Source organism: Triticum dicoccoides, chromosome 6B (genome assembly GCF_002162155.2).
Source record: "Triticum dicoccoides isolate Atlit2015 ecotype Zavitan chromosome 6B, WEW_v2.0, whole genome shotgun sequence".
Lineage (NCBI taxonomy): Eukaryota > Viridiplantae > Streptophyta > Magnoliopsida > Poales > Poaceae > Triticum > Triticum dicoccoides.
In genome coordinates, this window is record NC_041391.1 from 195,066,291 (window position 1) to 195,132,204 (window position 65,914).

At 43.7% G+C, this 65,914-nt stretch overlaps 4 protein-coding genes across 6 annotated transcripts; 3 read left to right on the top strand and 1 right to left on the bottom strand.

Moving 5' to 3' along the window:
* Positions 1-3,596: 3,596 nt before the first annotated feature.
* LOC119325746 (pectate lyase-like) lies at positions 3,597-6,104 on the bottom strand. Its single transcript, XM_037599472.1, has 3 exons — positions 5,308-6,104; positions 3,900-4,029; positions 3,597-3,812 (listed from the first exon to the last, which is right to left on the bottom strand). Exons 1-3 carry the CDS (start codon positions 6,102-6,104, stop codon positions 3,597-3,599), a joined length of 1,143 nt encoding a protein of 380 aa, XP_037455369.1.
* A 14,503-nt stretch (positions 6,105-20,607) lies between these two features.
* On the top strand, positions 20,608-24,217 carry LOC119324192 (biotin--protein ligase 2-like). 2 transcript variants are annotated; one of them, XM_037597955.1, is made up of 10 exons: positions 20,660-21,054; positions 21,170-21,231; positions 21,773-21,921; positions 22,054-22,174; positions 22,256-22,411; positions 22,587-22,632; positions 23,273-23,339; positions 23,413-23,489; positions 23,651-23,739; positions 23,875-24,217. In XM_037597955.1, exons 1-9 carry the CDS (start codon positions 20,660-20,662, stop codon positions 23,694-23,696), a joined length of 1,119 nt encoding a protein of 372 aa, XP_037453852.1. In that variant the 3' UTR covers positions 23,697-23,739; positions 23,875-24,217. The 2 variants fall into 2 exon arrangements, with proteins under 2 accessions (XP_037453851.1, XP_037453852.1); XM_037597954.1 differs by having other exon boundaries at positions 20,608-21,054; positions 23,651-24,217.
* Positions 24,218-24,932: 715 nt separating this feature from the next.
* On the top strand, positions 24,933-29,164 carry LOC119323144 (thiosulfate/3-mercaptopyruvate sulfurtransferase 1, mitochondrial-like). Of its 2 annotated transcripts, XR_005156146.1 has the most exons (12): positions 24,933-25,248; positions 25,696-25,755; positions 25,842-25,904; positions 26,081-26,205; positions 26,772-26,934; positions 27,018-27,077; positions 27,350-27,408; positions 27,931-28,012; positions 28,106-28,169; positions 28,376-28,443; positions 28,528-28,752; positions 28,970-29,164. XR_005156146.1 is itself a non-coding variant. In XM_037596725.1 (11 exons), the coding sequence occupies exons 1-11, from the start codon at positions 25,180-25,182 to the stop codon at positions 28,636-28,638; spliced, it is 924 nt and encodes a 307-aa protein (XP_037452622.1). In that variant the 5' UTR covers positions 24,933-25,179; the 3' UTR covers positions 28,639-28,927. The 2 variants fall into 2 exon arrangements, 1 of the variants encoding a protein (XP_037452622.1); XM_037596725.1 differs by lacking the exon at positions 28,970-29,164 and having other exon boundaries at positions 28,528-28,927.
* A 2,444-nt stretch (positions 29,165-31,608) lies between these two features.
* Positions 31,609-35,508, top strand: LOC119323143 (thiosulfate/3-mercaptopyruvate sulfurtransferase 1, mitochondrial-like). The gene is made up of 12 exons (XM_037596724.1): positions 31,609-31,707; positions 31,816-31,899; positions 32,255-32,314; positions 32,401-32,463; positions 32,669-32,793; positions 33,361-33,523; positions 33,608-33,667; positions 33,947-34,005; positions 34,487-34,568; positions 34,658-34,721; positions 34,952-35,019; positions 35,105-35,508. Exons 1-12 carry the CDS (start codon positions 31,624-31,626, stop codon positions 35,213-35,215), a joined length of 1,023 nt encoding a protein of 340 aa, XP_037452621.1. The 5' UTR covers positions 31,609-31,623; the 3' UTR covers positions 35,216-35,508.
* Positions 35,509-65,914: the final 30,406 nt, after the last annotated feature.

Genomic DNA, 65,914 nt, shown 5'->3' on the forward strand with positions numbered 1-65,914 from the left:
CCTCTTCTCAAGGTCCTACACCGAACCTGGGTATGTCTTGTGTGCCGCGCTCGGTCATGCCAACCCCGCCCCTGGAGCCCACCAGTGCCCTCGAGCCTCCTCCTCTCTTTAGCCATCCCATGGCATCTGCCATGCGCCCACCACGACACCTTTGGATCTAGATCTTGGAGTTCTTCGTGTTCTCTTCTTCGTTCTTCTTCTCATTTTCCTCCCTAGCATTAGTTGCTTTGGTGGGATTTGGGAGAGAAGGACTTGGGCACTCAGTGTGCCCTTGCCATTGCATTTGGAGCATCGGTCTGAGTTCTCCACAGTGGTACGTGGAAGTTACAAGTTGAGAAGCTTATTACTCTTGGGTGCTTGGTGCTCTTGAGCTTGTTCCTCTTGGGTGCTTGGGCGCCCTAGACGGTTGGTGGTGCTTCGGAGCTTAATCATTGTGGTGTAAAGATCCGGGCAAGTGTCGGGGTCACCAATTAGGTTGTGGAGATCGCCCCGAGCAATTTGACGGGTATCGGTGACCGCCCCCAAGGGTTGCCAAAGTGTATGGGCTCGGTGACCGCCCCCAAGGGTTGCCATTTGTACGGGTTCGGTGACCGCCCTCAAGGGTCCCTTAGTGGAATCACGACATCTTGCATTGTGCGAGGGCGTGAGGAGATTACCGTGGCCCTAATGGCTTCTTGGGAAGCATTGTGCCTCCACACCGCTCCAAACAGAGATTAGCATCCGCAAGGGTGTGAACTTCGGGTTACATCGTCGTCTCTGCATGCCTCGGTTATCTCTTACCCGAGCCCTTTACTTATGCACTTTACTTTGTGATAGCCATAGTGTTTCATGTTATATATCTTGTTATCACCTAGTAGTTTATCTTGCTTAGCATAAGTTGTTGGTGCACATAGGTGAACCTAGTTGTTGTAGGCTTTGTGCTTGACAAATTAACTGCTAGGTTTATTCCGCATTTGTTCAAGCTTAAATTGTAATTATTTTAAAGCGTCTATTCACCCCCTCTAGGCGACATCCACGATCTTTCAGCCCCGATGCCAAAGGTGCTAAGGCGGGTGGATTGCAGTGGGTTCCCGTGAGGCGGCGGGGGTGTTTCTTCTGACGCATCTATGGGCAGCTGGTACGGTGACGTCCCTAGCCTGTGCGCGACGGCCGACGAGCCATGGCCGATGGGGCGGGCTATTCTACTAGGATATGGGTCACTGCGGTGGCCGCGTATTTGGATTCCCATCCAGATTCATCGCGGCTTGGCCTTGGTTGGCCGGCGATGCGCGGATGGACCAGTGAGGGGCGAATGGAGGCCCTCTGTCGGTGTTCCAGGAGTAGCTATGTCTTCATAGCGAGGCTCCGCATGGATCCAGTCAGCTACGAGATTGGGGCGATGCAACTTCCATGAAAATCATGTCGACTGTGGTCATGACAGGCGATAGTGTCGTCTCTGACATTAGGGCTAAAAAAAGCTCGAAATTCACGAGTTAAATGAGTAGCTCGTGACTCGGCTCGAATCGACTCGAACTTGAACAATAACAAGTTGAGTCGAGCTTTAATTTAAGATCGTTTACAAACCGAGTTAAACGAGCCGATCTCATGAGTACGTGTAACTTGTTAGGCTCGGAAAAAAAGGTCAGCGTGTTTTAGGGGTAGTAACAAATAGGCACTAAACACCTGCGTCCCAGCACAAGGCCCAACCGCTCAAGTCCCAGCCACCCAGGAGACTCACACATATATGCCAATATATGTGTTAAGAAAATGTATATGACAATATATGTACATGTTAAATTCCCAATTAATTTTTTTATCATATTTGTAAGGTTGCATGTCCATATCTTTAACGAGCTTAACAAGCTAAACGAGCCAGCTCGCGAGTTATATGAGTCGAGCCAATCTTGGATTTGAGCTTATTATAGTAACGAGTCGAGTCGAGCTAGTTAATTAAACTAGCTTTAGCGAGTCGAGTCGAGCTGACTCGACTCGGCTCGAATCCCACCTCTATCTGACGTCGTTTTCCTTCTCGAGGCATCATCATTACAGGTTGTGTCACCACACTCGGGGTGATCCAGGGAAAACTCTATATCCGGGTACCCCGGATCGGACAACGATGACGCTTTCGGTGTCATTCTCCTTCTTGAGGGCATCATTTGGAGCATGAGCTGGCTAGAGGGGACAAGAGGAGGAGCAGTGTTACATCTACTGCAAGGCCGATGGCGGCTCTCGGCGGCGTGGCATGGTGGATTCTCGGGGACGGCCGCATGTGGATGGGCGCACGCGGGATAGTGGCGTTGTATAGCATCGCGGTAACGTCGACGGAAGAAACACCCCCGCCGCCTCACATTGATCGCTCCTGAAGGTGGGACAACATAAGACAACGGTGGCTGATTCTAGAGCATGTGTATGCGGTGCGCGTAGAGGGTCTAGCTGGACCAGTTCGTGCTCTCGGTTTGCTAGCGGACGGTTTCGTTAAGGCACCAGGACATATGGTGTGTGTTGATATGCGGCCAGGGTACACCATTAAGCTTATAGGTGTAGCAACCGTAGTTGACAGGAAGGTGGCTTTAGATTGATCCATGTATTTATTTTGTTCGGTCTGGTGAATAATATAATAAACTGGTTGTATGCATCGCTCGATGGAGGCTGGGCTAATCCTCCTTTTCAAAAGAAAAGGGCGAGCAGATAAACCCAACTTTGACCAGACTGAGGAGGAATTAAATTATTTTTTGAAACGGAGGCAAAAGTTTTGCTTCCTCTCGTTTAAAAAGGAGTAATATAAAGTTTGCAGGTTACAAGACCACCAAGGTCCAAATAAATTTGCCTACTCAATTGCCCAATAATCTAACCCCGGTGATGACCCATGTCTTGGCCTCATCTTTGATTGCCGCGACCACTCTAGAAGGAAGTGAAGCTTTGGAACAAAACACCCTAGCGTTCCTCTTGGCGAAATAACATCCATCGGCTGTGAACTTCCTGACATTTGCACCATAGTAGTTGAAATAGTTGTTGTATGAGGGCCACCGAAAGGCCACCCTGCAGGTTTATGTGCCTGACCAAATTGTTACCTTGCATGGCCTTGGTCACACAAGCATTGGTGCGCTTAGAAAGGGCGTAGATGCCTGGAGCAATGTCTTTAGGCTTTTCACCGAGGAGCCATGGAGAGTGCCAGAAACCTGCAGTCTTGCCATCACCCAAAATGATAGTTGTCATAGCATAGAATAAGTATTTGTCTTCATCATCACAAGTTATTTCAAGACCAACTCATGCCCGCTAGAGGTCCACCCAGGCGAACCATAACCATCACAGTTTTAAAGCTCGTGCAAACTTGTCAATATCCAGGATTTCCAAACCACCAAAATTTGTAGGACGACAGACAGAGGAGGAATTAATAACAAATCAAGTACAACCTACTTTTCAAAAGACTATATAGGCTCTACTGGTGCAGTGGAAAAATAAAAGAATCCGACGTGGTGGCCGTTTATTCTACTCCCTCCGTAAATTAATATAAGAGTGTTTAGATCACTACTTTAGTAATCTAAACGCTCTTATATTAGTTCACAGAGGGAGTACATGGCTATATATCAAGTCTTGAGCGAGCCGACGTTTGCCCTTCAGCACAGAGAACCCTTGCTGCACGAGAGAGCGCCTGCGGAGGCCGTCATCGGCGCCACGAAAGAGGCGGACTTGGCAAAACTGGGGGCTTTAACCTCAGCCCCCGGTCTGCCGGACGCCGTGAAGAACGCGCCGTTGAACATCAGGTCGCCGTCGGATATCCAGTTCCACTTCTGCCACTCGCTCTTCGGCGGGTCGCCGTCGCGCTTCGTCACCTGCAGAGATGGCAGAGTTCATACGATCAGCTTCATCAAAGGGACAGCCACATGAGTTTCCAAGACGAGGTTAAACAGGAGCAGCACCTCTTTTTCCTTGCCAGCACAGAACCTGTTGCCTCGGCTAAGTATGGTCGGCGACGCACTGCCACCGATGGCGTATTTCCCCCAGTTTACGTAGTCGTTGTTGACGACGTGGAACACCCCGAACCGGCACCTGTCGATCAAAACGCACAGTCGTCACGTCGATCAGTGCCCTAATAATTTGCTAATGCGATGAGAGTTTTGCACTCCTCGATTTGGGCTAATTTTTTTTAAATAATACATTTTTTTATTAATTTTCATAAATATTACGCCGGATAAAAAAATTTCAAAAATAATACACCGTCGGCCCGCTGCAGGCCGACTGGGCCTAGTCGGCCCACAGCAGGCCAATTGGATTCCAGTCGGCCTACAGCTGGCCGACTGGCCCCTGTCGGCCCACTGTGGGCCGACTGGAGCTAATTGGCATAAAAAATATATGTTTAAAAAAATGTTAATCATGTAATTAAAAAATATTAAACGTGTATAAAAAATGTTCCTGATGTATACAAAAAATGTACAATATATATGCAAAAATGTTGACATAAAAAATATGTTTTGAAAAGTGTTAAGCATGTATTTAAAAATTGTTAAATGTGCGTATAAAAATGTTCCTTATTTATACAAAAAATATAGAATATGTATGAAAAAAAGTTGATACCAAAAAATTATGTTTGAAAAATATGTATGAAAAGTTGACATTTTTTCAAATACATGATTAAAAATTGTTAAATGTGTGTATAAAAAATGTTCCTTATCTATAAAAAAAATATAGAATGTGTATGAAAAAAAGTTGACACCAAAAAAATATGTTTGAAAAAAATGTTCCAGTTCCATACAAAAAGAGCAACCAATCATATTTTTTTCACAACCTTGATTTACTTTTTGTCACCAACTCACCAACATAATTTTTTGGTGTCAACTTTTTTTCATACACATTCTATATTTTTTGTATAAACAGGAACATGTTTTATACACATATTTAACAATTTTTAAATACATGATTAACACTTTTTAAAACATACTTTTTATGTCAATATTTTTGCATATATATTGTACATTTTTTTTATACATCAGGAACATTTTTATACACATTTAACATTTTTTAATTACATGATTAACATTTTTTTAAACATATATTTTTATGCCTATTTTTTTGCAAAAACAATTAGCCCACAGCGGGCCAATTAGCTCCAGTCAGCCCATAGTGGGCCGACAGGACCCAATCAGCCCACAGTGGGCCGACAGGGGCCAGTCGGCCAGCTGTAGGCCGACTGGAATCCAATCGGCCTGCAGCGGGCCGATGGTGTATTATTTTTGAAAAAAAATTACCCAGCGTAATATTTATGAAAATTAATAAAAAATGTATTATTTAAAAAAAATTAGCTCGATTTGGCAGTAGTGTGTGCAATACCTCGGCATCCTCTGCACGAGGCCCGGCCCGAAGCGATTGAAGGCGACGGTGACCCGCATGGCCCTGTCGTCCTCGTAGGCGTCGTTGTGACCGAGGAGCATGGCCTTGTTGTGGTTTGTCAGGAGGCAGTTGGAGACGGTCACGCCGGTGGAGGCGGCGATCACGTCGACGAGGCCGTCGGCGCAGTCCTCCAGCGTGCAGTGGTCCACCCACACGTCCCTCGCGCCGAATATGCTGACGCCGTCGCCGTCCGACAGGTGGCCCGTCTTGGCCGACTTGGGCGCCGGCCTGCAGCCGCGGATGGTGATGCCGTGGATGATCACGTTGCTCTGGTTGCGCACCGTGAAGCACGCGCCGCCCTCGCCGACGACGACGCTGGCGCCGCGGCCGTCCACCGTCTTGTGCGAGCTCACGACGAACTCCCGCTGGGGACGGATCGTCATGCTGCAGGCGAAGATGATCCAGAGGGGCTCGTCCTGGACGAGGCCGTAGCGGAGCGTGCCGGGGGCGGGGTTGGCCGGGTCCTCGTCGCCGGGGTCCGTCACGACGTATGTCCTGCCGCCCTTGCCGCCGATGGCGTTGCGGCCGAACCCGATGACGCAGTCGGCGAGCCGCTGCCGGTTATCGGCCCAGCCGGGGTCGCATCGCCAGCAGTCGTCGACCTGGTTGCCTGTGCCGCATTGCTCAGGCGTTCGTTGTCGGCGCACTGATATGTTACCGGAGGCATTGACCGGCAATGGCGAAGAGTAGGAAATGGATAAAATGGATGTGAAAATAAAGAAGAGGAGAATGGCCATTGTTCCTGATACAGATATTTGAACAGATAGAAGATCAGTGCCTGCCTACACAATAGAGATCGATCTACTCTGGATGCACAGGGCCGCATAAGAACACGTAAGCGAAACAGCTAGTATATGGCAATAGATCATGGAAATCTCCATTTTAGGAACTAGCTGATAACTTGTAAAGGTCTTCCTATTTTCTGCAGGATGTGTTTGTCTTGCCAATAGCACTGATTGACTGATTGATTTTAAACGACATAAATTAGGTATGTATGGATTCCCTTGTTGATTCTAATATACGGTATGACACAACTGGATATTAAATTATTACACAAATGGAAGAAGAAGAATTGAGGGAGGGAGCATTTTTTTTTCAATGCCAGAAATGATCAGTTACAAATCACACTAAGCACGAGGTACATCATATCTTTCCTCTCCCAATCTCCCACACATTTGCGATGTTCAGCCATCACAAGCAATTCATCCGTTCTTTTCACTAGAATGACCCATTACGCAGAATGGTACAAGGTCCCAATTTAAACCAAGAGTTATTTGCATGTCACAACTTTTTTTTAGTTGTAACTTCAGATAGTTTTAGTTATGTTGTCCCTATCATAATGCACATGCCACAATTTGACAACATGAATGTAAATATGAGTACAGATGGACCATAATTTTATAACATAACACATGGCAGGAGGTAGAATATTACACGTGAATAAAAATGCATATTTTTTATTTATCAGTTTTGCTAAAGCACATCTAGATGTGCTCTAAGTATTGCACATCTAAGTCCTATGTCATTGATTGTACGCTAAAATTCGTGCAAGCATTTTCTTTTGTCCTTTTTTCTTTTCTTTCTAGATTCATTGAGTCACTTAGATGTAAGATAATTGAAAAGAAGTGCAATTGTGAGAAGAAGAGAGGAAGAAGCCTAGAGACAGTCGACGGTGAGACGGGAGGAGAGGCGGTAGAACAACACAGTAGGGTTCGAGTGCAGATGATGAGAGATGAGCGAAGGGGAGGTGGAGGGACGTGGTGGTGGTTGAGAACATGGGAGGAGGAGAGACAGAGATGGGAGGTAGTGGGTCGGGGCTCGAGGACGGGAGGGAAGGGGATTGGTCGTTAGGGTCTTAACCGCTTTGAGCTCGCATTTAACAACGGAGAGGTCTAGGAAATTTTTGTTTACCTATTTGTACATCGGAGCTAGCAGTGAGACGGAACTGTTAATGACACCAGTATTAAAAAGTTAGAGTAAAACACAATCAATTAAATGATCGCCAGAGCAAAGCCAGAGGAGCGAGACAAGCTACATCAGACGTACCAAGACGCTGTGCACAAGAGGAGCTCTATGGCACCGAGGCATCCTTTAAGGGAGAAAAACCCTAGTTCAATCTCCTCTCGTATTCATTCACTTGTGTGGAATCTTGCATTCTATGATCTTCGGATGGCAAAACTTTCAATTCCTCGAACACTGATGTGTTAAAGTTACAGTCCCTACAACTTGATGTCCGGACTTTGTAGAAACCTTTTATTGGTGAGGCACCATCATCTCAGCGGTGAGCGAAGGTGTGGGTGTGGTTCCAATGAACCTGATTGTGCAGACAACATGATCCCGGAAGACGTGGGTCATGGCGCGGTGGCTGCCCCGGTGAGCGATAGCGTCTGATTTGGCCGCCTCCTACCCTTCCCTGCTCAGCGCACTCCTTCCCCTCCGGATTTGGGTCGTTCTTAAGTTGTTGCCGATTCCCAAACTAAAGGGGGGTGCTGCTGGTGGGGAGTACAAACTGGGAGCCTAGGTCGGCCTTGACCACTCGTGACAACAGCGATGCTGAGGGTATCGTTCCCCTCCTTGGAGGTGATATTAGGTCTACTCCTCACATTCCCCTCCATGTAGTCTTCTGAGAGAAAACTCTAACTTTGTTGGGTGGTGATTGTGCTCTTGTCATCGTGTCCTTCGTGAAGGCGCCACCTTGGGAGCTTTGTGGTTGGTATGCTTTGATAGCTTGTGGTAGGCGGCGGCAATGGCGTGGTTCTTTGCGTCCAATGCTTTAGCTTGATAGTGAAACCTCATTCGGTTCTCTTTGTGTGACCGATGTGTGTCTATTCTTTGCATCTTGTGGTGGCGTTCCGTGGTGGGAGAGATAGGGGTTCCCTCCACCAATGGCTACATCATGGTGTGGAATGAGAGCCAAAGCTCCTCCTGATAGTGTCAGATCTGTCTCCTTGGTACTCGGAGCTTCCCATGGCTCAATGTTATTTCCTTGCTTCATCTGACTTGAACATTTTCCTTTCTCCATGGTTTGGTCATGTGCGGATGTATTGCTTTACTCAAGGAGAGCCAATTTCAGCAATGTTCCTTTTTATGTGGCACATTCCGGCGACATCCATTCATGTTCTATGGGGAACATCTCCATCTTCCAATGGTGGGTCATCTTTTGAGCCAGGAGAGGATGCACGGGCCTTCTTCAAATATAGAATTAATGGTTGTGTTGTGTCGAGGTCCTTAGTCGTTTGGAATGGCATACCCTTTCTGTTTTGATGGTCCTTTCTCCTCCAGAGCCGACATGTTCCTGGTTCATAGTGCTTCATCCACGGAATAGGTCCTCAACGTCTTCAACTTCATGTTCTTTATTTATCTTTCTTGCTTGAAGCGATTGAGGCTTTGTTTGCTACTTTCCAGTGCCTTTGTATCTTATTGTTTTGTTCTTTTTCTCTCTTGGTTTCTTGTGTTTGTAACCCTTTTCGATTTATGATTTTGTTAATTCAAAGCAGGGCTCTGTTCGAGCCTCTTCTCTAGAAAATATAAAGCATTTAAAAAATGGAGGTTTCTATTGATGTGCGAGGAACTATCTTCGGATTGCTAACATAAGGAAGGTCCAGTGAAGGAAAAGATCAGATCAAAATTTCACTAAGATATACCCCCCCCCCCGCCCCGAACATCTGTCATGTTAATCGATTGCAAAAAGTTCATCTGTTATTTTCACTAGATGGCCCACTGTGCCATATGGTGCAAGTCTTGATTTAAATCAAAAGTTATTTCATATCACAACTTTTTTTGTTGTTATAAATTTAGATAAGTTTAGTTACATCGTCATGTCATAATATACATACTACAATTTGACAACATAAATGTAAATATGTACATGGACGAACGATAATTTGATAGCATAACACATGACATGAGGTAACATATCACATGTGAAAAAAGCATATTTAATATCCAAGTGGAAATAAAGCGGTGCAATTCTGAGAAGAAGAGAGGAAGAAGCTTAGGGACAGTTTGCAGTGAGATGGGAAGGGAGGCGGTGGCAACAATGTGCTAGTCTTCCTGAGAAGAGGAGGGGAGCGAAGTGAAGGGCGGGTGGAGGGGTGCATGGGTGGTCTAGAGCGCGGGAGAAGGAGAGATGAAAATGGGAGGTGGAGGGGTGTGGGGCTCGAGGACGCGAGGGGAGGGGATTGATCGCTGGGGTTTTAACCTCTTCGAGCGCAGATAGAATAGTGGAAGGATCAAGGTAATTTTTGTTCAGCTATTTGTATAGCAGGACCAACAACGAGGCCGACTAGATGGTAGTGACATCGTATCATAGATTAGAGTAAGATGAAATAACTAAACAGTTGTCAGAGCAAAGTCAGATGAGTGAAGTGAGCTTTATCAGATGATCCAGGGCACTGCATGTGAGAGGGCATGTACGTACAGAGTATCCCGACATTCTCTAAGGGGAAAAACATAGCTCAATCTCCTATATTCAGTTACTTATATGCAATCATGCATTCTATGATCCTTCCATGGCTAAACCGTCCAATTCCTCAGACACTGTTATGTTGAAGCTACAACCCCTAAAATTTGATGTATAGACTTTGCATAAACATTTTCTTGTTCATGAGCTTATCCGGAAGACTAGTAATAGCAATGTTTTTTGTTAGAAAAATTGTCGAACATTCTTTGAAAAACTACATCTATGAATGCAAAGTGGGGTCTGAAGGAAATATTCCCTAGAGGCAATAATAAAGTTATTATTTATTTCCTTAATTCATGATAACTGTTTATTATTCATGCTAGAATTGTATTAACCGGAAACTTAGTACATGTGTGAATACATAGACAAAACATATAGTCCCTAGTATGCCTCTACTTGACTAGCTCGTTAATCAAAGATGGTTATGTTTCCTAACCATAGACATGTGTTGTCATTTGATCAACGGGATCACATCATTAGGAGAATGATGTGATGGACATGACCCATCTGTTAGCTTAGCATTATGATCGTGACAGTTTCATTGCTACTGCTTTCTTCATGACTTATACAAGTTCCTCAGACTATGAGATTATGCAACTCCCGAATACCGGAGGAATACTTTGTGTGCTACCAAACGTCACAACGTAAATGAGTGATTATAAAGGTGCTCTACAGGTGTCTCCGAAGGTGTTTGTTGGGTTGGCATAGATCGAGATTTGGATTTGTCATTCCGTGTTTCGGAGACGTATCTTTGGGCCCTCTCGGTAATACTCATCACTATAAAGCCTTGCAAGCATTGTGACTAATGATTAGTTGCGGGATGAAGTATTACGGAACGAGTAAAGAGCCTTGCCAGTAATGAGATTGAACTAGGTATGATGATACCGACAATCGAATCTCGGGCAAGTAACATACCGATGACAAAGGGAACAACGCATGTTGTTATGTGGTTTGACCGATAAAGATCTTCGTAGAATATGTAGGAACCAATATGAGCATCCAGGTTCCGCTATTGGTTATTGACCGGAGACGTATATCGGTCATGTCTACATAGTTCTCAAACCCGTAGGGTCCGCACGCTTAACGTTCGATGACGATTGGTATTATGAGTTTATGTGATATGATGTACCGAAGGTTGTTCGGAGTCCCAGATATGATCACGGACATGACGAGGAGTCTCGAAATGGTCGAGACATAAAGATTGATATATTGGACGACTAGATTTGGACACCGGAAATGTTCCGAAGAAGTTTCGGATGAGACCAGAGTGTTGGAGGGTTATCGGAACCCTCGGGGGAACTAATGGGCCTCGATGAGCCTTAGTCGAGAGAGAGAGGGGCGGCCAGGGCAGGCTGCGTGCCCCCTCCCCCTTGGGTCCGAATAGGGTAAGGAAAGGGGGCGGCGCCCCGCTTTCCTTACCCCTCTCTTCCTTTAGGTGGGAACCTACTAGGACTTGGAGTCCTAGTAGGATTCCCCTCTTGGGGGCGCGCCAAGGAGGGCCGGCCGACCTCCCCTCTCCTCCTTTATATATGGGGGAGGGAGGCACCCCATAGACACACAAGTTGATCAAGTTGATCTTTTAGCCTTGTGCGGTGCCCCCCTCCACAGTTACACACCTCGATCATACCATCGTAGAGCTTAGGCGAAGCCCTGCGCCGGTACCATCATCATCACCGTCGCCATGCCATCGTGATGATGGAACTCACCCTCGTCCTCAATTGGATCAAGAGCACGAGGGACGTCATCGAGTTGAACATGTGCTGAACGCGGAGGTGCCGTACGTTCGGTACTTGGATCGGTTGGATCACGAAGACGTTCGACTACATCAACCGCGTTATTGAAACGCTTCCGCTTTCGGTCTATGAGGGTACATGGACAACACTCTCCCCTCGTTTCTATGCATCACCTAGATAGATCTTGCGTGATCGTAGGAATTTTTTTTTTTGAAATTACTACGTTCCCCAACAGTGGCATCCGAGCCAGGTCTATGCGTAGATGTTATATGCACGAGTAGAACACAAAGAGTTGTGGGCGATAATAGTCATACTGTTTACCAGCATGTCATACTTTGATTCGGCGGTATTGTTGGATGAAGCGGCTCAGACCGACATTACACTACGCTTACGCTAGACTGGTTCTACCGATGTGCTTCGCACACAGGTGGCTAGTGAGTGTCTGTTTCTCCAACTTTAGTTGAATCGAGTGTGGCTACGTCTGGTCCTTGTTGAAGGTTAAAGCAGCACACTTGATGAAAAATCATTGTGGTTTTGATGCGTAGGTAAGAACTGTTCTTGCTAGAAGCCCATAGCAGCCACGTAAAACTTGCAACAACAAAGTAGAGGACGTCTAACTTGTTTTTGCAGGGCTTACTGTGATGTGATATGGTCAAGGCATGATGTGATATAAATTGTTGTATGAGATGATCATGTTTTGTAACAAAGTTATCGGCAACTGGTAGGAGCCATATGGTTGTCGCTTTTATTGTATGCAATGCAATCACCATGTAATTGTTTTACTTTATCACTAAGCAGTAGAGATAGTTGTAGTAACAATAGTTGGCGAGACGACAACGATGCTACGATGGAGATCAAGGTGTCGCGTAGGTGACAATGGAGATCATGACAATGCTTCGGTGATGGAGATCATGAGCACAAGATGATGATGGCCATATCATGTCACATAATTGATTGCATGTGATGTTTATCCTTTATGCATCTTATTTTGCTTAGTACGGCGGTAGCATTATAATATGATCCCTTACTAAATTTCAAGGTACAAGTGTTCTCCCTGAGTATGCACCGTTGCTACAGTTCATCGTGCCGAGACACCACATGATGATAGGGTGTGATAAGCTCTACGTTCACATACAACAAGTGCAAGCCAGTTTTGCATACATAGAATACTCGGGTTAAACTTGATGAGCCTAGCATATGCAGATATGGCCTCGGAACACTGAGACCAAAATGTCAAACGTGAATCATATAGTAGATATGATCAACATAGTGATGTTCACCATTGAAAACTACTCCATCTCACGTGATGATCGGACATGGTTTAGTTGATTTGGATCACGTGATCACTTAGATGATTAGAGGGATTTCTATCTAAGTGGGAGTTCTCAAGTAATATGATTAATTGAACTTTAATTTATCATGAACTTAGTACCTGATAGTATTTTGCATGTCTATGTTATTGTAGATCAATGGCCCATGCTACCGTTCCTTTGAATTTTAATGCGTTCCTAGAGAAAGCTAAGTTGAAATATGATGACAACAACTACACGGACTGGGTCTGTAACTTGAGGATTATCCTCATTTTTTGCACAGAAGAATTATGTCCTGGAAGCACCGTTGGGTGCCAGGCCTGCTGCAGATGCTACTGATGATGTTAAGAACGTCTGGCAGAGCAAAGCTGATGACTACTCGATAGTTCATTGTGCCATGCTTTACGGCTTAGAACCGGTACTTCAACAACGTTTTGAACGTCATGGAGCATATGAGATGTTCCAGTAGTTGAAGTTAATATTTCAAGCAAATGCCCAGATTGAGAGATATAAAGTCTCCAATAAGTTCTACAGCTGTAAAATGGAGGAGAATAGTTATGTCAGTGAACATATACTCAGAATGTCTGGGTACCACAACCACTTGACTCAACTGGGAGTTAATCTTCCTGATGATAGTGTCATTGACAGAGTTCTTCAATCACTGCCACCAAGCTACAAAAGCTTCATGATGAACTATAATATACAAGGGATGAACAAGACTATTCCCGAGCTCTTGCAATGCTAAAGGCTGCGGAGGTAGAAATAAAAAAGGAGCATCAAGTGTTGATGGTCAACAAGACCACTAGTTTCAAGAAAAAAGGCAAAGGGAAGAAGGGGAACTTCAAGAAGAACGGAAAAAAGGTTGCTGCTCAAGAGAAGAAACCCAAGTCTGGACCTAAGCCTTAAACTGAGTGCTTCTACTGCAAAGGGACTGGTCACTGGAAGCGGAACTACCCCAAGTATTTGGCCGATAAGAAGGATGGCAAAGTGAAAGGTATATTTGATATACATGTTATTAATGTGTACTGAACTAAAGCTCGCAGTAGCGCCTGGGGATTTGATACTGGTTATGTTGCTCATATTTGCAACTCGAAACAGGGGCTATGGATTAAGCAAAGATTGGCTAAGGACGAGGTGACGATGCGCGTGGTAAATGGTTCCAAAGTCGATGTGATCGCGGTCGGCACGCTACCTCCACATCTACCTTCGGGATTAGTTTTAGACCTGAATAATTGTTATTTGGTGCCAGCGTTGAGCATGAACATTATATCTGGATCTTGTTTGATGCCAGACGGTTATTCATTTAAATCAGAGAATAGTGGTTGTTCTATTTATATGAGTAATATCTTTTATGGTCATGCACCCCTGCTGAGTGGTATATTTTTGTCGGATCTCAATAGTAGTGATACACATATTCATAGTGTTGAAGCCAAAAGATATAAGATTAATAATGATAGTGCAACTTATTTGTGGCACTGCCGTTTGGGTCATATCGGTGTAATGCGCATGAAGAAACTCCATGCTGATGGACTTTTGGAATCACTTGATTATGACTCACTTGGTGCTTGCAAACCGTGCCTTATGGGCAAGATGACTAAAACTCCATTCTCCAGAACAATGGAACGAGCTACTGACTTGTTGGAAATAATACATACCGATGTATGCGGTCCAATGAGTATTGAGACTGGTGGTGGGTATCGTTATTTTCTTACCTTCACACATGATTTGAGCAGATATGGTTATATCTACTTAATGAAGCATAAGTCTGAAACATTTGAAAAGTTCAAAGAATTTCAAAGTGAAGTAGAAAATCATCGTAACATGAAAATAAAGTTTCTACGATCTGATCGTGGAGGAGAATGTTTGAGTTACGAGTTTGGTCTTCATTTGTAACAACATGGGATAGTTTCACAATTAACGCCACTTGGAACACCACAGCAAAATGGTGTGTCCGGACGTCGTAATCGTACTTTATTGGATATGGTGCGATCTATGATGTCTCTTACTAATTTACCGCTATCGTTTTGGGGTTATGCTTTAGAGACGGCTGCATTCACTTTAAATAGGGCAGCATCAAAATCCATTGAGACGACGCCTTATGAACTGTGGTTTGGCAAGAAACCAAAGTTGTCGTTTCTTAAAGTTTGGGGCTGTGATGCTTATGTGAAAAAGCTTCAACCTGATAAGCTCGAACCAAATCGGAGAAGTACGTCTTCATAGGATACCCAAAGGAAACTATTGGGTACACCTTCTATCATAGATCCGAAGGCAAAATCTTTGTTGCTAAGAATGGATCCTTTCTAGAGAAGGAGTTTCTCTCGAAAGAAGTGAGTGAGAGGAAAGTAGAACTTGATGAGGTAGTTGTACCTTCTCCCTTATTGGAAAGTAGTTCATCACAATAATCAGTTCCCGTGATTCCTACACCAATTAGTGAGGAAGCTAATGATGATGATCATGAAACTTCAGATCAAGTTACTACCGAACCTCGTAGGTCTTCCAGAGTAAGATCCGCACCAGAGTGGTACGGTAATCCTGTTATGGAAGTCATGTTACTAGACCATGATGAACCTACGAACTATGAAGAAGCGATGATGAGTCCAGATTCCGCGAAATGGCTTGAGGCCATGAAATCTGAGATGGGATCCATGTATGAGAACAAAGTGTGGACTTTGGTGGACTTGCCCAATGATCGGCAAGCCATAGAAAATAAATGAATCTTTAGGAAGAAGACCGACGCAGATGGTAATGTTACTGCTTACAAAGCTCGACTTGTTGCGAAAGGTTTTCGACAAGTTCAAGGAGTTGACTATGATGAGACTTTCTCACCCGTAGTGATGCTTAAGTCTGTTTGAATCATGTTAGCGATTGCCGCATTTTATGATTATGAAATTTGGCAGATGGATGTCAAAACTGCATTCCTAAATGGATTTCTCGAAGAAGAGTTGTATATGATGCAACCAGAAGGTTTTGTCGATCCAAAAGGTGCTAACAAAGTGTGCAAGCTCCAGCGATCCATTTATGGACTGGTGCAAGCCTCTCAAAGTTGGAATAAACCTTTTGATAGTGTGATCAAAGCATATGATTTTATACAGACTTTTCGAGAAGCCTGTATTTACAATAAAGTAAGTGGGAGCTCTGTAGCATTTCTGATATTATATGTGGATTACATATTTTTAATTGGAAATGATATAGAATTTCTGGATAGCATAAAGGGATACCTAAATAAGATTTTTTCTATGAAAGACCTTGGAGAAGGTGCTTACATATTGGACATCAAGATCTATAGATATAGATCAAGACGCTTAATTGGACTTTTGCAAAGCACATACCTTGATATAGTTTTGAAGAAGTTCAAAATGGATCGGTCAAAGAAAGGATTCTTGCCTTTATTACAAGATGTGAAATTGAGTCAGACTCAATGCCCGATCACTATAGAAGATAGAGAGAAAATGAAAGTCATTCCCTATGCTTCAGCCATAGGTTCTATCATGTATGCAATGTTGTGTACCAGACCTGATGTGTGCCTTGCTATAAGCATAGCAGGGAGGTACCAAAGTAATCTCGTAGTGGAGCACTGGACAGCGGTCAAGAACATCCTGAAATACCTGAAAAGGACTAAGGATATGTTTCTTGTTTATGGAGGTGAAAAAGAGCTCATCGTAAACGGTTACATCGATGCAAGCTTTGACACTGATCTGGATGACTCTAAGTCGCAAACCGGATACGTATTTTTATTGAATGGAGGAGTTGTCAGTTTGTGCAGTTCCAAGCAAAGCGTCGCGGCGGGATCTACATGTGAAGCGGAGTACATTGCTGCTTCGGAAGCAGCAAATGAAGGAGTTTGGATGAAGGAGTTCATATCTGATCTAGGTGTCATACCTAGTGCATCGGGTCCAATGAAAATCTTTTGTGACAATACTGGTGCAATTGCCTTGGCAAAGGAATCCATATTTCACAAGAGAATCAAGCACATCAAGAGACGCTTCAATTCCATCTGTCATCAAGTGTTGGAGGGGGACATAGAGATTTGCAAGATACACACAGATTTGAATGTTGTAGACCCGTTAACTAAGCCTCTTCCACGAGAAAAAACATGATCAGCACCAAAGCTCCATGGGTGTTAGAATCATTACTATGTAATCTAGATTATTGACTCTAGTGCAAGTGGGATACTGAAGGAAATATGCTCTAGAGGCAATAATAAAGTTATTATTTATTTCCTTAATTCATGATAAATGTTTATTATTCATGCTAGAATTGTATTAACCGGAAACTTAGTGCATGTGTGAATACATAGACAAAACATATAGTCCCTAGTATGCCTCTACTTGACTAGCTCGTTAATCAAAGATGGTTATGTTTCCTAACCATAGACATGTGTTCTCATTTGATCAATGGGATCACATCATTAGGAGAATGATGTGATGGATATGACCCATCTGTTAGCTTAGCATTATGATCGTGACAGTTTCATTGCTACTGCTTTCTTCATGACTTATAAAAGTTCCTCAGACTATGAGATTATGCAACTCCTGAATATCGGAGGAACACTTTGTGTGCTACCAAACGTCACAATGTAAATGGGTGATTATAAAGGTGCTCTACAGGTGTCTTCGAAGGTGTTTGTTGGGTTGGCATAGATCGAGATTTGGATTTGTCACTCCATGTTTCGGAGACGTATCTCTGGGCCCTCTCGGTAATACTCATCACTATAAAGCCTTGCAAGCATTGTGACTAATGGGTTAGTTGCGGGATGAAGTATTACGGAACGAGTAAAGAGACTTGTCGGTAACGAGATTGAACTAGGTATGATTATACCGACGATCGAATCTCGGGCAAGTAACATACCGATGACAAAGGGAACAACGTATGTTGTTATGCGGTTTGACCGACAAAGATCTTCGTAGAATATATGAGCATCCAGGTTCCGCTATTGGTTATTGACCGGAGACGTGTCTCGGTCATGTCTACATAGTTCTCGAACCCGTAGGGTCCGCACGCTTAACGTTTGATGACGATTGGTATTATGAGTTTATGTGATATGATGTACCGAAGGTTGTTCGAAGTCCCGGATATGATCACAAACATGACGAGGAGTGTCAAAATGGTCGAGACATAAAGATTGATATATTGGACGACTATATTCGGACACCGGAAATGTTCCGGAGAAGTTTCGGATGAAACCGGAGTGCCAGAGGGTTATCGGAACCCCCGGGAGAACTAATGGGCCTCGATGGGCCTTAGTGGAGAGAGAGAGAGAGGGACAGCCAGGGCAGGCCGCGCGCCCTCTCCCCCTTGAGTCCGAATAGGACAAGTAAAGGAGGGGCGGTGCCCCCCCTTTCCTCCCCCCTCTCCCTCTCCCTCTCCTTCCTTCCCCCTCTCTCCCTTTAGGTGGAAACCTACTAGGACTTGGAGTCCTAGTAGGATTCCCCTCTTGGGGACGCACCAAGGAGGGCCGGCCGGCCTCCCCTCTCCTTCTTTATATACGGGGAGGGGGGCACCCCATAGACACACAAGTTGATCTTTTAGCCGTGTGCGGTGCCCCCCATCACAGTTACACACCTTGATCATACCATCGTAGAGCTTAGGCGAAGCCCTGCGCCGATAGCATCATCATCACCGTCGCCACGCCGTCGTGCTGACAGGATCTGCTAGAAGACTGGTGGCTCCTAGCTCGCTCTAGACTGCCTAAGCAATTACGACGAGGGTTGGACAACCTTGTTTTGCCACCGTATTGTGGATGTTCTTGCGTGAGTGCAACACTGGCGTATATGCGCCACTTTGAGAACTCTGCAACCAGATCATCGTGGAATGTGCTCGCTCGACGTCTTGCGACCACAGTCGCCTACTTATCTCCCACGCGACCATGTAAGCCAAGGTACCCTCTGCTCCATGTTTTATTCTTCCTTTTTTAGAAGAACAGGGCTCGATTCCTTGCCCCATTGCATTGAATCAATGAAACCAGATGTTGCGTTTATATCATTGCATAGTACCCGGATGTCAGCAGATGGCACTTCTTCAACATTCAACTGAAAATAATGCTACAGTTATAGCATACACACGAAAACAAAAAGGTAAACAACATGAACACCACCTAGAGCTCTATCTTATACAGATACAACCAGATCCACCTTGTTTGCACATGTGTCTCCATCATTAATAATAATGGCCCCAGTTAGTGAAGATGAGGGATTCATCACATGTTGGAACTCGAATCATCAGCGCGGAAACACTGAAGCTCATTCATCTTAGATCCATGTGTCGGGGTCATTGCCAAGGAGAGCAAAGACATCGGTCACCCGAACTGAATTAATCAGAGTGAGGGCACATCAAATGGAGGGCCTCGAGCTATTTGCTCCGGTTTCCTTGCCACACTGGCCAAATGATCATTTGCAATTGTTGAGTGCAACACCTCCCGTTGGGACATACTTGCCACGCTATCTCCAAATCACCTGCATTCTTTACCAATGGGCACGATTGAAGCAAATGTCAATGCGAAGTTTTCATAAAGCCCCTAGGGTGTTGTTCGTTTAGTGATTTATTGTTGTCTTTGGGTTTTGTTCCCTTGTTGTTAGATACTCCTTTGAGAGTGTCGCTTTCCTGGTGCAAATACTCTAGCTGCTCCTGAGCGTTGTTAACATGTTTTGTAGGATGTTGCCTTGTTTTTGTAATAAAATGGGGCAGAGGGGAGTTCCCTTTTATTCAGAAAAATAAATCATAAAGCCCACAAAGCAACTGCATAATCAACATTCGCAACACATTGGTTGTTATTAGAGCATTACTATACATTCGACTCTTTTTGTACAACACACATTCGACGTTTCCGATCTAGCCATTTGTAATTTTGTCCCTACATCATCTGGCGGTGCGGAGCATTTATCAGATGCATATTGGACACAAAAAAACGTCGTGTGCATATCAGTTCCGTTATTATCACTAACACACCAATTAAAATTAGCAAGAGCATAAAAGGAGCTAAGAGAATACATTCCTTTAGATTCAAACTTCGAGATCAATGCATCCTCCTCCCCGCGTGAATAGAGTTAGCAATATGAACTAGATCAAACGACTGATTTAACAGATACTGGTTGAAACATTTCATAAAATTAATTTATTGTTGATGACTATCCCAAATTTTATCCATAGTTACATCTTATTCTTCCTTTTCTTTGTCCCACACGTTGCCGCTGAGGGGAACTAGGGAGAGGAACATCGGCGAGGGGAATCGATTTGGTAAAGGGTGTCGCCACCGCTGTTGTGCATTGCTGCCTCTTTTTTCTTTCATTGCGTTTCTGACTTCGATAGGATTGAGCGACTAGCGCGAATGTAGTTGCACATTAGCGCATACGTTTCCCTTTTGGATTGTGATTTTCTTCTTCTTTAGCTTTTGGTAGATTCTTGAGACCATTTGTAACGACAGGGTTACTCGATGGATAACATCGAAAACAAATTATAACTGTGAATGGAAAGAATGATAGGACTGGACTTTCCGTGAACCGGGATTGGAAGTAAAGAAAAATATTCCGTATTTGTGCTAAACTATGATCTTAGATTTAATTGAAAAATATAAGTTATATGTCATAAAAAATATTGGTAGATTTGTATTTGGAAAAAGTTTGCAATGGTACTGTTTTTGTTACATACAGTATAAAATTGTATTTTGATATAGTTGGTACTCGACCTGTTCGTCACCCGTAGGCAGCAGGTACAACAGCCTCAACTGTCTGTTCTCTGAATAAAGTGGCGGCGGAGGAAACAAAGAACGACGACACCAGAGGGCACCCGACATGCCGTTCCCCACGCGCCTCCCGCCGCCGGCCACCGCGGCGGCCGCTACCGCCGCGGCCGTGCTCGCGGCTGTCGCACTCCGCCGGTACCTCTCCTCCCGCTCCCGCGCAGCCGCGTCCGCTCATAGCACCAGCGGCGGAGCCCCAGCCGCCACCACGTTCCTCGTGCTCTCCGGCAAGTCCCCCCAGGACCAGCAGCTCCTCGCCTACGCCGCCGGCGATCTCTCTCTGGCGGAGGAGTGCGGGGGCGAGCTCGCCGTCTCCCTCGCGCTCGACGCCAGCGGGGACGCGGGCTTCGACGCGGCCGCCTACATGGGCGCGCTCCAGGCGCGGCGCTTCGGGAGGTGGATGCTTTGGTCGCCGCGGATGGCATCCACGCACGATCTCGTGACGCAGTGAGTGCAAGATTTTGTTCTCTTGAGTCTCGCTTCGTCAGAAAAAGAAAGAGACGATGAATTTCCTCTTGAATCGCTCAAATTGGGCTACTCTTTGCTTCCCCTCTTCTTGCAGGAACTTCGCCAAACTTCCGGTGGGCGTCGTGTGCGCCACAGACGTGCAGTTCAAAGGCAGAGGTGCGTCAAATATTGTATGCCAATTGGTGCTTGTTTTTGTTGTCCGTTTTAGTGTGTATCTCTCATGATTTTTCAATCTCGGTGATCAATGTCTGTCACTTTGGTGGGTAGATGAATTATGCTGTTCTGTTTGTTGTATGTTCAGTTGATGTTACTGAAGATCTGAAGTAGCTCCATGCTCTATGGGGTAAATAGTTCGAGAAATAGCAAATTTGTTGAGTGCATTTTGATCTGTAAATGGTCCATCTGATGTATCCGAATCTGATGAACGACGGTTAAAAAAGTAGTCAATTGTTGAGAAAATAATGACCCATGGCATGTATGCGATGAACAGGTTTTCAAATTTTGTCTTGGGTGAAAAGTGTAGTTCCACAAATAGATGATTTCTACCGTTTGTAGATCTTCTGATTGTAGTTTGACAACTTCAACAAAACTTTTATTTTAGTTGATTCCACCTTCTATGATTCTAGAAATTCATTGTTTTTGTATGCTTAATTGAGCAGAGCTCGTTAATATTGATCTTCTGCCAATGACTTTGCAGGAAGATCAAAGAATGTGTGGGAATCACCTCCAGGTTGTCTCATGTTCTCGTTTACATCACAGATGAGTGATGCCCGCAAGCTTCCCCTTATGCAATATGTCGTTTGCCTTGCCATGACCGAAGCCATCAAAGATTTGTGTTGTGCTAAGGTGAGGGTTTATGAAGTACTATTATATTCGGTGTTTCTTGCGCATATGTGATGTTCACTGATTGCACTATGATATTTCATAAGGCTAATTTCCTTTCATGACATCCTGTACTATCTATGTGATAACACCCAGGGACTTCCAGAGCTAGATGTAAGGATAAAGTGGCCTAATGATCTATATCTGAAGGGGTTAAAAGTTGGTGGCATTCTTTGTACCTCATCATATGAGCCGAAAGTCTACAATATTTGCACTGGTAAGTATGTTCCAAATGGTGCTGATACTAATACCGGAAGGTCATTCATTATAAAAACTTGGATTCCTTTACCCTTTTCAGGTATTGGTTTAAATGTCGACAATGAAAAGCCTACTACATGTTTGAATGCTGCACTCCAAGAACTAAAGGCTAATTCACCAAGACTTAAACGAGAAGACATACTAGCATCATTCTTCAACAAATTTGAAGTTCTTTTTGATATTTTCTCAAATCAAGGTAAATTCATGTCAATAGTTTCTCTTCTTGAGTTGAAAAGCATTATGCTCATGCTATGGGTGCAGTGAACTTTTGTAGATAAGTTTACTTTGCCCTAGTGAGTGATGTTTGCGAATTAACCTGAATTTTCTAACATTTTGTGGTAAATTTGGTATATTCTCTATCTTTACTGCAGGATTTCAGGCCCTCGAGGAGCAATACTACAACTCATGGCTTCACAGGTAAGGAGTATTATCTCGATATTGGTTTGTTGGTCTTCCATTAGCAAACTTCCTACTTAAGTGTAGTATGTATCTGCTACCATTTGACTTCAATCTTTTTACCAACTAGAGAATACTCTGTGCGTTGCTGCAGGAATCGATTGCAATATATTTCAGTGATTTGATTGTATGAAGCTTCCATCGTTGAATTAATTATATACTCCCTCCGTCCCAAAATAAGTGTCGCAAGCTTAGTATAATTTTGTACTAGAGTTAGTACAAAGTTGAGACACTTATTTTGGGACGGAGGGAGTATGAACTAAAGATAAAAATAAATATTATAAATTGCATTTGATTATTGTGTTGTCAGAAAATATTTTGAATATAATTGGCATAACATAATGGAAAACTTTTTTTCATGCATGTTGAGTGCACTTTGATGAGGTGGCATATGTGGTGAGGTGAAAGGTGTGCATGAGATCAGCTAATAATGGAAAACTTTATCTCATCCATGTAGTGGTGGGCCTTTGATGAGGTGGCATGTGTGCATGTTGAGATAAATAGTATAGTGGGGATCAACTTCTTTTGTATATAGGATATGGTTTCCATATGTTCTCATTATTTGTCCTTCCATACTAACTGAATATTCACTGTGATGTAGTGGCCAAAGAGTCGTCGTACAGGATGCGCATGAAGGCCAGTCTGTGAACAGTGTGGTCACGATTAAGGTAAGGAGAGTACTTGGCTAGGATTGATGAGCAGATATTTTCTCTTCTCTAACCACCAACTAAATTGTTTCAGGGGCTAACACCAAGTGGCTACTTATATGCTGTTGGTGAGGACGGCAAGAGCTATGAGCTGCACCCTGATGGTAACAGGTAATGCGATTTGTTATCCAACACCTACGTTTTCCTCGTTATAATTACTTTATATCCGTAATATACTATTGTATATATGGTGTGTGTCTGTCAAGAACTTAATCGTCTGCCACAATACCGTTTTGATCGAAAAAAATCTGACACAGTTTCCTGTGTTGCAGCTTTGATTTCTTCACAGGATTGGTGAGGAGAAAGATAGATGCATAGTACGTTGTCAGTATCTGGGCTCCAGTGTATACTACGAACACAGGTGTTATTCTCCAGAGAAATCAGAGTTATCTTCTCATGGCAGCTTACTTATGAGAAGCTGGTTTCTCAAAAAAAAAAAAACTTATGGGAGCTGGTCTCATACTAAAACTGTTACAAACTCCGTGCTACTGCACAGACTGCCTGTTCAAATACAATGCCATCAACGGGATCCCGCGGGGCGAAGAAAACATGAGCCCTGGCCTGGAGGCTGAAGCACGGGACTTGGCTGAATCTGAATTAGCATGGACCAACAAATCAGGAGCGAACCGAGTGAAAGAATTCTAGGAAAAGGGCAGGGTCTCTGAAGACAGTCCTAAGCTATTCTGTAACTAGCTTGAAAACGGTGTGCTCTGTATGCTTGTAAAAGTAACATTGAGTGCAGTTTTTGTGGAGGTTGAAATGAGAGGAGCTGAACTATGTTCCAGACTGCTGGACTAACCTTTGGTTTGTGCGAAGCTCTTTCTGCTTCCTCTGTTCCACATCGAGCTTCCAGCACACTGATTCTTGTTTCCACTTTTTGGGGTTTATTTAGCACTCATGAATTCACTCACCAAACACAGAAAATTATGAGGTAAGTAAAAGAATAAAGACAGAAAATTATACTCCCTCCGTCGCAAAAAACTTATCTTAGATTTGTTTGTCTAGATACGGACATATCTAACAAAAGACGTGTCTAGATGCATCTGTATTATACGAATCTGAAACAAGCTTTCAGGGCGGAGGTAATATTTATTAGACATATCCTTTTTGTGAATTATATTACTCTCTTCGTTCCTAAATATTTGTCTTTTTAGAGATTTCAGCAAGTAACTACATACAGAGCAAAATGAATGAATCTACACTCTAAAATATGTTTATATACATCCATATGTGGTAGTCCATTTGAATCTTTAAAAAAACAAATATTTAGGAACGAAGAGAGTATTATATTCTAATAAGGCGAAGTATCTGGTGAAACCCAGAATTTAGAAAACGGTGGGCCATCGGATCGACAAGGAACGAGTCAGATGTAATACTAATATAATAAACCCCTAAAAAAGAATAATAATATACCCCCTCCGTCCCATGTTACCTGTCGCTCCCTCTGAAAAACCAAGCCCTTCTAAGCGGACAATGTATTATTTGAAATGTAAAACCGTATTTTTGCGGCACCTTCTGCTTTTTGGAAACACACAAGACAACCAAGCCGTCTCGGCTGCGGCTCCGGCTGCGAACCTCACGAGTTCATATCGGCGGCCATATCCCTCCATCTCCCCCCTTCCTGGAAGCTGGAAACACAAGACAACCAACCCGAGCACCCAATCTTCTTGGCCCCCTTCTTAAAAAAAGACAGACTGCTTTGCATTCGTTGACCTGCAACTTCAAGCTCCGCCTTTCCAATCCCTGCTCTTGCCCTCCGTCTCTTCACCTCAGCTCTTGCAGGTTGCAGCAGAGGCGACCAATGGCGCAGGACGACCCGGTTGTCTCTGCACAGTGGCTGCAGCAGCACCTAGGGCAGCCCGACATCAAGGTGAAAGAATCTCTCATCTGCCTCACGCTTTCCCTTTCGATTCCGGAGGATATCTTACCTCCTCTTCCGCCAGCGTTTCAGAAGCGGTAACAACAACAGCATGTTCTTGATTTCTCATCATCCAGTGTGTTTATCCCCATCATGTGGAGGGCACTTTGCTTTAGTGATTGCTATCAGAACTTCAGAAGCAACGACTTAATTAGTATACCCTCCATTCACTATTATAAGATGCTTTAACTTTTTTCTGAATCGGATGTATATAGACGCATTTTAGTGTGTTTGTTCACTCGGTTCAGTCCATATTGAAATATCGGGGGGAAGCATTTACCAACATTATTCTACTCCCTGTCATGTTGTTTTCCTATTATTATTGTTGTGCCCAAGAAAATATTATAGGGCCACAGGAACCTGTGCTGCTTTTTTTTTACATTTGACTGCTTGGTTCAGATACTGGATGCTTCCTGGTACATGCCACACGAGAGCAGGGACGCATGGCAAGAATACCAGGTTTCTTTCTGGATCAGCTTTGCTGTAAACTGTTCACCCCTTTTGTGCCAATGTTTCTCCCGGCTAAGATGTTTAGATATGCTCAGGTGGCTCATATTCCTGGCGCGCTGTACTTCGACATCGATGGAATTTCTGATCGGACGACTCATGTGAGAAATGCCTCCATATATTAATCCCTTTGTCATTTGCGCCATTGTTTGAATCGGCGGTTTCTTGGAGCTTTGGCAGTTGGCCTGCTGCAATGGTTTTCTGTGTTTAACCTTTCACTGTATGCCTATGAAAAATAGATATGTGGCTTACTTTTACTGGACGCAATTCTTTTCAGTTGCCACACATGCTGCCATCGGAAGAGGCATTTGCAGCAGCAGTTTCTGCACTTGGAATCAGCAACCATGATAAGGTTATTGTTTATGATGGGAAGGGGTTCTACAGCGCGCCTCGTGTTTGGTGGTAAGCAGCGCGATGCTTGGGTTGGGTTCAACAGAATGTCAAAATCAACTTTCTTGCTAATGCACAAAGAGCGATATATAAGATGTTCAAACATGTTGATATAATATTTTCTTATTTTTATTTATTGCACGTAAAGGTACCTTCTTACTCTTTTACAGTATCTCACATCTACAAACGTTGATAGAGTTGGAGTACTTTATAAACCCGGCATACTAATGATGGGTCACTTCAAGTACTAAAGCTCTGGTCATGAGATAAAATAGGATGAGTTTTGCATTCAATGGGAAGATACAGTGTCATGGTTTCAGGTTATAGGAAAACGGTATTGTGCCTCAAATTTAAATGCTACAATGTCATGGTTTTATCCATTTTGATGTGTTCGGAAAGCAAAATGAATCAGTCTGCATACTCAAAAGATTAACTGCATGAACGATTAAATCCAGACACACACTTCAAAGTTTACCTGGCAAACATTCAGGATGTCATTCTCTGCCTAATTTAAGTAATATTTTCTACCTCTATATGCAAAATTTGATGAATTTTATGCATACTGTGTCAACTAAAAGGATGTTCAGAATTCTTGGACATGATAAAGTTTGGGTCTTAGATGGAGGTTTCCCTCAGTGGCAAGCTTCTGGATTCAATATTGGAAGCAGCTGCCCTCATGATGCAGTTCTGAAATCCAAAGCTGCTAATAGTGCTGTTGAAACAGCTTACAATGGTGAACTGGTAAGATAACTCTTAAGATGGTATTGCTGTCTTACTGCCAACTCCTTTTTCTTACTCAGTAATCATGGTTTCATGATTTGCAGGCAAATGCTGCCACATTTCAGACAGAGTTTCGACATCAGCTATTGTGGACACTAGAAAAGGTCAGCTCTCTATCTTAACTGAAAACCTAAGTCACTTCATTTTACCTGAAAACTTTCTTGCATCCATATAGATACCTGAAAACCTAAGATCATGAATTGCTTCACATCAGTATTAGTTGGGATTGGTCGTATCTCATGATCTTTCTTTTAACTATCCTGAAAATATTTTACCTTATTTAAAATTGAAAATCATATGAAGATGATGTAACTCAGTGACACACCAGATTCTTGATTATCCACATGTATGTTGAGCCGTTCTGTCTGTGTAACAGGTCAAACACAATGTAGCTGCTAAGGCTCACCAAGTAGTTGATGCCCGAGTAAAGGGCAGGTAACATCTTTCTTTCTTTTTAGTTATTTGCTAACTTAAGCTGTTTTCAGCTGTAAAAATTTTGTGCCATCTTGGCTTTCTCCATCTAAGACAAAACAACACGTGTTTTGGTGCGTGTTTGAGAAAAAAAATGTAGCTGCTCAGGCGCACCAACTAGTTGATGCCCGATCAAAGGGCGGGAAAAATCTCTTAAGTTTCAATATATGATTATTCCGGTTGGAAGATCCGATTATCGAAGCTCTGCTCATAGTTAGTGTAACATTCTTTTAAGTAATAAAGCACCCCTTTTCGAAAAAAGTTAGTGTAACATAGAACTGTCTTGCAATAACGAAGTTAAAAGATTTCCTTAAATATGAAAAGGTTGATATTTGTGTTTCATACAGATATTGTGATTCATCTCTGTTTTATTGAAGGTTTTTGTCTTATGCCTGATGACATTTTTTATTCTTGTCGATCTTCCGCCAAAGTTATATGTAGTTCCTTATTGTTGCGATGAAAACGGCTTCAAATTTTCATTCACAGATTTGATGGTCTGATGCCAGAACCAAGGGAAGGAGTAAGAAGTGGGCATATACCTGGAACTGTATGTGTTCCGTTCCCTGAGGTGGGTATAGTGCAACCATGCAATATATCACTACTTGGATAACCTCATAACCACAAATACAAAAGAAATTGACACTGTTTGGTATTCTCCCAGATGTCTGATGGTGCACAAACGCTCCTCCCCGCAGATGAGCTATCTAAAAAGTTTGAGCAAGCAGGTCTGCATTCTGTTTCATCTAACAGTTCTAGTCTGGAGTTTGCCCATGGCCTTCCGCGATGTATACAATACTAAAAGCAGAACAACATTACAATGCAACTATGCAGATCCTCTGACCTAAGAAGCAGAGTTTTATTAGGGATATAAAATGTGTATCAAGTTCACCAAGCAATATCAATAATAGCACCTGGTTTGATGTTTCTTCAGGCATTTCCCTTGATGGCCCGATTGTCCTCACATGTGCATCTGGTGTAACTGCCTGCATACTTGCCCTGGTCTGGAAATCTAGCATGCTCTTCTTGGCTATATCTTTGAGACATTGACTCCACCTAGCAGTCTCTAACAATATCTCTTTACAGGCGCTCTATAGAATTGGGAAGCATGACGTTCCGGTTTACGATGGATCTTGGACAGAATGGGAAGCTCTGCCAGATGATGATTACCCAATAGTTACTTCCACTGGCTCTTAAAACGATCATTCTGAGGTGATGAATGCAGGTGTTACATCCTGCGGGCATTCAGCACAGATTGTCAGCGCAATGATATTTCTCTGTGGCAAGCTTTGCACCAACGTCAATACAAAGGTTATAGGAAAATAAAATACAGTACCTATTGATGTTATAGGAAAGTGTCGATATTAAGTTTATATTGATGTTGTACTTAACGTTACTATTGAAGAAATCATGACTTGAAAACAACATTAAGTTTATATTTTATGCAGTAGTGCAGCCAAATGAGTTGTGCACCAGCAAGTGCGGAGCAACTGATCAAAATTTCAACTTGTGCAAATTTCTTTTGTAGCCCGAGGAAATCAAATCGAACATTTCAAAAGGTCCACTCTGTGACCATGAGGATGAAACCATCTCACATTTGCTCACTGGCTGCATTTAAAGGGTCGCTGAAGACAATCCTAAGCTATTCGTAACTACTTTGAAAACGATGTGCTTAGTATACTTGTGTGTTTGTAACAAGTGCTGAGTCTGTGAAGTTTATTATAAAATAACTTCGAGTGGAGTTTTTGTGGAGGTTGAAATTGTGCTTCCTCTGTTAAACAAACATAAACAATTCAAATGCACCACATCATAGTTGAACTATAAGCATAAATAAAGTTCATCCAATCCATCAAACAAAACATAACAATAATTTGTGCCAAAAGGCAGAATAAAGAAGTTCATTAAAAAAAACACCAAGCACATGATGGACCAAAGCCATCATAGTTCACAAGGGTTGCACGCACCATCATCGTCGGCACCACCATCGCCGCCGCCATCACCACCAAACTTAGCCAAGATGTCCCGACGAGTTAAGTCCCATATTGCCTTGCCTTCTCGTCCATCTTCCTAGCATCCATGAACATAATAGCATGTTTCTCTCCTTGCTCCTCAGCCTCTAATGTAAGGCTTTGCTCCTAAATCCCAAGTTTTTTTCCTTGGCCTCCAATGCAAGCCTTTGCACCTCAAGTTCAAACCTTTTTTCTTCCGTTAACACCTTTCTCCTTCTACTTCTCCTCCTCCATCATCTTCATCTCATAGAAACAAGCCATCTTCTCCTACTTTGGATTGGCCGCTAATGCCCTCTTCACTCCCACTATCACAATCAACTCTTCCTTATATGCTTCAACACCATGCTTCTTGGCTAGCTTTGCATTTTTGGTTCCATCGGGGCGGACTTGAGGAGTTGATGGGTTCTCTACCAAGTCATGATCATCATTAACTTGGGTGTTGAGCCTTCGCCTCTTTTTTTGTTGTTTCATAGTTTCTTCTTGCCCACTTCTCATATACAACAAGCTCCTTATAGCAATGATGCAAAAGTGAAGGCTTTACTGCCGTTTTCTCTTGTTTTATTTCCTTGTAAAGAGCTTGAATTATGGGCTCATACTCGTGCTTGGGGATTCCACTTGACGGCGCAAGGTTGACTTGCTCAACACATCCGGACCACCAGTTGCATTGGTCTTGGATCACTCTCCAACAATGAGTGAGAGACCCGATTGTGCGGTTGGAGGGAACGGACACATTGCTATTCTAGTACTCCTTGATCCTCTCCCAAAACCACGCCTTTGTTTGATCAGCCCCGACCGTGTCATCAAGAGAGATGTTAATCCAAGCTTCACAAAAAGCTTTGTCTTCCTCGTTGTTGTAGTTGCGCGACCGACTCCTCCTTTTCAACGTTTGGGCGTCTGACCCATCCACCATCTCGACATTTCTCATCATCAGATCTGTATATGACATGGACATTGCAATGTCGTCGAGGCCGACTGTGTGGCTCGCGTTCAGTTGTTCCATGAGACCTTTTGTATCACTATTCAATTGCTCGTTACAAAAGCAAAGAAATAACCTAGCAATCAATATCACATCATGCATCATTCAATTGATCAAATGCAAAACAAAAAGAAAGAAAAGAAGAAGAAAAAGAAACTTGCCGGCATTTCCTCGAGCACGTCGACCTCACTCCTTCTCTCATCCGATCCAGCTTCTCTCTAATCACGAGAGGTGGACGGGATGGCAGCGTGGCTTCACGAGGCCAAGGGGCAGGCGTCGATGCCGCCGGAGACCAAGGGGAAGGCGTCGGGGCGGCCAAATCCTTCTTCTTCTTATTCTTTCCGTTGCAGCCATGTTGTTCGCCACCTTGGCCGACGACCGACGGTCCCACCCATTCATCGGCCGGTTGGGCCAGGGCCCTCAGGTGATGGCGGTTGAGCGAGCGGCGACCACCACCTGCAACCGAGAGCTCTCAATGGTGTTCTTGCCTTGGCACTGCCGTTTGGGTCCTTGCGGCGCAAAATTCGTGGTCGACGATGGGTCTCTGGCGCTGGCGAGGGATGGCCAGGGGGGCGTCAGAGGTGGGCTATCTATTCCGGCGGTCATATGATTTTTTTGAAGCATTGATTTTGTTTACTTTTGCCTAGAACATAAAAAATGTTCTTTAAAAAAATGTGTGTGTAGGCAATTCGTCAATGTTTGTTGCTGTAAAAAAATCAGTTTTTTTTAAAATAATTTTTCTTCCGATTTTACGGCATATGACTACATGAGGGAGCATTTGATCTCACGAGTAAAAACACATGTTCGTTTCAACCATAGTAGTACTGAAACTTGTCATGTTCGGAGCATGTTGTCTAAAGTGGAGCTGAATCACACTCTCGCTTATGTTTTTTGCCAGTTGTGAAAACTCCTTCATCATTCAGTATAGTTCAAAAAAAAAAACCACAACCGGTCAACCAGCATCATTAATTTAGAATCCCCTCAAAAATCGTTATTAGTTTGGAATAATAATATATTTTCTCTCGCTGAGGTTTGCCTTGTTGGCTGCGGCTGCGAGCCTGTGCTGCTACACATACGATGGTATTTGCACGATTTCAATACGACACAAAATAGTGGCCATGGATCACATCTCTTCTGTAAGCTGGAGCCATCGATTGGAGGGTCGTACGAAAATCGTACTGTACGAGGATCGATCGTATGCAGAGGAATTTAGAATCCAAATCGGCTCCGGCGGCCATATCTCCATCTCCACCCTTGCTGGAAATCCTCGAGACAACCAAGGCGAGCCCCAATCTTCTTGGCCCCCTGCCGTTAAAGAAAATTTACTTGTTCGCCCCGCGTTCATTGACCTGCAAGCTCCGCTCTCCAATCTCTCTGCTCTTGCAGCAGGCAGCACGGCGGCCAATGGCGCAGGACGATCCGGTTGTTTCTGCGCAATGGCTGCAGCAGCACCTAGGGCAGCCCGATATCAAGGTGAAAGAATCTCTCGTCTGCTCCTCGTTTCCCCCCTTTTTTTTCTGGCAGAAATAGCAATCTCCTTTCTTTGTTAGCAGTCCAACAGTTCAGCAGTCTGTTCTTGATTACTCATATTCCAGTTTATCCCCGTTGTGTGGAGGACACTCTGCCTGATTACCATCAGAAGCAACTGTGACTTAGTTATTTACCAGTGTTATTTCATTCCCTGTCATGCTGTTTTTCTATTGCTCTTGTTGTGTGCCCAATAAAGGATTAGGGTGAACCTGTGTGTGTGTGTGTGTGTGTGTGTGTGTGTGTGTGTGTGTGTGTGTGTGTGTGTGTGTGTGTTTAACATTGGACTTGTCTGTTTTAGGTATTGGATGCTTCCTGGTACATGCCACAAGAGAGCAGGGACCCATGGCAAGAATACCAGGTTTCTTTCTGGATCAGCTACATGTTCGTTGCTCCTCCCCTTTTGTGGCAATGTTTCTCCCAGCTAAGATATTTGCATATGCTCAGGTGGCCCATATTCCTGGCGCGCTGTTCTTCGACATTGATGGAATCGTCAATCGGACGAATGCTGTGAGAAATGCTTCCAGATTGTAATTCATTTCTTGTTTGCGCGATCGTTTGACTCGAGTAAATAAGAACAAACAGTTTCTTGCAGATATAGCAAACTGGCAATTGACCTGATACAATGATTTTCTGTCTTCAGTCTTTCACTGTATGCATATCAGCATATGGATATAGACATTTGACCTATTTTTGCTGGATGCAATTATTTCAGTTGCCACACATGCTGCCATCAGAAGAGGCTTTTGCAGCAGCAGTTTCCGCACTTGGTATCAATAACCATGATAAAGTTGTTGTTTATGATGGAAAGGGCTTCTTCAGTGCGCCTCGTGTTTGGTGGTAAGCAGAACGCTGCTTTAGTTGACTTTAACTAAATGAAAAACTCGACCAAAGTTGCTAGTGCACAGAGAGTTAAGCTGTTGATATATAAGATGCTCAAAATCAAGTTGATATATTAATTTTCTTGTTTTTATTTACTACATGCAAAGGTACATTCGTACTCTTCTGCGTAACCTCACATATATACAAGTTGATAGACCTAATTACTTTATCAACCCGAGAGTCTAATTAGCTCTAATAACCTACTTCAAGCACTAAAGCTTTGATCATGAGATAAAAAAAAGTGAAGTTTGCATGCAATAGGAAGACATGATACATAGTTTTCAATTATGGCGAATACAATGCCTCAAATTTAAAGGCTACAATGTCAGGGGTGTATCTATTTTGGTGTGTCGCACAAGGTAAATTGAATCTGTCTCCATTCAACAAAAGGTTAACTGCATGAATGAATAAACACACAGAGACTCGAAGTTTACCTGGCAAATGCCTGAAGTCATTCTCTGCCTTATTGTTCAACCTCTATATGCAAAAACTGATGAGTTTTATGCATCCTGCGTCAACTAAAAGGATGTTCAGAGTTCTTGGACATGATAAAGTTTGGGTCTTAGATGGAGGTTTCCCTCAGTGGCAAGCTTCTGGATTCAACATTGCAAGCAGCTGCCCTGATGATGCAGTTCTGAAGTCCAAAGCAGCAAATAGGGCTGTTGAAGCAGCTTATAATGGTAAATTGGTAAGATATCTCTTAAGATGGCATGACTATCTTACTGTCGACTCCTTTTTATTTGTCAAGTAATTATGGTTACAATTTTTGCAGGCAAATGCTGCCACATTTCAAACAGAGTTTCGACCTCAGCTACTCTGGACACTAGAAAAGGTTACCTCTCCATCTTAACTAAAAACCTAAGTCACTTTGTTTTACCTGAAAACTTTCATGCATCCATATAGATACAGATATATGATAAACCGGATCATGAATTGGTTCACATCAGTCCTAGTCGGGGATTGTTTGTATCTCATGATATTTCTTTTAACTATTCTGAAAGGGTTTTACCTTCTGTAAAACAAAACAAAAAAATGAAGATGATATGACTCAGGGACACACCAGTATCTTGATTATCCACGTGTATGTTGAGCCATTCTGTCTGTGTAACAGGTCAAACAAAATGTAGCTGCTAAAGCTCATCAAGTAGTTGATGCCCGAGCAAAGGGCAGGTAACATCTTTCTTTTAATTATTTGCTAGCTTAGGTTTTTTCTCAGCTGTAAAATTTTGCGCCATCTTGCTTTCTCTATCTAAGACAAAAACAACACGTGTTCGAGAAAAAAATAGCTGCCCGATCAAAGGGCAGGTAAAATCTCTTAACTTTCAACATGTGATTATTCTGATTGGAAGAGATAATTATTGAAGCTCTGATCATAATTAATGTAGCATAGAACTTTCTTGCAATAACGAAGTTAAAGAATTTCCTTTATAATATGAAAACGTTGATGACAATGGTATTTGTGGTTCACACAGATATTATGGTTCATCTCACTGTTGTATTAAAGGATTTTGTCTTATTCTCTTTATCTTGAAAACTTAATGTAACTAAACATGATGACATTTATTATTCTTGATTTCTTGTCAATCTCCCCCAAAAGTTATCCCTAGTTTCTTATTTTTGTCATGAAATGACTTCAAATTTTCATTCGCAGATTTGATGGTGTAATGCCAGAACCAAGGAAAGGAGTAAGAAGTGGGCATATACCTGGAGCTAAATGTGTTCCATTCCCTGAGGTGGGTATAGTGCAACTATGCCATATATCACATAATACTTGGATAATCACAAATACCAAAGAAATTGACACTGTTTGATCTTCTCCCAGATGTTTGATGGTGCACAAACGCTCCTCCCTGCAGATGAGCTATCAAAAAAGTTTGAGCAAGAAGGTCTGCATTCTGTTTGATTAACAGTTCTAGTCCGAAACTCGTAGTTTATCCATGGCCTTTAACCCTTTACTATGCAAGAAAAAAAAACTTTCGCAATCTATACAATACTGAAAGCAGAACAACATTTGATTCTCTGACCGAAGGAGCAGAATCTTCTTAGGGATGCCATATGTGTACATCAAGTTCACCAAGCAATAGCAATAATAGCATCTTGTCTCATGTTTCTTCAGGCATTTCGCTTGATCACCCGATTGTCGTCACATGTGGATCTGGTGTAACTGCCTGCATACTTGCCCTGGTCTGGAAATCTTGCATGCTCTTCTTGGATATATCTTTTGAGACACTGACCCTGCCCAGCAGTCTCTAACAATATCTCTTTACAGGGCCTCTATAGAATCGGTAAGCATGACGTTCCAGTTTATGACGGATCTTGGACAGAATGGGAAGCGCAGCCCGATAATGATTACCCAAAGGTTGCTTCAACTGCCCCTTAAATCAACCATTCTGTAGTGATGAATGCAGCTGTTGCATTCTGCAGCATTCAGCCCAGATTGTCAGCACAATGATACTTCTCTGTGGCAAGCTTTGCACCGAAGTCGCAGCAAAAGGTTATAGGGAAAAGAGAAATACCTTTTGTACCATGGCCAATGGCTATAGGCCGATAATGAGGAAATCCTGCACCAATTTTTGGGAGCGGCAACATTAATTTTATAATGATGTCGTACTTAACGAAATCTTGACTTGAAAACAAGATTATTCGTCTGAATTGATTATGTTTCGGAGTTGATCATCTGAATTTATGAGACAATCTCACATCTGCTAACCGGCTGCATTTTCTCGAGGCAGGTATGACATCTGAGTCCTATCGTTCTGCAGCCTTCAGGCACTCTGTCCACATCGAACATAGGAGTTCAGATCCTGGTTTCAGGCTGCGGGCAGAACCTTCAGCCTGTACAGCTTGCTTCTCTTCACATTTGTTCTTTGTTGGCCTTTTCTTTTTCTGTTTTTTCTCGGATAGCCAACATTTTGCTTTCTTGTTTTGATATTTCCCTTGGGTTGTGTTGTTTGGATCTTGCTTCATCTTGACGTTTTTCTTCAAATGCAAAGTGATAGGCATTTGGCTGCGTGTTCAGGAAAAAAGAAAAACACCTTGAAGCTGACAGTTTGGAAACTGAGCACTATGCATACTTTGTAAAGAGAAATTAAAACATTGCTCATAATTGTTCCTTGTCCAAATATAACCACATCAAACTCCAATACAAATATTTGTTGCCATGTATTGTTCTTTACATTAAGAAATGACACTGGCATTCCAAACTTGCTCTATGTGAGAACATCCGATGAATAAGTTGAGATTATGTATGCAGCGCTTTTGTGAAGCTTCTATCTGTCGGGGAAGTTAATTATGTATGCAGCGCACACAGCTTGGACGGATAATGTCACGAGTTACACATGGCAGGCGTTTCTAACCGTTATGACGTATACATTTTTCTGTAAAAATCGTTGTTGCTGATGCTTAACACGTACACATACTGTGATCCACCCGCCTGTGATAACAAGTACTAGTACTAGTGGAGATCGCAATCTATCCAATGTCATCAGTCTATTTTAGTAAGTCGTGCTGTCAACATCTAAGATACATCCATTTTGATGACAAGTATTTCGGGACGGAGGGAGTATGTTCGAAGGAGTGACACCCGACGCCCCTGAACTTCGTTCTGGACAGTTTGCTTCTCTTCACATTTGTTCTTTGTTGGCTTATTTCTGTTTTTCCTCGGATAGCACATATTTTGCTTTCTTGTTTTGAGTTTCCCTCTCTGGTTGTGTTGTTTGGATCTTGTATCGTCTCGACTTTCTCTTCTAATGCAAAATGCTAGACATTTGGCTGCATGTTTGGGAAAAGAAATACCTTGAAGTTGATAACTTGGAAATTGAGCACTATGCATATTTTGTGAAGAGAAATTAAAACAAAGGTAATTTTTGTAATTGTTCGGCAACCAAACATAACTACATCAAACTCCAATACAAATATCTGTTGGCATGTATTGTTCTTTACAAGACATAATAATGATATGTTGACATTTCAAACTTGATATATGTGAGAACAGCTATTGAATGAGTTGAGATTGGGCTACACACGTTCTTTTGTGACTGGGAGCAGCTAACTAAGAGCGCTTCTTCGGGAGCCTCCCCAAGGGTCACTTGAGGTGGGCTGCGTGTCGCGCTTCGGGCGTCTCCTCCGATTCTTCTTTTTAAAATTCTGCACGTGTTTTCGGCTTTTAGATGGGTTTTTGGGTCTTTTTCTAGCTTTTCGGATTTTCAGCAGTCTTTCTTAGCTTTTGAACAAAAGGAAAAAATGCATGAAAAGACGTGTTTTTTGCTTTCGTGAGAGGCACAAATTTGCTTCCGTGAGAGGGACGACCTTGCCTCTCGGAAACGAAAAAAAACACGTTCTCCTTTTTTTTCCTTCCGCGAGAGGCATGGGTTTGCTTCCACGAGAGGCATGGCTTTGCTTCCGTGCATCTCGGAAACGAAAACAAAACGCATTTTCTTTTTTTGTTCCGCGGGAGGCACGGGTTTGCTTCCGTGAGAGGCACGGTCGTGCCTCTCGGAAACGAAAGAAAAACATTTTTTCTTTTTCCTTCCGCGAGAGGCACGGACTTACTTCTCGTGGAGGCACATATTTGATTTCATGAGAGGCGCAGTCGTGCCTCTTTCGGAAAGGAGAAAAAATGTGCTCCTGATTCGTTTTTTGTGAAAAAAATTCATTAAAACCTATCAACATGGGATTTAGTTTTGAAGATCTCGACGCGAGGAATCTAATGAGATTTGGACGCACGGTTTAAGAGATAAAACTTTTTAAATAAACATATCTACGAAAAAAGGAAAAACTCTCAGGTTGCGACAAATGAGGCACGTGCAGTGTGCCACTTGTCGCAATCTCGGGAGGTGGGAGTGACTTTTGCGAGGAGTGCTCCTTAATTAGTGATTTCGTACTTATTAGAGATTCTTTAATAGAAATAACCAACTTTTGCATCTTCAAGGCCCCAAAACCCCTCTTCAACGGATGATGTAGATGCAAAAAAAAAAACATCTCCGCCTTCCGGAGATGTAAAATGCAACACCTCGAGATGCAAATTTGCATCTCCACCTACAGGAGATGTAAAATCGGCGGCCGCGCGCTAACTGCCCAACTACCTTCATTTCCTTTCCATCCAACCACCTCCCGCCCGCCGCCGCCATGGCCGACGTCGATGGCCCCGCCACCTCCTCCGCCGCATTCGCGCCGGTGGTCTGACCCATATTGTTGCAACCACCATCTCCGCGACCACTTTCCTCAATTCGGCCTCCGCCTCCGTGCCGGCATCGCAATGCTGGTGCCCCGCTTTTGCCCCATCCCAGTCAATCGCCGTTGCGGCTGAGCCACCAGCGAAGGAGCAGCGGGCTGCCAAGCCCTATGGTGGAGGCATGAAGTGGCCAGCAGCGCCGGGGCGCAACCCGACGTCGAACTAAAGTCGGGCAACCAAGAATTTGAGGTTGGACGCGGCTACGTCGGTCGATTAGTAGGCGTCCTCCTCCGGCCAAGGAGTCGCTCCTCCACCTCCGCCCCCGCCACCGTCGGCCATGGAGGAAGATGTGGCCACGTCGACGACGACCGCATCCAGCGTGTTCCATGATATGTGGCTTTGGTGTCAACATGAGCGGAATGGGAGATGGCTTCGACAACAACATGAGTGGCATGGGAGGTGGCTTTGGCAGCAACATGGGCATGGGAGGTGTCAATGAAGGTGCTTTCGGCGGAGTTCGCGGCAACGAGACTTCAACTCATGAAAATGTCGACAAAGAAGCCATTGATGATGATGATCATACCACTGTCAACAATGTCGCTAGTGACAAGGGAGAGGACGGAAATTGAGAGAGACGGGTGGATATAAGGGCATCTCCAACGGCAACCCATAAATTTCCTCCCGCATCCGCGCGCGGGCAGGGGGACCAGTCCGTGGACACGGATGCGGGAGGACGCCATCCAACCATAGCTGCATACATCTGGCCTTTCGGGTTTTTTCCTAGTCCGCACGATCAAGTAGCCGCATGCAAAGGGTACACCCATTCAAATAGCCGCATGCGGCACTAGTTCAAATTTAAAAAAGTTCAAATATTACACCCCAACATTGTTGTCCCCTTTCACCGTCCACTGATGATCAATCGAATCTTCCTTCAGCTGCTCGTGAGTTGGTCGATGCCGAATTTATTGATGCATTTGAATAAACTCCTCAAATGTGGTCGAATTATGGTCCGAAAGTTGGATAGGATCACCCATGTTCTCAAATTCCAGAGCTACGGCAGCATCGTCACCCTCATCCTCGACAATCATGTTGTGATCACACAACATGTCATCACCTCTCATAAGGTTTCCGGACCCCGTTGTTTAGCAGGTCCACGAACAACTGCAAAACAGGCTTGCAGAACTCCAAATGCCCTCTCGACATCCTTTCTACCCGCTTCTTGTCTTTGGGCACAGTGAGCCTTTTTTTGGACAAATGGGTTTTGAGATGGTGCTGACAAAGGTAGCCCGTGGAGAATAGATACCATCAACCAGATAGTAGCCCCTATTGTACTCATGTCATTGATAGTATAGTGGCAAGGAGGAGCTTTTCCTTCAGTCAGATTCGCAAACAACGACGATCGTTGCAACACATTAATGTCATTGTGAGACCCGGGCATGCCAAAAAAAGCATGCCAAATCCAAAGATCATGTGATGCAACTGTTTCAAGAATGATAGTGGGCTTCTTAACATGACCATGATATTGCCCTTGTAAAGCCTTCGGACAGTTCTTTCATTTCCGATGCATGCAGTCAAGAGATCCAAGCAAACCTGGCCACCCTCTTGCTTCTGAGTTTGTCAGTAGCCTCTCATGTCTACCATAGTTGGTTCTCGCATGTACTAAGGTCCAAACAACTCGACCATGACAGTTGCAAACCTGACTGTGGCATCTCTGTATGTGCTCTCAGACATCCGTAGGTATTCGTCCCACAGATTAGCGGCCGTGCCATATGCAAGCATCCGGAGTGCGGTCGTGCACTTATGCTAACCAGAGAAGCCAATTGTTCCCACGGCATCCTTCTTCAGGATGAGGTAGTCATCGTAGGACCGGACGCCATGGTACAAACGATCGAAGACAGTCTTGTGCATCCAAAAACGCCTGCGAAAATGGTCAATGAATAGTGCATCAGGGGCAAAGTAGTCGGCCATCAGTGTCAAATGCCCGCGGTGTTGGGTAACGTAGTAATTTCAAAAAAAATCCTACGCACATGCAAGATCATGGTGATGCATAGCAACGAGAGGGGGAGTGTATCTTCATACCCCTGAAGATCGCTAAGCGGAAGCGTTTATCAACGCGGTTGATGTAGTCGTACGTCTTCACGATCCGACCGATCCAAGTACCGAACGCACGACACCTTCGAGTTCTGCACACGTTCAGCTCGATGACATCCTCGCCTTCTCGATCCAGCAAGACGGGCGAAGTAGTAGATGAGTTCCGGCAGCACGACGGCGTGGTGGCGGTGTTGGTGAAGAACAATCTCCGCAGGGCTTCGCCTAAGCACTACGGAAACTATGACGGAGGATAAACTAGAGGGGATGGGGTTGCCGGCACACGGCTTGGTGTTTCTTGATGTCTCTTTGGTGCTAGCCATACCCCTCCATTTATATGTTGAGCCTTGGGGTCGAAACTTGGAGTAAAAGCCTCCACAAAGTCGGTTTCACCCGAAAGGCAAGAGTCCTTCTCGGACTCCAGGGCCAGACGCCAGGGTTCCCGGCGTCTGGACCCAGACGCCAGGAACCCTGGCGTCTGGACCCTGGACTCCGCAAAACTTCCTTTTGCGCTTTCCAAAAACCTTGTGGGCTTTCCCCTTTGGCCCAAATAACGTGTTCTCGTACCCAAACATTTCGGGAAACATCCGGAACCCCTTCCGGTGAATTCCGGAACCCTTCCTGAGATCAAACGCTATTATCTCATATATCACACTTTATCTCCGGACCATTCCGGAGTTCCTCGTCATGTCCATGATCTCATCCGGGACTCCGAACAACATTCAGTTACCAACATACATAACTCATATAATACTATATCGTCAATGAAACGTTAAGCGTGCGGACCCTACGGGTTCGAGAACTATGTAGATATGACCGAGACACGTTTTCGGTCAATAACCAATAGAGGGACCTGGATGCCCATATTGGCTCCCACATATTCTACGAAGATCTTTATCGGTCAAACCGCATAACAACATACGTTGTTCCCTTTGTCATCGGTATGTTACTTGCCCGAGATTTGATCATCGGTATCTCAATACCTAGTTCAATCTCGTTACCGGCAAGTCTCTTTACTCGTTACGTAATGCATCATTCCGTAACTAACTCATTAGCTACATTTCTTGCAAGGCTTATAGTGATGTGCATTACTGAGAGGGCCCAGAGATACCTCTCCGACAATCGGAGTGACAAATCCTAATCTCGAAATACGCCAACCCAACATGTACCTTCGGAGACACCTGTAGAGCTCCTTTATAATCACCCAGTTACGTTGTGACGTTTGGTAGCACACAAAGTGTTCCTCCGGTAAACGGGAGTTGCATAATCTCATAGTCATAGAAACATGTATAAGTCATGAAGAAAGCAATAGCAACATACTAAACGATCAAGTGCTAAGCTAACAGAATGGGTCAAGTCAATCACATCATCCTCCTAATGATGTGACCCCGTTAATCAAATGATAACTCTTTTGTCCATGGCTAGGAAATATAACCATCTTTGATAAATGAGCTAGTCAAGTAGAGGCATACTAGTGACACTATGTTTGTCTATGTATTCACACATGTATTATGTTTCCGGTTAATACAATTCTAGCATGAACAATAAACATTTATCATGATATAAGGAAATAAATAATAACTTTATTATTGCCTCTAGGGCATATTTCTTTCAGTCTCCCACTTGCACTAGAGTCAATAATCTAGTTCACATCACCATGTGATTTAACACCAATATTCATATCTGTATATGATTAACACCCATAGTTCACATCGTCATGTGACCAACATCCAAAGGGTTTACTAGAGTCAATAATCTAGTTCACATCGCTATGTGATTAACACCCAAAGAGTACTAAGGTGTGATCATGTTTTGCTCGTGAGAGAAGCTTAGTCAACGGGTCTTTCACATTCAGAGCCGCATGTATTTTGCAAATATTCTATGTCTTCAATGCTCTGCACGGAGCTACTCTAGCTAATTGCTCCCACTTTCAATATGTATCCAGATTGAGACTTAGAGTCATCTAGATCAGTGTAAAAGTTTGCATCGATGTAACTTTTACGACGAACTCTTTTATCACCTCCATAATCGAGAAACATCTCCTTATTCCACTAAGGATAATTTTGACCAATGTCCAGTGATCTACTCTTAGATCACTATTGTACTCCCTTGCCAAACCAGGGCAGAGTATACAATAGGTCTGGTACATAGCATGGCATACTTTTATAGAACCTATAACTGATGCATAGGGAATGACTTTCATTCTCTTTCTATATTCTGCCGTGGTCGGGATTAGAGTCTTACTCAATTTCATACCTTTGCAACCCAGTCAAGAACTCTTTCTTTGACTGTTCCATTTTGAACTACTTCAAAATCTTGTCAAGGTATGTACTTATTGAAAATCTTATCAAGCGTCTTGATCTATCTCAATAGATCTTGATGCTCAATATGTAAGTAGCTTTACTGAGGTCTTTCTTTTAAAGAACTCCTTTCAAACACTTCTTTATGCTTTCTAGAAAAATTTACATCATTTCTGATCAACAATATGTCACTGACATATACTTATCAGAAAGGCTGTAGTGCTCCCACTCACTTTATTGTAAATACAGGCTTCACTGCAAGTCCGTATAAAACTATATGCTTTGGTCAACTTATCAAAGCGTATATTCCAACTCCGAGATGCTTGCACCAGTCCATAGATGGATCGCTGGAGCTTGCACAATTTGTTAGCACCTTTAGGATTGACAAAACCTTCTGGTTGTATCATATACAACACTTCTTTAAGAAATATCCAATTAAGGAATGCAGTTTTGACATCCATTTGCCAGATTTCATAAAATGTGGCAATTGCTAACATGATTCGGATAGACTTAAGCATCGTTACGAGTGAGAAAATCTCATCGTATTCAACACTTTGAACTTGTTGAAAACCTTTCGCAACAAGTCGAGCTTTGTAGATAGTAACACTACTATCAGTGTCTGTCTTCCTCTTGAAAATTCATTTATTTAACTTGGCTTGCTGATCATCGAGCAAGTCAACCAAAGTCCATATTTTGTTATCATACATGGATCCTATCTCAGATTTCATGGCCTTAAGCCATTTCGCAGAATCTGGGCTCATCATCGCTTCCTCATAGTTCGTAGGTTCATCATGGTCTAGTAACATGACTTCCAGAATAGGATTACCGTACCACTCTGGTGCGGATCTTACTCTGGAAGACCTACGAGGTTCGGTAGTAACTTGATCTGAAGTTACATGATCATCATCATTAACTTCCTCACTAATCGGTGTAGGCATCACTGGAACTGATTTTTGTGATGAACTACTTTCCAATTTGGGAGAAGGTACAATTACATTATCAAGTTCTACTTTTCTCCCACTCACTTCTTTCGAGAGAAACTCCTTCTCTAGAAAGGATCCATCTTAGCAACGAAACTTGCTTTCGGATCTGTGATAGAAGGTGTACCCAACAGTTTCCTTTGGGTATTCTATGAAGACGCACTTCTCCGATTTGGGTTCGAGCTTATCAGGTTGAAACTTTTTCACATAAGCATTGCAACCCCAAACTTTAAGAAACGACAACTTTGGTTTCTTGCCAAACCACAGTTCATAAGGCGTCGTCTCTACGGATTTTGATGGTGCCCTATTTAAAGTGAATGCAACTGTCTCTAATGCATAACCCCAAAACGATAGTGGTAAACCGATAAGAGATATAATAGATTGCACAATATCCAATAAAGTGTGGTTACGACTTTCGGACACACCATAACGCTATAGTGTTCTAGGTGGTGTGAACTGTGAAACTATTCCACATTGTTTTAATTGAAGACCAAACTCGTAACTCAAATATTTGTCTCCGCGATCAAATCGCAGAAACTTTATTTTCTTGTTACGATGATTCTCCACTTCACTCTGAAATTCTTTGAACTTTTCAAATGTTTCAGACTTGTGCTTCATTAAGTAGATATACTCATATCTGCTCAAATCATCTTGTGAAGATCAGAAAATAACGATACCCGCCACGAGCATCAATACTCATTGGATTGCATAAATCGGTATGTATTCTTTCCAACAAATCAGTAGCTCGTTCCTTTGTTCCGAAGAATGGAGTTTTAGTCATCTTGCCCAAATGGCACGGTTCGCAAGCATCAAATAATTCATAATCAAGTGATTCCAAAAATCCATCAGCATGGAGTTTCTTCATGCGCTTTACACCGATATGACCCAAACGGCAGTGCCACAAATAAGTTGCACTATCATTATCAACTTTGCATCTTTTGGCATCAATATTATGAATATGTGTATCACTACGATCGAGATCCAACAACTTATTTTCATTGGGTGTATGACCATTGAAGGTTTTATTCATGTAAACATAACAACAATTATTCTCTGACTTTAAATGAATAACCGTATTGCAATAAAAATGATCAAATCATATGCATGCTCAACGCAAACACCAAATAACATTTATTTAGGTTTAACACTAATCCCGAAAGTATAGGGAGTGTGCGATGATGATCATATCAATCTTGGAACTACTTCCAACACACATCGTCACTTTACCCTCAACTAGTCTCTGTTTATTCTGTAACTCCTGTTTCGAGTTACTAATATTTAGCAACCGAACAAGTATCAAATACTCAGGGGCTACTATAAACACTAGTAAAGTACACATCAATAACATGTATATCAAATATACCCTTGTTTACTTTGCCATCCTTCTTATCCACCAAATATTCGCGGCATTTCCGCTTCCAGTGACCATTTCCTTTGCAGTGTAAGCACTCAGTTTCAGGCTTTGGTCCAACTTTGGGCTTCTTCACGGGAGTGACAACTTGCTTGCCATTCTACTTGAAGTTCCCCTTTCTTTCCCTTTGCCCTTTTCTTGAAACTAGTGATCTTGTCAACCATCAACACTTGATGCTCTTTCTTGATTTCTACCTTCGTCGATTTCAACATCACGAAGAGCTCAGGAATTGCTTTCGTCATCCCTTGCATACTATAGTTCATCACAAAGTTCTACTAACTTGGTGATGGTGACTAGAGAACTCTGTCAATCACTATCTTATCTGGAAGATTAACTCCCACTTGATTCAAGCGATTGTAGTACCCAGACAATCTGAGCACATGCTCACTAGTTGAGCGATTCTCCTCCATCTTTTAGCCATAGAACTTGTTGGAGACTTCATATCTCTCAACTCGGGTATTTGCTTGAAATATTAACTTCAACTCCTGGAACATCTCATATGGTCCATGACATTCAAAACGTCTTTGAAGTCCCGATTCTAAGCCATTAATCATGGTGCACTAAACTATCAAGCAGTCATCATATTGAGCTAGTCAAACATTCATAACGTCTGCATCTGCTCCTGTAATAGGTCTGTCACCTAGCGGTGCATTAAGGACATAATTCTTCTGTGCAGCAATGAGGATAAACCTCAGATCACGGACCTAGTCCGCATCATTGCTACTAACATTTTTCAACATAGTTTTCTCTAGGATAACATAGAAAAACATAGGAAAGCAAAAACATAGGGAAGCAACAACGCGAGCTATTGATCTACAACATAATATAGACAAGCAAAATACTATCAGGTACTAAGTTCATGATAAATTTAAGTTCAATTAATCATATTACTTAAGAACTCCCACTTAGATAGACATCTCTCTAGTCATCTAAGTGATCATGTGATCCAAATCAACTAAACCATGTCCGTTCATCACGTGAGATGGAGTAGTTTCAACGATGAACATCACTATGTTGATCATATCTACTATATGATTCATGTTCGACCTTTCGGTCTCCGTGTTCCGAGGCCATATCTGTATATGCTAGGCTCGTCAAGTTTAACCTGAGTATTCCGCGTGTGCAACTGTTTTGCACCCGTTGTATTAGAACATAGAGCCTATCACACCCGATCATCACATGGTGTCTCAGCACGAAGAACTTTCGCAACGGTGCATACTCAGGGAGAACACTTCTTGATAATTTAGTGAGAGATCATCTTAAAATGCTACCGTCAATCAAAGCAAGATAAGATGCATAAAGGATAAACATCACATGCAATCAATATAAGTGATATGATATGGCCATCATCATCTTGTGCTTGTGATCTCCATCTCCAAAGCACCGTCATGATCACCATCGTCACCGGCGCGACACCTTGATCTCCATCGTAGCATCGTTGTCGTTACTCCATCTATTGCTTCTACGACTATCGCTACCGCTTAGTGATAAAGTAAAGCAATTACAGGGCGTTTGCATTTCATACAATAAAGCAACAACCATATGGCTCCTGCCAGTCGCCGATAACTTCGATTACAAAACATGATCATCTCATACAATAAAATATAGCATCACGTCTTGACCATATCACATCACAACATGCCCTGCAAAAACAAGTTAGACGTCCTCTACTTTGTTGTTTGCAAATTTTACGTGGCTGCTACGGGCTGAGCAAGAACCGTTCTTACCTACGCATCAAAACCACAATGATAGTTCGTCAAGTTAGTGCTGTTTTAACCTTCGCAAGGACAGGGCGTAGCCACACTCGGTTCAACTAAAGTTGGAGAAACAGACACCCGCTAGTCACCTGTGTGCGAAGCACGGCGGTAAAACCAGTCTCGCATAAGCATACACGTAATGTCAGTCCGGGCCGCTTCATCCAACAATACTGCTGAACCAAAGTATGACATGCTATGACTTGTATCGCCCACAACTCACTTGTGTTCTACTCGTGCAAATAACATCAACGCATAAAACCTAGGCTCGGATGCCACTGTTGGGTAACGTAGTAATTTCAAAAAAATTCCTACGCACACGCAAGATCATGGTGATGCATAGCAACGAGAGGGGGAGTGTATCTTCATACCCTTGAAGATCGCTAAGCGGAAGCGTTTATCAACGTGGTTGATGTAGTCGTACGTCTTCATGATCTGACCGATCCAAGTACCGAACGCACGGCACCTCCGAGTTCTGCACACGTTCAGCTCGATGACGTCCTCGCCTTCTCGATCCAGCAAGACAAGCGAAGTAGTAGATGAGTTCCGGCAGCATGACGGCGTGGTGACGGTGTTGGTGAAGAACAATCTCCGCAGGGCTTCGCCTAAGCACTACGGAAACTATGACGGAGGATAAACTAGAGGGGGCGGGGTTGCCGGCACATGGCTTGGTGTTTCTTGATGTCTCTTTGGTGCTAGCCCTGCCCCTCTATTTATATGTTGAGCCTTGGGGTCGGAACTTGGAGTAAAAGCCTCCACAAAGTCGGTTTCACCCGAAAGGCAAGAGTCCTTCTCGGACTCCAGGGCCAGACGCCAGGGTTCCCGGCGTCTGGACCCAGACGCTAGGGACCCTGGCGTCTGGCCCCTGGACTCCGCAAAACTTCCTTTTGCGCTTTCTAAAAACCTTGTGGGCTTTCTCCTTTGGCCCCAATAACGTGTTCTCGTACCCAAACATTTCGGGAAACATCCGGAACCCCTTCAGGTGAATTCCGGAACCCTCTGGAGATCAAACACTATTATCTCATATATCAAACTTTATCTCCGGACCATTCCGGAGTTCCTCGTCATGTCCATGATCTCATCCGGGACTCCGAACAACATTCGGTTACCAACATACATAACTCATATAATACTATATCGTCAACGAAACGTTAAGCGTGCGGACCCTACGGGTTCGAGAACTATGTAGACATGACCGAGACACGTTTCTGGTCAATAACCAATAGCGGGACCTGGATGCCCATATTGGCTCCCACATATTCTACGAAGATCTTTATCGGTCAAACCGCATAACAACATACGTTGTTCCCTTTGTCATCGGTATGTTACTTGCCCGAGATTTGATCGTCGGTATCTCAATACCTAGTTCAATCTCGTTACCGGCAAGTCTCTTTACTCGTTACGTAATGCATCATTTCGTAACTAACTCATTAGCTACATTGCTTGCAAGGCTTATAGTGATGTGCATTACCGAGAGGGCCCAGAGATACCTCTCCGACAATCGGAGTGACAAATCCTAATCTCGAAATACGCCAACCCAACATGTACCTTCGGAGACACCTGCAGAGCTCCTTTATAATCACCCAGTTATGTTGTGACGTTTCGTAGCACACAAAGTGTTCCTCCGGTAAACGGGAGTTGCATAATCTCATAGGCATAAGAACATGTATAAGTCATGAAGAAAGCAATAGCAACATACTAAACGATCAAGTGCTAAGCTAATAGAATGAGTCAAGTCAATCACATCATTCTCCTAATGATGTGACCCCGTTAATCAAAAGACAAGTCTTTTGTCCATGGCTAGGAAACATAACCATCTTTGATAAACGAGCTAGTCAAGTAGAGGCATACTAGTGACACTATGTCTGTCTATGTATTCACACATGTATTATGTTTCCAGTTAATACAATTCTAGCATGAATAATAAACATTTATCATGATATAAGGAAATAAATAATAACTTTATTATTGCCTCTAGGGCATATTTACTTCACGCGGCCCTGTTGTGGTTGAGCACTCGATGACCCTTGATCGAGCCCTTGAAATTGAGAACATGCTGCTCCGCACGCTCTGCATCTTAAAGGAACGCCCGCATCATCTTCGTCTCATCGGAGTATTCCTCCTCGTCCGACGACTCAACATATTGCTCGTATATGTACTCCAAATCGGAATTCATTGCTAAAAAGAAGGGACAACTATTTTCATCTCCAGCGATTCACTGAACAACTGCTGGGCACGGTAGAGATGATACCTGGCAGTCGGAGGACAGGGGGTTGACCGTAGACGGAGGAGAAGCGGTGGGGAGCCCTGCTGCAGCGCCGGAGGTGACAGAGACGCAGATTTCGGACAGGGGTGTGATGTGGTGGCCGGGATGGTGGAGCGGCGGCGACAACAAGAGAGAAAGAAGGAAGAAGAGAAAATGGGGAGGATGGAGTCGTGGGGTCCGGGAAGAGTTTTGGGTGGGCCCGAGATGTCGAATTCCTATGTTTCGCGTGTCCGGACTCCCGCAAAGCTTCCCCATTTTTGTCTTTTTTTTGTGGGAAAAATCACGTCTAGACCGCCCCGTGGACCGATACAGACCTGCGTTGAATGGCTCCCACGGTCCAACAGCCCAGTCCGGACGAATGCGAGCGGTTTGCAGGTTTGCCTACCCTAATGTCACAACTACCCATGACAGGCGTTTCTAACCGTTATGATGCATACATTTTTCTGTAAAATCGTCTTTGCCGATGTTTAACACCCACACATACTGTGATCCAGCCGACTGTGATGACAAGTCTGGCACAACGGTTTCTGCAGTAGTGGCAGTGGAGATCGCTATCTTTCCGATGTCATCAGTCTATTTTAGCTAGTCGTGCTGTCAATATTGACTGTCTGATATTCGAGAGGACCCCGACGTCTAATTTCATATGTGCATGTCTCACCTTCCGTGGAATCAATAGCCAGGACGGTGAAAGCAAACTGACCTGGGATCGGACAAGCATTTTCGACACTGTTGACGACAGTCTGGTTTAGTTGCCGGACAGTGTTAGATGCAAACATTCGGCGTGGTGGAATGCCACATGCGACCTCCGAAATTGCGCCGTTCATGCTGGCTGATGCTCCACGCAAGAATGTTGTCGTCGTGTGGGACACACGTGATTTATGTATGGATCGCCATGGATCGCATGTTGAACGGACCAAACCATGCCACGGGTTGTTCAGGAGTCGGGCACAGTGGTGGAGTAATCCAAGTCGCATAATCCGGCCATAATTTGACGGTACGTCGTGCTATCGGAAGACGCAAGCATCTCGCATTAAAGGGTGCCGTCGGGCTCGAGCATGCGTGTGCTGTGGAGGATGGATGGCCCGTTGGATCGTCGCGTGTGGCAGCAACAGCAATGGACAATGGGCATTGCCACGCCAGGGACCATCACGGAGTACAGCGACCGAGAATGCTTTACGGAAGCAAATAATCACGTCCCTGCCGTTCAGCGTCAATCAATCAATCTATATAAGTGCATGGTCACGCGCTTAATGCGCTTTGATGTAGTACTCCCTCCGTCCAGGTTTATTAGGCCCCTTAGCAACAATAGCGCGTCCGTATTTGTAAGGCCCGTGAACGAAACCGAGGAGTCTTTCATCGATTCATGGCAGCGTGATTACTAGGTAGTGCACTTAAAACGGAAGGACCCAGCTGGACTAGCCAATGCATGCGTATCCTTCATTTTTTGATTGGGCATGCATGGGCCCATGCGGCTGGGATTAATGCGTGTGCGTGCCTCCCCTGCGCAGCCGCATTAGCTTACTTTTCAAAACGCTGGTGATAATTAAACGCACGTAGTTATTGGAATTGGTTCTCTCCATACGAGGCTCCTTGGTCCTGTCAATTTGGCTAAAAAGTCCAATAAACCCGGACAGAGGGAGTAGAATCCTACTTGGGTTTGTTTTCGTATTGGTTAGGGACGTCCTAACGACAAACCCTATTCGGGCGATCTCTTGGCTCAGGGCGAGATGTGGAAACCACCTGGGACAACACACGCCGTGTGTTTAGTTTCTCCCATTTGCCCTTTTTGTTATTTCTTTTTGTTTCTCTTTTCTCTTTCCTGTTTGTATTTTCTATTTTTTTATTTTTCTGTTTCTTTTCTTTTCTTTTTCTTTTTCAAATATGCACAAACTTTTTTAAATTCAATGAACTTTTTCTTCAAATCGATGAACTATTTTTCGAACTTGATGAACTATTTTTAAATTTTATGAATGTTTTCAAATTCGATGAACTTTTTTAAAAATTTGACAAACTTTTTTTCAAATTCGATGAATTTTTTTTAAAATTTTGTGAACTTTTTACAAATTTGATGATTTTTTTAAAAAATTAATGAACTTTTTTCAAATTCAATGAACTTCTTTCAAATTTGATAAAAAAGTTTCCAAATTTGAGGAACTTTTTCCAAGATTAAGGAATCTTTCCTTCAAATTGGTGAACTTTTTTCAGAATAGATGAACTTATTTTTCAAACTCGTTGAACTTTTTGTCAAAACCGATAAACTTTTTTCAGAACCGATGAACTTTTTCGATAACGATGAACTTTTTCAAATTTATCATAAAGTTTTTTCCAAAATCGGTGAACTTTTTTAAGTTTGTGAACTTTTCTTCAGAAATGATGAACTATTCTCAAAATCATTGAATTTGTTTTTTAGTTTTTGAATTTTTGTCTCAAAGTCGATGAACGTTTTAAATTCATGATTTTATAAAAATAAATAAATAAACTGAATGATAAATAAATAGCGTGGGCATGCTAGTTCATGCACAGTTACCGCTATTTAAAGTCACAAGTGACAATTGGCTGTGGTGGCCAGCTAAGGTCGAACAAGCCTTGGCTTCGCGAGCTCGCGAGTTCGATTACTGGAGCAGTCTGTGATCGCCATGCTTTGTCATTACGGGCAGGTCTCTGTCGTATATCTACACAAATTGAGCAACCTAACCAGACGGTTTTATCCTTGTTCGGATCAGAGGAGAGTGTTTACTGAGAGAACAACGCCCTCCTTGCCTCGTATACGGTTGATGACGTACGCAAAGCCTTGTTCGATATTGGGGACCTTAAAGCCCCAGTGCTGGATGGGTTGCATGCTATTTTTTCTGTAAAAGGTTTTGGCCAATGATAGGAGGCGATCTAATCGAGGAGGTTTTGCAAGCGGTGACTACATGTACTATTCCATCAGGGTGGAATGACACTGCGATTGCGATAATCTCGAAAGTCAATTCTCCGGAGAAGGTAACCCAATTTAGGCTGATTAGTTTATGCAATATGGTGTACAAAATAATAGCAAAAATGGTAGTTTCTGCCTAAAGGTGCTCTTACGTGATATTATTAGTGCGACTCAAAGTGCTTTCGTGCTTGGGAGACTAATTTAGAAACATTACAACCAAGCACTACTCCAGCTCTCTCAAACCATTAGTGTTTTCAACCCTTGGATCTGCTGTTCTGTATGCTCTTGGCTGTTGCTGCACCTTCTGTTGGGGAACGTAGTAATTTCAAAAAAAAATCCTACGCACACGCAAGATCATGGTGATGCATAGCAACGAGAGGGGAGAGTGTTGTCCACGTACCCTCATAGACCGAAAGCGGAAGCGTTAGCACAACGCGGTTGATGTAGTCGTACGTCTTCACGATCCGACCGATCAAGTACCGAACGCACGACACCTCCGAGTTCAGCACACGTTCAGCTCAATGACGTCCCTCGATCTTCGATCTAGCTGAGCTTCCAGGGAGAGTTTCGTCAGCACGACGGCGTGGTGACGATGATGATGTTCTACCGACGCAGGGCTTCGCCTAAGCAGCGCTACGATATTATCGAGGTGGAATATGGTGGATGGGGGCACCACACACGGCTAATAGATCTCAAGGATCAATTGTTGTGTTTAGAGGTGCCCCCTGCCCCCGTATATAAAGGAGCAAGGGGGAGGGCTTGGCCGGCCAGGAGGGTGCGCGCCAGGGAGGAGTCCTACTCCCACCGGGAGTAGGACTCCCCTCTCTCCTTGTCCAAGTAGGAGAGGGGGACGGAAGGGAAGAGAGGAGAGGAAGGAAAGGGGGGGCGCCCCCCCTCCTTGTCCTATTCGGACTAGAGGGGGAGGGGCGCGCGGCCTGCCCTGGCCGCCCCTCCTCTTCTCCACTTTGGGCCCATGAGGCCCATTAACCCCCCGGGGGGTTCTGGTAACCCCCCGGTACTCCAGTATACATCCGATAACTCCCGGAACTATTCTGGTGTCCGAATATAGTCGTCCAATATATCAATTTTTATGTCTCGACCATATCGAGACTCCTCGTCATGTCTGTGATCACATCCGGGACTCCGAACTATCTTCGGTACATCAAAACATATAAACTCATAATATAACCGTCATCTAACTTTAAGCGTGCGGACCCTACGGGTTCGAGAACTATGTAGACATGACTGAGACACGTCCCCGGTCAATAACCAATAGCGCAACCTGGATGCTCATATTGGCTCCTACATATTCTACGAAGATCTTTATCGGTCAAACCGCATAACAACATATGTTGTTCCCTTTGTCATCGGTATGTTACTTGCCCGAGATTCGATCATCGGTATCTCAATACCTAGTTCAATCTCGTTACCGGCAAGTCTCTTTACTCGTTACGTAATGCATCATCCCATAACTAACTCATTAGCTACATTGCTTGCAAGGCTTATAGTGATGTGCATTACCGAGAGGGCCCAGAGATACCTCTCCGACAATCAGAGTGACAAATCCTAATCTCGAAATACGCCAACCCAACATGTACCTTGGGAGACACCTGTAGAGCTGCTTTATAATCACCCAGTTACGTTGTGATGTTTGGTAGCACACAAAGTGTTCCTCCGGTAAACGGGAGTTGCATAATCTCATAGTTGCAGGAACATGTATAAGTCATGAAGAAAGCAATAGCAACATACTAAATGATCAAGTGCTAAGCTAACGGAATGGGTCAAGTCAATCACATCATTCTCCTAATGATGTGATCCCGTTAATCAAATGACAACTCTTGTCTATGGTTAGGAGACACTACCATCTTTGATCAATGAGCTAGTCAAGTAGAGGCATACTAGTGGCACTATGTTTGTCTATGTATTCACACGTGTATTATGTTTCCGGTTAATACAATTCTAGCATGAATAATAAACATTTATCATGATATAAGGAAATAAGTAATAACTTTATTATTGCCTCTAGGGCATATTTCCTTCAGTCTCCCACTTGCACTAGAGTCAATAATCTAGATTACATAGTAATGATTCTAACACCCATGGAGCCTTGGTGCTGATCATGTTTTGCTCGTGGAAGAGGCTTAGTCAATGGGTCTGCAACATTCAGATCCGTATGTATCTTGCAAATCTCTATGTCTCCCACCTGGACTTGGTCCCGGATGTAATTGAAGCGTCTCTTGATGTGCTTGGTCCTCTTGTGAAATCTGGATTCCTTTGCCAAGGAAATTGCACCAGTATTGTCACAGAAGATTTTCATTGGTCCTGATGCACTAGGTATGACACCTAGATCGGATATGAACTCCTTCATTCAGACTCCTGCATTTGCTGCTTCTGAAGCAGCTATGTACTCCGCTTCACATGTAGATCCCGCCACGACGCTTTGTTTAGAACTGCACCAACTGACAGCTCCATCGTTCAATATAAACACGTATCCGGTTTGCGATTTAGAATTGTCCGGATCAGTGTCAAAGCTTGCATCGATGTAACCATTTACGACTAGCTCTTTGTCACCTCCATAAACGAGAAACATACCCTTAGTCCTTTTCAGGTATTTCAGGATATTCTTGACCGCTGTCCAGTGATCCACTCCTGGATTACTTTGGTACCTCCATGCTAAACTTATTGCTAAGCATACATCAGGTCTGGTACACAGCATTGCATACATGATAGAGCCTATGGCTGAAGCACAGAGAACATCTTTCATTTTCTCTCTATCTTCTGCTGTGGTCGGGCATTGAGTCTGACTCAACTTCACACCTTGTAATACAGGCAAGAACCCTTTCTTTGCTCGATCCATTTTGAACTTTTTCAAAACTTTATCAAGGTATGTGCTTTGTGAAAGTCCAATTAAGCGTCTTGATCTATCTCTATAGATCTTGATGCCTAATATATAAGCAGCTTCACCGTGGTCTTTCATTGAAAAACTTTTATTCAAGTATCCTTTTATGCTATCCAGAAATTCTATATCATTTCCAATCAGCAATATGTCGTCTACATATAATATCAGAAATGCTACAGAGCTCCCACTCACTTTCTTGTAAATACAGGCTTCTCCAAAAGTCTATATAAAACCATATGCTTTGATCACATTATCAAAGCATTTATTCCAACTCCGAGAGGCTTGCACCAGTCCATAAATGGATCGCTGAAGCTTGCACACTTTGTTAGCACCTTTTGGATCGATAAAACCTTCTGGTTGCATCATATACAAGTCTTCTTCTAGAAATCCATTCAGGAATGCAGTTTTGACATCCATTTGGCATATTTCATAATCATAAAATGCGGCAATTGCTAACATGATTCAGACAGACTTAAGCATCGCTACGGGTGAGAAGGTCTCATCGTAGTCAACCCCTTGAACTTGTCAAAAACCTTTCACAACAAGTTGAGCTTTGTAGACAGTAACATTACCATCATCATTAGTCTTCTTCTTAAAGATCCATTTATTCTCGATGGCTTGCCGATCATCGGGCAAGTCAATCAAAGTCCATACTTTGTTCTCATACATGGATCCCATCTCAGATTTCATGGCCTCAAGCCATTTTTCGTAATCTGGGCTCATCATCGCTTCCTCATAGTTCGTAGGTTCGCCATGGTCAAGTAACATGACCTCCAGAATAGGATTACCATACCACTCTGGTGCGGATCTTACTCTAGTTGACCTACGAGGTTCGGTAGTAACTTGATCTGAAGTTTCATGATTGATATCATTAGCTTCCTCACTAATTGGTATAGTCGTCACAGGAACCGATTTCTGTGATGAACTATTTTCCAATAAGGGAGCAGGTACAGATACCTCATCAAGTTCTACTTTCCTCCCACTCACTTCTTTCGAGAGAACTCCTTCTCTAGAAAGGATCCGAATTTAGCAACAAAAGTCTTGCCTTCAGATCTGTGATAGAAGGTGTACCCAATAGTCTCCTTTGGGTATCCTATGAAGACACATTTCTCCGATTTGGGTTCGAGCTTATCTGGTTGAAGTTTCTTCACATAAGCATCGCAGCCCCAAACTTTAAGAAACGACAACTTTGGTTTCTTGCCAAACCACAGTTCATAAGGCGTCGTCTCAACGGATTTTGATGGTGCCCTATTTAACGTGAATGCGGCCGTCTCTAAAGCATAACGCCAAAATGATAGCAGTAAATCAGTAAGAGACATCATAGATCGCACCATATCTAGTAAAGTACAATTACGACGTTCGGACACACCATTACGTTGTGGTGTTCCAGGTGGTGTGAGTTGCGAAACTATTCCGCATTGTTTCAAATGTAAACCAAACTCGTAACTCAAATATTCTCCTCCACGATCAGATCGTAGGAATTTTATTTTCTTGTTACGATGATTTTCCACTTCACTCTGAAATTCTTTGAACTTTTCAAATGTTTCATACTTATGTTTCATTAAGTAGATATACCCATATATGCTTAAATCATCTGTGCAGGTGAGAAAATAACGATACCCGCTGCAAGCCTCAATATTCATTGGTCCACATACATCAGTATGTATGATTTCCAACAAATCTATTGCTCGCTCCATAGTTACGGAGAACGGCGTTTTAGTCATCTTGCCCATAAGGCACGGTTCACAAGTACCAATTGATTTATAATCAAGTGATTCCAGAAGTCCATCAGTATGGAGTTTCTTCATGCGCTTTACACCAATATGACCCAAACGGCAGTGCCACAAATAAGTTGCACTATCATTATCAACTCTGCATCTTTTGGCTTCAACATTATGAATATGTGTATCACTACTATTGAGATTTAATAAAAATAGACCACTCTTCAAGGGTGCATGACCATAAAAGATATTACTCATATAAATAGAACAACCATTATTCTCTGATTTAAATGAATAACCATCTCGCATCAAACAAGATCCAGATATAATGTTCATGCTTAACGTTGGCACCAAATAACAATTATTCAGGTCTAAAACTAATCCCGAAGGTAGATGTAGAGGTAGCGTGCCGACCGCGATCACATCGACTTTGGAACCATTTCGCACGCGCATCGTCACCTTGTCCTTAGACAATCTTCACTTAATCCGTAGTCCCTGTTTTGAGTTGCAAATATTAGCAACAGAACCAGTATCAAATACCCAGGTGCTACTGCGAGCATTAGTACGGTACACATCAATAACATGTATAGCACATATATCTTTGTTCACCTTGCCATCCTTCTTATTCACCAAATACTTGGGGCAGTTCTGCTTCCAGTGACCAGTCTGCTTGCAGTAGAAGCACTCAGTCTCAGGCTTAGGTCCAGACTTGGGTTTCTTCTCTTGAGCAGCAACTTGTTTGCCGTTCTTCTTGAAGTTCCCCTTCTTCTTCCCTTTACCCTTTTTCTTGAAACTAGTGGTCTTGTTGACCATCAACACTTGATGCTCCTTTTTGATTTCTACCTCGGCAGCTTTTAGCATTGCGAAGAGCTCGACAATAGTCTTGTTCACCCCTTGCATATTATAGTTCATCACAAAGCTCTTGTAGCTTGGTGGCAGTGATTGAAGAATTCTGTCAATGACACTATCATCAGGAAGTTTAACTCCCAATTGAATCAAGTGATTATTATACCCAAACATTTTGAGTATATGTTCACTGACAGAACTATTCTCCTCCATCTTGCAGCTATAGAACTTATTGGAGACTTCATATCTCTCAATCAGGGCATTTGCTTGAAATATTAACTTCAACTCCTGGAACATCTCATATGCTCCATGACGTTCAAAACGTCGTTGAAGTCCCGGTTCTAAGCCGTAAAGCATGGCACACTGAACTATCGAGTAGTCATTAGCTTTGCTCTGCCAGACGTTCTTCACATCGTCAGTTGCATCTGCAGCAGGCCTGGCACATAGCGGTACTTCCAGGACGTAATTCTTCTGTGCAGCAATGAGGATAATCCTCATGTTACGGACCCAGTCCGTGTAATTGCTACCATCATCTTTCAACTTAGATTTCTCAAGGAACACATTAAAATTCAATGGAACAACAGCACGAGCCATCTATCTACAACAAACATAGACAAGCAAAATACTATCAGGTACTAAGTTCATGATAAATTTAAGTTCAGTTAATCATATTACTTAAGAACTCCTACTTAGATAGACATCCCTCTAATCATCTAAGTGATCACGTGATCCAAATCAACTAAACCATGTCTGATCATCATGTGAAATGGAGTAGTTTTCAATGGTGAACATCACTATGTTGATCATATCTACTATATGATTCACGCTCGACCTTTCGGTCTCAGTGTTCCGAGGCCAGCTCTGTATATGCTAGGCTCGTCAAGTTTAACTTGAGTGATACGCATGTGCAACTATTTTGCACTCGTTGTATTTGAACGTAGAGCCTATCACACCCGATCATCACGTGGTGTCTCAGCACGAAGAACTTTCACAATGGTGCATACTCAGGGAGAACACTTATACCTTGAAATTTAGTGAGAGATCATCTTATAATGCTACCGTCAATCAAAGCAAAATAAGATGCATAAAGGATAAACATCACATGCAATCAATATAAGTGATATGTTATGGCCATCATCATCTTGTGCTTGTGATCTCCATCTCCGAAGTACCGTCATGATCACCATCGTCACCGGCTCGACACCTTGATCTTCATCGTAGCATCGTTGTCGTTTCGCCACCTATTGCTTCTATGACTATCGCTACCGCTTAGTGATAAAGTAAAGCAATTACAGGGTGATTGCATTGCATACAATAAAGCGACAACCATATGGCTCCTGCCAGTTGCCGATAACTCGGTTACAAAACATGATCATCTCATACAATAAAATATAGCATCACGTCTTGACCATATCACATCACAACATGCTCAGCAAAAACAAGTTAGACGTCCTCTACTTTGTTGTTGCAAGTTTTATGTGGCTGCTACGGGCTGAGCAAGAACCGTTCTTACCTACGCATCAAAACCACAACGATAGTTCGTCAAGTTAGTGCTATTTTAACCTTCTCAAGGACCGGGCGTAGCCATACTCGGTTCAACTAAAGTTGGAGAAACTGACACCCGCCAGCCACCTATGTGCAAAGCACGTCGGTAGAACCAGTCTCGCGTAAGCGTACACGTAATGTCGGTCCGGGCAGCTTCATCCAACAATACCGCCAAACCAAAGTATGACATGCTGGTAAGCAGTATGACTTGTATCGCCCACAACTCACGTGTGTTCTACTCGTGCATATAACATCTACACATATAACCAGGCTCTAATACCATTGTTGGGGAACGTAGTAATTTCAAAAAATATCCTATGCACACGCAAGATCATGGTGATGCATAGCAACGAGAGGGGAGAGTGTTGTCCACGTACCCTCATAGACTGAAAGCGGAAGTGTTAGCACAACGCGGTTGATGTAGTCGTATGTCTTCACGATCCGACCGATCAAGTACCGAACGCACGGCACCTCCGAGTTCAGCACACGTTCAGCTTGATGATGTCCCTCGATCTCTGATCCAGCCGAGCTTCAAGGGAGAGTTCCGTCAGCACGATGGCGTGGTGACGATGATGATGTTCTACCAATGTAGGGCTTCGCCTAAGCACCGCTACGATATTATCGAGGTGGAATATGGTGGATGGGGGCACCGCACACGGCTAATAGATCTCAAGAATCAATTGTTGTATTTAGAGGTGCCCCCTGCCCCCGTATATAGAGGACTGGCCGGCCAGGAGGGGGCGCGCCAGGGAGGAGTCCTACTCCCACCGGGAGTAGGACTCCCCTCTTTCCTTGTCCAAGTAGGAGAGGGGGAGGAAGGGAAGAGAGGAGAGGAAGGAAAGGGGGGCGCCACCCCCTCCTTGTCCTATTCAGACTAGAGGGGGAGGGGGCGTGCGGCCTGTCCTGGCCGCCCCTCCTATTCCCCACTTTGGGCCCATGAGGCCCATTAACCCCCCCGGGGGGTTCCGGTAACCCCTCGATACTCCAGTATACATCCGATAACTCCCGGAACTATTCCGGTGTCCGAATATAGTCGTCCAATATATCAATCTTTATGTCTTGACCATTTCAAGACTCCTAGTCATGTCCGTGATCACATCCTGGACTCTAAACTATCTTCGATACATCAAACATATAAAGTTATAATATAACCGTCATCTAACTTTAAGTGTGCGGACCCTACGGGTTCGAGAACTATATAGACATGACCGAGACACGTCTCCGGTCAATAACCAATAGCGGAACCTCGATGCTCATATTGGCTTCTACATATTCTACGAAGATCTTTATCGGTCAAACCGCATAACAACATACGTTGTTCCCTTTGTCATCGGTATGTTACTTGCCCGAGATTCGATCGTCGGTATCTCAATACCTAGTTCAATCTCGTTATCGGCAAGTCTCTTTACTCATTACGTAATGCATCATCCCGTAACTAACTCATTAGCTACATTGCTTGCAAGTCTTATAGTGATGTGCATTACCGAGAGGGCCCAGAGATACCTCTCCGACAATCGGAGTGACAAATCCTAATCTCGAAATACGCCAACCCAACATGTACCTTCGGAGACACCTGTAGAGCTCCTTTATAATCACCCACTTACGTTGTGACGTTTGGTAGCACACAAAGTGTTCCTCCGATAAACGGGAGTTGCATAATCTCATAGTTGCAGGAACATGTATAAGTCATGAAGAAAGCAATAGCAACATACTAAACGATCAAGTGCTAAGCTAACAGAATGGGTCAAGTCAATCACATCATTCTCCTGATGATGTGATCCCGTAAACCAAATGACAACTCTTGTCTATGGTTAGGAAACACTACCATCTTTGATCAATGAGCTAGTCAAGTAGAGGCATACTAGTGACACTATGTTTGTCTATGTATTCACACATGTATTATGTTTCCGGTTAATACAATTCTAGCATGAATAATAAACATTGACAAGATTAATAGTACATGAGATGTATAATGTGAAAATTATATCATTGGAAACTCCTTTCACATATGAATTTGACTATATGCTTTGTGTAAGTTGCATGTCATATATTATTACTCTAACATTTGGTCAAAGTTAGCCTCGAAAAACGCATTAGGCCATATATAGTGAATGGAAGGAGAGAGTAGTAGTGGAAGTGGATCCTCCGGCGTAGGTATCCCTGCCTTACCCTCCCTTCCGGTCACTTACTAGCGGACCCCATGCTTGCTAGGCCCCGCATGTCAGTTACTCAATGGGTTCGGCCACATCAGGGGATCCTCATCCATAGTATACTCCCTCTGTTTTTATTTACTCCGCATAAAACGGAGGGAGTGGTAGTAAATGACGCGGGCGGGGGAGGGGGACGGACGTCCGTTTGCTCTCAACTGCGGTCCCACAAGCGAGCGAAAACGCAATACGAAGTGTGTTCCATTCGGTGAGCGATGTGGAGGGTCCAGCATGCCGGGCTGCAACGCGAACACGACAAGAGCGATGTACAGTCAAAACCGATTGACCGGTCATCACTAGAACCACTATTCACACCAGAACCTTCGCTGCTCGGCCTACGCCAGCCACTGCCCTAAAACCACACCAAATCTCCAGCCCATTCCCCCACCTTTCGATCCCCTAGCCCGCATCAAGCGTCCCCTAGTTCTCCGGAAAGCCTTGGTGCGCCGCAAGATCACTTACTACAAGATGCTGATGCCGGAGCGCCGCGCAGAAATCGCGGTGGCGGTCGGCACCACAGACCTCCGTTACCAAGCTCGCTTTGCGGCGGGCCAATCTCCGAGTTCTCTGGAGCCAAGCTACGAGGAGGAGGAAGTCGATCCAATGCTCATGGCGGAGGTCGCGGCGCAGAAGGCCCCCGATAGGTATGAGGCGATGGACGTCGACTTCGTGCCGGCGTCCGAGTCCCCCATGGTGCAGATGGACCAGCGGTTCAACATGGCGATACTAAAGGAGGACCGGGAGGCAGAGGCTCAACTCGACACGGAGCGCGCGCATGCCGCTGCCATCGAGGCTCTCCTGCAAGCGGAACCGGATGTCGTGGATGTGAACCGGGCGGCGGAGGCTCAACTTGAGGCTGAGCGTGCGGATGCCGCTGCCATCGAGGCCCTCCTGCAGGAGGAACCGGACGTCCTGGACTTGAACCGGCGGCAGAGGCTCGACTCGACGCAGAGCATGCGGATTCCGCTCTCATCGACGTCCTCCTGCAGGCGGAACCGAACGTCCTAGACTTGAACCGGGCGGCGGAGGCTCAACTCGATGCGGAGCGCGCGGATGCCGTTGCCATCGAGGCCCTCCTGCAGGCGGAACTGGACATTCTCGACTTGAACCAGGCTGTGCTCTCGTCCGTGCAGAGCACCCGCATGCTCCACTTGAACGAGTAGCTGGAGGCCGAGGACAACCACAGTGCGGAGACACACGTCGGCAGCTACGGCTGGTTCATGCCGGCAGCCAAAGACGACGAGGCCGTCTCTTTCCGCGAGCAGTGATAGTTTTTCTTTATGTTGTTGTTTTTATGGATCTTTTGCTGTGTAAAAACTTATATTTGTTATGCAAGCCGCCTGACTTGGGTCAGTCTACCATTTCAGGCGGTTGGATGAATATCCTACGTCTCCTAAGCCTTCTTTCCTTCTTCCTCACCTCTTCTTCTTCCCCAACAGACCACCGCACGGGCCGTACGGATACTCCCCAACATGCGGTTGGATAAACATACTCTATGAACGAAAATTATGTGTCAGTGATAGGATGGCTGAGTTTGGTTTGTTCACATGCGACAACACGTGTCAGTGAGGGTGCGTTCCCTTGGTTGGGTTTGCGGCATGCAGGAGCGACTGTGTGAGGGTGCGGTGTGACCGTGTGAGGGTGCGGTGCGACCGCGACAGCCATGCGCAAGTGTACCTCCTTCTCATTTTGAAAACTTTAGGCAAGCTTGGCAAAAATGTGTGGCGAAGTTTGGCAATGAAGGCCTAGACCCAAACAGGATAAGTACGTACGTACTAGGAGTACTAGTGTTACAAAAAGTGAGGCGGGGTTTTCCTTCATGAGATTTAATCAATACAAATCCTCGTTTCACGTGTCAGTTAATGCGTATTTTTTCTCCAAAGACCAAAGAGCTAACCATCTCACTCCTCATCGCTTGATTAATGCAGCGCCATGCAAACCAACCTTCTCACTTCCGCATGCATGCAGGGGATATTAATATCCTTGGTTGCTAACCTCATCAATTTTGCCTCGATTAGTGTTAGTGTCCCTTTGCAAATTGTAATTTTGATAATATTGGCCTTGTGTACAAAAAAATGGAGGTAGTAACTATATTTGACTTCCTTCCCCATTGCGGTGACGTCGACGATATCTTTTTTTTGTGGTTTGGTGAAGTGCGTTCAATGGAGAACACCATTGAGGGAGACCACGGTAAGTCGTTCGCAAGTGCCGCCTGCAAGCTGAGACAACCACCTTATTTGCATCCAGGAAGTCCATTGAACCAAAGGACTAGTACTACTAGGAGTACTAGTGCGGTGAGATGGTTTCTCGAAGAAGACGATGGAGAAGCGGAGTCTTCAAAGAGTGAAATGATGGTTGCTTCGTCCGTGCTTTTGTGATTTGATGCCTCACTGCTTTATGATTTGTGATAGAAGGGACAGGGGAGTAGACTCTGTGCTCTATACTGTACTACATGTGTCCAAGCATGGGAGAAAGAGGAGAGACGTTGCATTTTTCTATTTCTTCAATCAATCAATCAGGGAGCTTCAGTTCCATCTTTTTGGCTTTGACAACACCATCCACAATGGTTCCCACGATGCCAAAACCTATTTTCACATTTGGCTACACATTGTGGATGCCCTTAACCGTACCACTTGGTTTTGGTCCTGTGTGCTATCTATACAAATCTCAATTATATTGATCTACTAGCAAGATGCCCATGCGTTGCACGGAACATCAAGATGCATTTGTATGAGTAGTTTATCTTGTGGGAGATAATGATGAACGAGGGAAGGCCTTATTTGAAAATGTGGAGAGGGGTGTGGGTATATTTTGCAAAATTACCATAGCTTCCTTCCTATTCGTCAGATATAAATCGGACGGCCTATATTGCAGGATGGCAGGCACATCATCATCACCAACTTTGTTTTTTATAATAGTAGAGATAAAAAATTATAGAATCAAGATTAGTAAAAATGAGGTGATTTTGCCGCGCGGATGGCGGGGGAGGTTTCTTATTTTCGGAGGACATTGTCCTGGCGGTTTGCTAACATGCGGTCCCACGTGTCAGTGTTTTACCAAGCCGGCCCGCGTCCCACATGAGGCAGAACAACGGCAGAAGCAACACGTGGTTAAGTTGAAGAAGATGAGGGAGAAGCGGATTCAGCAACGAGTGAAATGATGGTTGCTTCGTCCCTCCAACTTCTTTTTTTAGTATTATTACTTAGTCCCGCCAACTTAACTGCGGGAAAGGTGCAGCTTTGTGATTTGACGCCTCATTGCTCATTACTACGCCGGCGCCATGACTGGGGTGCTTCACCCTGGCTGCTCTGCACTGTATTTCGGTATGGCACGTGGACCCGGTAGCTTGATGTCCCACATGTGGCGAAAGGGACTAGAAGATTTATGAAAGCGAGCGCTCCACTCTTATGACAGAGGAGTAGACAACACGACGGCCCAGTGAACTGTCACTTGTACTGTATAGTACTATAGTTTTGCTGTTTCGAACGATCCATCGATACAAACCGATTAAACAGGAAAGGGCGGGATTTTTCCCGCGCGGTAGATGATACTGGCCATACATTTCAAAGGCAATTTTAATGTATGCAAACTGAATAATTATAAGTAACAATATGATATCTAGTAAAACTAAAAACACATATGATTTATTGTGTTAGAGTGTAGTAGTAGTGTTGTAACATGCGAGAACATGTAGAGATGTAGTTTTGGAGGGCCTACAGAGAGAAAAGCGTAATACGGTCACCGAACTTCAGAATAAGCTGATTACGGTCACTATATACATTTTGCGGTGATTATACGGTCACTTGCTCACGGTTCAGCATCGGATTGCACTCTGTTGACCGGCCAAATAGTCTGCATGGCGCCATGTTGACTAGTTAAATTGACCACGTTCCTTGTGGGTCCCACCTGTCAGTTCGCATAGGGAAAAGGTCAGATAAACACAAATTTACGCAGGCGCGACAAGGCTCCAACCCGTGCGCGGGAATCACCTGGTTGTGTATGTGTCTGTCAGGGCCTGATGTCTGCGCATGCACGTGTAGGTTGAGCACTTGAGCGTGAGAGTGTGTGTTGGTCGTGTGGTGTACTGGTGTGTGCATGCATGTGTGTGTGTGTATGTGAGTGTTGCATGCGTGTGTGGCTGCGTGTGTACTTGTGAGTGTTGCGTGCGTGCGTGGGTGCATGTGTTTGTGTGAGTGTTGCATGGATGAAGTTCGTGTGCATGCGTGCATGTGTGTATAATCACCACACCAGCTCCTGTGTGTTAAAACAGATGGCTCAACATACCAATACAAGGCCACCTTGTCCGTTGTGCCCGAGGTCATGACTTCGAACCACCGCCTAAATATATTTTTTTCGTTTGTTTTCATTCTTACTAGCAAGATGCCCGTGCATTGCACGTAACATCAAGACGCATTTGTATGACTTGTTTATCTTGTGAGAGAAAAGGATGAACGAGGGAAGGCCTTATTTGCAAATGTGGAGAGGTGTGTGGGTACCTTTTTGCGAAATTGCCATAGTTTCTTTCCAATCCGTCATATATAAATCGAACGGCCTATATTGTAGGATGGCAGGCACACCATCATCACCAACTCTGTTTTTTATAAGAGTGTATATTTTATGTATTTTATAAGAGTGTAGATGTAGAGTAGATACAAGTCGACAGGTGGGCACGATGGTAGTGAGATAATGTGATGCAACACTAGAGGTGCCATGTGGAGCGTTTAACTGGTCAACTAGTCATGTCATGAGCAAATACAGAGTTGTATGGTGAGCCCGTGACTGTATAATAACCACTAAATGTAAATGGTGACCGTAATGAGTGGATTCTGAAGTCCAATGTGTGTATCGTGCTTTCGCTTCAAATACAATGATCGTCATTGCATATATCGCGAGAGAAAGATGAAACATGCGTGAATTTTCTGGGGGCTTACTTTTAGAGGACCTGGAGATAGTTTTGTGTGCATACGTG

What these genes read in the sequence shown, in the direction of transcription:
- LOC119325746 (XM_037599472.1), bottom strand. Translation starts at nt 6,104, where the DNA reads ATGGCCATTCTCCTCTTCTTTATTTTCACATCCATTTTATCCATTTCC. An exon ending in CTCGTGCAGAGGATGCCGAG is followed by an intron (nt 4,030 to 5,307) that starts GTATTGCACACA and finishes TTTGATCGACAG; the next exon opens with GTGCCGGTTCGGGGTGTTCC. An exon ending in GTGCTGGCAAGGAAAAAGAG is followed by an intron (nt 3,813 to 3,899) that starts GTGCTGCTCCTG and finishes CCATCTCTGCAG; the next exon opens with GTGACGAAGCGCGACGGCGA.
- LOC119324192 (XM_037597954.1), top strand. Translation starts at nt 20,660, where the DNA reads ATGCCGTTCCCCACGCGCCTCCCGCCGCCGGCCACCGCGGCGGCCGCT. An exon ending in CGTGCAGTTCAAAGGCAGAG is followed by an intron (nt 21,232 to 21,772) that starts GTGCGTCAAATA and finishes ATGACTTTGCAG; the next exon opens with GAAGATCAAAGAATGTGTGG. An exon ending in AGTCTACAATATTTGCACTG is followed by an intron (nt 22,175 to 22,255) that starts GTAAGTATGTTC and finishes TACCCTTTTCAG; the next exon opens with GTATTGGTTTAAATGTCGAC.
- LOC119323144 (XM_037596725.1), top strand. Translation starts at nt 25,180, where the DNA reads ATGGCGCAGGACGACCCGGTTGTCTCTGCACAGTGGCTGCAGCAGCAC. An exon ending in ACGCATGGCAAGAATACCAG is followed by an intron (nt 25,756 to 25,841) that starts GTTTCTTTCTGG and finishes AGATATGCTCAG; the next exon opens with GTGGCTCATATTCCTGGCGC. An exon ending in TATGTGTTCCGTTCCCTGAG is followed by an intron (nt 28,013 to 28,105) that starts GTGGGTATAGTG and finishes GTATTCTCCCAG; the next exon opens with ATGTCTGATGGTGCACAAAC.
- LOC119323143 (XM_037596724.1), top strand. Translation starts at nt 31,624, where the DNA reads ATGCAGAGGAATTTAGAATCCAAATCGGCTCCGGCGGCCATATCTCCA. An exon ending in ACCCATGGCAAGAATACCAG is followed by an intron (nt 32,315 to 32,400) that starts GTTTCTTTCTGG and finishes GCATATGCTCAG; the next exon opens with GTGGCCCATATTCCTGGCGC. An exon ending in AGTGCGCCTCGTGTTTGGTG is followed by an intron (nt 32,794 to 33,360) that starts GTAAGCAGAACG and finishes GTCAACTAAAAG; the next exon opens with GATGTTCAGAGTTCTTGGAC.